This window comes from Rhipicephalus sanguineus, chromosome 11, assembly GCF_013339695.2.
Source record: "Rhipicephalus sanguineus isolate Rsan-2018 chromosome 11, BIME_Rsan_1.4, whole genome shotgun sequence".
In the NCBI taxonomy this organism is placed as follows: Eukaryota; Metazoa; Arthropoda; class Arachnida; order Ixodida; family Ixodidae; genus Rhipicephalus; species Rhipicephalus sanguineus.
Window position 1 is genome coordinate 13,720,137 of NC_051186.1, and position 72,089 is coordinate 13,792,225.

Genomic DNA, 72,089 nt, shown 5'->3' on the forward strand with positions numbered 1-72,089 from the left:
TGCTGCAGCAGAATAATTAAAACTGAGATTTACGCACAATGCAAGCTAATAACAACCATCAGTCGCACTGAAGTGAGCACACACTGCAAGGGTCATTTTGGCCAGTTATATCTCGTAAACAAAGCAAATGAGGACATATGATATTACAACCGTGTGTTCACTGACATAAGCGCTTTTCGATAAAAAATTGTCGTCAAAATTGAGACCGGAGTTTTTTTTTTAATTTTATTTTTTGAAAATGTACTTTTTTGAAAAAAACTCGCTTCTTTAACTATTTCTTTCTTTTTTTGCGCTGCCTTTAGGAAAATGATCTTCCGTATAAATGTTGCAAAGGCTCTTTTCTATATTTGACATTGTTTTCAAGTTTCTATTTGTAATAGCAAAGGCGCCAAGGCGCCTCAAACTTAGGACCCTTTTTTGATTTCGGCCGTGTTTGCCATTTTTTCACATTTTCTTCTTTTTGAGGACAGCATAAAAAAAGCATGGATGTAATTCACAGTAATGCGTATTAAAACCAGCAAAAAAAATTTTCGACACATCATTTATAGTTCGCGCTAAATTCGGCCGTGAAATCCGAAAACATTGCAGTGAGCAAAAATTGGGGGACTCTTAAGCCTCGCCTTTAAGAGTTGAACGCAATAGCGAAACCCGGCCCCTGGTGCGCACTTCAACCACTAAGTGCATACTTATGAATGTGTATTGTTACACACACACGCGCGCGCGCGAGAATGGTACATACAGGTTTTTGATCTAAAGCAAGAGTCGCATGGCCTTAAAGATATACACCGCGCGCTTGCCGTCTCGGAGGCCATGAAGAGTCTCACAATGCGTCACACATGGCAGCACATTATCTAGCGTTTGCTGTTTGCTTGATCAACGCCTCCCCTGGAAAGGCGCACGGCCGGGCTAGACCGCAAGCGCGCGCGCGTGCGGTCTATCCCGGCCGTGAAAGGCGGCATTGGCTTGATATGTTTTCCGCTAGATGGACATAGTTGTCCATTTCCTTTCTCGATTTTTCGCTCACGGATGATTTTTCGCTCACAACCAACGCAACCAACGGTCCCGACACCGACGTCGGAATTTCTGCGACACGAGCTCTCTAACGCTATCGCGTTAAAAACAGGAGGCCCGCGCCGCCACCTTCAAATATTTTTTTGGCGCGCTGGGAGCGTTTCTTGGAAATAAAATTTTCGGTTCCGTGCACTTTTAATGTGCCCACATAACATATAAAAAACCCAGGCAAAACAAAAATTGCGACCGGACAGGCATGTTCGATCTCTTGTGGAATCACCCAACTGGCGTTGCACCGGCATTACGCCTGCACAGGGTCTTTTTTCAAAGCGGTTTCGAGACCTGTCGTGGTTCTGTGGTAGAAAATCTGATAGCCACGCGGAATGCTTGGGTTCGATTCCTGCTAGGATCCTGATTTTTATTATTTGCATTAGTCGGGCCAACACTGCCTACGTCACTTTTCAGTAACGCCCTCGCACTTGAATTATCAATGTCTGTTCTCGCCGTTCCAGGGTAGATATTAACTGTCAATCACCTGAGGCGGATAACCGTATACCACGGGCTGTGGTAAACGGGTATGTTCCACGCATGTCTGAAAGAAAGGGTTTGACGACGCACGCGACAGCGTTGTCAAGTTATTCTTGTCTTGATTAGACAGTCATATCTGTCGAACCCTCTTATTTTTCCTTGCCAAGTTTGGTCGACACAAAGTTAAGGGGGCGATCACGAAAGCACCCAGACGTAGGCGGCTAGATAGATAGATAGATAGAGAGATACAAACCCTCAAAGTGCCTCTGGCTAGATAACAAATGCTTCGCATTTAAAAAAAAACACGATCCGCGAATACGACAGCATACGAAGAGAATGAATTAAAATCTTTAATAATCAGCTTTCTGGCGCGCGCGTTGGATGGTAGTTCTCCCCCGTCACGGGAATCCGTATGCTTCTCTCGCCGCCTGGTCTCTGGTAACGAGCCGCCGCTGCTCTTCCAGGACAGGGCTGGACAGCAAGATCTTCCATCGCTCTCTAAAGGGAAGGATAGCACGGGGTCGGGTGGGGAGGAGTGGTGGTGTGTGCTTCTGGTTGAAAATACATTCCCCTATAATCTTTTGTAGTGATCCTGGCTGTTGGCGCACGAGGCATTACTGTTCGTATTGGTTCGGGTGCATTCTGTTAACTATTCGGGCGTGCGGGAATGGTTCTGTCTGTATCCGTCTGTATGTTGTCGACTGCTGTCTCGTCAAACTTGGATGTGACTCGGAGATGCTTTGTCGCTCGTTTCGGTGAAACTCCACTGTGGGGTTCTACGTGACAAGTGGCTAGCTCTCTTCATACCCTTGTCCACATTCCGCAAGTGTGGGCCGGTGTAACAGCGCTCGAGCCTGTTGGTGGGATAACTCGTTGCTCTTCGTTGCGGAGTGGGCCGGGACACAGATTATTTCTATCGTTTCCCCTTTCGGGGTTGTTTGTTTCTGAGCGTCCGAAGCACGAACCGAGAACACAAAGCAGCAAGCCAAGGCATGTGCACTTTCTTCCTTTTGTGCTGTCCTATTCGCGTGTTATGGTTTTCTTCTGGTTATAACATCAGCTAGTGCACTAGTGAGAACTACAAATGTGTCGCACCCACTGTAGCTATGTTAACAAGTTTTAAATATGGCTCTCACCCATTCGATAGGGTTACCAGGTCAACCAAAAGACAACTCTGTGACGGCTGAAATCGCTCAACATTTTTCTCGAAGAAAAATGACTTTACTGGCATTCTTTCATCTCCTTGAACACGACAACAAATAAATGAATTACCTGAACAGTTTCCTTATACAATAGTGTTCTGCTAAAATTTGAGGCGTTTTGTATTCCGACGTACTTGCTCTTTTGACAATTCGTGGAGCACGTCAAGTAATACGCTAGCGTCATCGCCAAATTGCGCCGTTGGTTTCCCAAAACCTTCTGCAGCTTACGACTGCAGTAGCTATCATCCACACAATTTTCTTGTGGCGCCTATGTGTGACGGACCGCGAAGAGTCATTGCACATCGAGTAAACCAATTGGAAATTATTTCATGCGAATGCCTACACCCGATGAAGTTGAAAATAAATGAAGTCGCTCATTGGTGTGCTGCACTAGAAGTGATCCAGATGGAGAATCCAGCGGCACCTAAGCGCTTCAAGCGGGCTAATTAAAGTGACTTTGGAGAGTGCTGCAGGACGGAGAAAGGTATACTCACTGATGAAATGTTACACTTCATAAATTCGCACCATACGCGGGAAGATGACAATATTGTCTTGTTTATGAGTAAGGGCTCCAGAAAATGCTTGTCTGTAAACCATGCAGCGGCAGAACAGAACTACCAATGACCACCTACACATCTGTAACCTTTATTACATAGGAAGCCAGCTTCGGAGACGTAAGTGCATAGAATGTTTTTTTCAGAGCGAAGTATGCGCACCTTTCTATGTTCGCCATGCGCAGGAGCCACAAGATGGCAATTCCAGGAAACATATAATGCATTAGAGTCTACATAAATCCCAGTCATTAAGAATCACAGCTCCGCAAAGCAAATTATGAAGCGCTGTTATGCTTCGCTTCTAACATAATATACGCTTGATGTGTTGGAGGAAATCTATTAATTATTAGCTCCGAAAATCGCGTACTGCTGCGTGTACTTCGTTCCCTCTTCCTGGTTTCATGGAATGTCTTCCATTGAGGGTGGGTGTGTATCAAGGAAGGAGTTTTTTTTTTTCGTGGGGGCAGGGGGAATTCCCGCCAGGGTGGTCCATGTGTTATGGTTCTCGACTGCTGATCCACAGGTTAGGGATTCGAATCACGGCCTCGGTGGCCGCATTTTCTTTGAAGGCGGAAATGCTTGAGGAGCGTGTTGTTAGATTTAGATCCAGGGTAAAGAAGTCCAGGTGGTCGAAATTTACAGGCCCTCCACTACGTCGTCTCTCATAGTCGCATTGCGGTTTTGGGACGTTAAACCCCAACAACTATTATTACAAGTTTGGTTCCATCGGTTACTAGCGGCTAGCAACATGGTTCACTCCCAGACGCCCTCGCAAGCCATGACGTAGGATATCCCCTTCAGGCGTAACGTCCACTTATGTGGAAGCAACTTGTTTTTGCCAGTTTTTTGGACTAGTCGGAAAGAAAGGGCAAGATACATTGCGCATAGCATCAAGTGAACCTTCTGCATAGTCAACGCGTCTTCACTTAACCTCAATGAGCTGAGTATGACCATAACCGATCACTATGGTGAAGGCACTACGATGTTCCACGGGTTGTTCGATGTGCCGCATTCCAGGACCAGCGTCATAAGTATTATTTTTCTCCGCACGAAATGAACACAACCAAAAACAAATTGCGCATGCATTTTAAACCAACAATTTCCTTATTCTTATATAAAAATGGAACATGACTGACTGCAGAGTAATGAAATATTCAATTACAATCTAATTAAGATTAAGTAGCAAAGCTCGCACAAAACAGCATATTACTTTATTTCCTTTCTTGGATTGTAATATTGAGTGCCTTATAATTACGTTGTGCGAATTTGAGACATTTGCAGACAGTGCATCATAATTCGCGCCTGGAGGGGATATATAAGCCAGCCAAGCACTAATTCAGTTGGGCACGACACCATTGAAGTGATGGGACGCTTGCCGCTGCTGTATTTTCAGGTTGGTCAGTTCAACGAAGCTTCCTGTTTAAAAAGTAGCCATTATTGCCTTGTTGCGGTGTCGTGCGCTACTGACCTGCGGGATAGAATGTTTCGTACATTTCTGTTTCTTTCGTGCCTGCGCCGGAAGTTTGCAGCGTTGTCGTTGTTGCATTCAGGTGACATTGAATCAAATCCCGGCCCTAGCGTCGAGTAAACACTCGCAATCGTTCTTGAAACAGTGCGTAGAATTGAAGCGGGTCAGAATACAATAATTGTCGAAATTAAGGGGCTAAAATAAAAGCAGGATGCTACTTAGAAAGAAATCAAAAGCTTGACCACGAGAGTGGTCATTCTGGAAGCAAACCTGGTTTCTGATGCCCCTCCTTCATCCAACTTTGCTGATGGTGCTATTGGTTCTATTTCTGATCAACTTCAAGCAATAGTATCCAGGTGTGATGAAGCTGAAAATAGAATGCGACGGTGCAATTTGTTGTTCTTTAGTTAAAATTCCCGACAAGGACAAAGAAAGCTGGGAAACTTTTGTAAGTAATATTATCGTCGTATGCTCAGATAAGTTAGCGATCATCACTACCACTTCTCAATATGCACGTGTGCACCGGCTGGGTAAATTTGCTTCAAACAAATGCCGGCCGATAATTCCTATGTTTACGTTCTTAGGGACAAACAAGCAGTCCTCACCGGTGCACATCCGCTGAAAAATACGTTCATCTTAATGTCGCTGCCGCCGCTCACTTCGCGACGCATGTTAGACAGGGGCGAATTGCTACCACCGCGCGAGGGCAGGGGCCGACCGCCGCCGCGGCTGTGGTCACTGCTGAGGATCGGCTGCGTCGGCGTCGCTGCCGCTGGGAGGCGGCACTCACCAGCGACAAGCTGACCGACCAACTTTGGGCCGTCCGGCAAGCCGAGGATGCCGCCCGGGTGCAAGGGCTTCAAGCCGTCACCTGACGCCATCATCGACGGAGAGTGGGACGGGACAGGGGTTAATCCCCTCTTCCCCCCGCCTCGTCCGGACTTTTAATAAAGTTTATTCACTCACTCTCTATTAGAGAACATTTTTCGCAAGCTACAGGGCAAGCGCGCACTGCTTCATTGCTAGAGAGCGGAAATGTCCTTTCAAACTTAGTTTCGACAAACTTCGTATCGATAATACCACATATACGCGTATCTATGACACTTGCTCTGACATCGTAGTAACCTCTAGATAGCTAGTTGCCTAGTTACGCAGAAGGCACGTAGGCAAGGGGGAGGGCAGCCCTCCCCACCCTAAATTTGTCCAGCCTTCTATATTCCCAGGCAACTTTTTTTTTTCTTTTGCCATAGAAAGACTTTCTTTCGAGCAATTAGGAATGCGCCCCCCCCCCCCCCGAAAAAAAATCCTGGCTACGCGCCCGGTACGCAGCGCTAATGTTCAGCAGCCATCTACTTCATGTTCTCCTCCACGTTCAGTATCATTCACTAAAATTCGCAGTTTGTTACCGAAACGTGTCTTGCTTGATTTGTACCTTGATGACAGTAAATCAGATGTTCTATTGCAACCGAGACTTGGCTACACGCTGAGGTATGCGACACTGAGCTATATCATGATTCAAATCAGTATTCCATTTATCGCCATGACCGGGCACATGAAAAGGGTGGCGTGGTGCTGTCTGACATCAAACGAACTGTACCTTCCTGTCTTGTTGACACTGAAACTCCCCTTGATAGTCTGAATCGCCTCTCCTACCTTTTGTGGAAAATTATTGACGGGCGTATGCCATCGCCCACCTTCATCTGACCGCCTTTTCGTGTCTGAGCATCACGAAAGTATTTCCAGGGCTCTTGACATGTTTCCCACCAGAAAAATTTCCTTATTTGGTGATTTTTATTTTCCTGATACTGCTTGGTATCTCATGACTTTTTCGAGCAGTGCGTCAAGTGAATTCATCGAACTATGTATTGACTTTATTTCACTCAGCTTGTCTCAGAGCCCATTCACGATACTAATATTTTAGATCTTATTCTGACAACAGAGTCACATACCATAGGTCCAGTTGTTCAATTATACGGATTGAGCGATCACAACCTTCTACAGTTTTCAAATAATACTGCACTAAAATTTCTGGGTGTTCAGCGTAAGGTAATCAGAGATTATAGCAAGGCAAAAAACGGTCAAATGAACGCTGATCTTGATGTATTCCTACACAATACAATTCTTCCCTCATTCACCAACAAGTCTGTTCAGGATAACTGGAATTCTTTGAGAAATGTAATGGCGCTCCTCATAGATAAATATGTTCCACTAATAACAATCTCTAACGACAGATCCAACCCGTGGTTTAATATATCGCTTAGATCGCTCAGAAATAAAAAATAAAAGATTATATGCATCCGCTAAAAGGTTATCATCTTCTAAGTCAGGGTCTATGTATTTTGACTGCTTAAAATCTTACTGCCTTGCGATTAGTGAAGCGAAAAAGCAATATTTTTCCGTTGACCTGTCTTCAATTTTACACACTAACCCTAAAACGTTTTGGCGTGCCATTTCGCCTGACCGTCGCAGTGACATATTCTCATTACATAACGCCGGTAATGTTCCCGTCTCTGCATCTGAGTGTGCTTCAACCTTCAATTCGTTTTTTTTTCGCTCGGTTTTTACTAACAAACACTTTCTTCGGTTCCCTGTGTCTCCGAAAATCACCGGTAACTACTGCCCCATTTCGCTAACATGCACCTGTTGCAAGCAGTATTGGGGAATGGTCGTCACCACCCTGTTCTAATTCCATTTCGGGGAAATTAGAACTTGTCGCAATTCCATTCTTTTCAGTTCCTCATAACGAAAAAAACATAGCCCAGTCCCACTCCGGGAGTGGCCGGGCACTTCAATTCCATTCCTGTAATTCTTCAACGTAGGAAAGGCATGTTGATAGTTTTATCGAGTTAAGAATGAACGCCCCATAAAGCTGATGTCATGATGCCTCAAGAACTGCAAAAGTACGTAAGACACGTTACCAAGGTCGTGGAATAGTAGCTTGGTGACATATCTCGTGCACTAAAACCACCCTACTAATTCCCATAGGGGAAGTTCTCCCGCTACTTATAGCGTTTGCATTGCCGGCATGTTTCAGCTAATGGTTATGTTTTAATATTGTTTAAGCTTAAATGTGTTAGTGCTAAAAAGATGACATAGCGTATTTTTATGCTGACAGTAGCTGTGTTCCAAAAGACTAAGCAGTTTTGCGACACGTCTGGAGCGGCCGTGAATAAGGAGAAAACTAAGATTTGGGTATTGGGGAACAAAACCCTCTAGATCTGCTGGTATTAGTTGGAACAGTGCACCGCTCCGGCACCTTGTGCCTTTGCATCGAATACGGAACACTGGGCCGCACTGCTCGTCAGCAGTCACGCTGGTTAAGCACGCCTCGCGAGCCAGAATGGCGTGAGGAGAATTTTCTGTGTTCGCCTGTGCGCAGGTATGTAATGTCTTCCTTGTCGCAAAGGTTATTTACCTGTGTCGGGTACTAAACTCCTCGTGAGATAAAGATCAGGCTGTGCATTGAGTATTCGCCACTTTCGTGTGGAGTTGTCAATGAGAACCAACGCGCAAGGCTAAATTGTTTCTCCCTTCAGTATCTGCTGAGATAATGCATTTGTTTGTACACTAACTTATGCTTCGGTTTGTAGTAGGCGCGTTGCTTATAAATGTGCCGGTCTTGTAATCAGCCAAGCCATATTAAAAATACTGCTTTATTGTTAAATTCGAGGCTCTGACTTACTGATGTTTGAGGTTTCAAAAGCAGCGCGTAGACGAAAACGTGCTTTATTTTCGGAAAAAAGACGTAATTCCATATTCATTCCATTATGTGCAAAAGGCGCTTAATCCCATTCCCATTCCATTCCTCCAAGCGTTGTCCACATTCCATTCCGGGCTCTCAAAAATTTGGAATGATTCCCGAGTCATTCCATTTTTGGAGTGGCAACTCCGCAACACTGCTTGCAAGGTGCTTGAACACATCATCACCTCCCATATGTACAGCCATCTTGAGTCGTATAACGTCTTTCTAAATCAGCATGGTTTTCGGAAAGCATTATCTTGTGATACTCAGCTATTCGAATTTACGTCTGATTTACATAACGGCATGAATAATAACAAAAATTTTGACTGCATCTTTCTTGACTATGCGAAAGCATTTGGCAGAGTTGCCCATTGTCGCCTAATAGCTAAACAGTCTGCATTAGACTCTACTCATCAACATTATCTTGGCTTCAAAATTTTCTATGTAATCGACAGCAGTTTACAATTGTCAATAACTTCAGCTCGTCTACTTCATTTGTGTGTTAGGCCCCCTTCTTTTTCTGATTTACGACGACGAAGTGTGCTTCTTGCACAGCGCTTTGTTCACCGGGTGACAGTTTTTGGTGATTTTTCATGTTCCTCGCGTAGCCATCGGTATTTTATTTGGCTACACTGGAAGTAGACTGGCCCTCACACCCTCCAGGCATGCCTGCGCCGTCGGCGGGCCCCTCGAGGAAACGGAGCAGCGAACTCAGCGACGCCGACAGTGAGTCCACCGAAGTGTATTCGGCAAGCAGTGACGATTCCGACGATGAATTCACGCCTGTTTACAGTCGTAAACCAAAACGACGATCTATGGGTGCTTCACCAGCTTCAACCGCATCTACTGTGAAGCCGAAGGAGGCTTCAATGAACTACACCGTCTTATTTGTGCCTGTTTCGCCATCGGACAATCTGAGACACTTGAATCGGCAGACCATCTCGAGGAAACTCGAGTATCTGGCTCCAAACGAAATCAAGGATGTTCGAGTCAACCCCCACAAGAATGTCTTGGCTATCGACGTTATACACCAGGCATCTCTGCTTGCTCTGACCAGGGTCACAGACATCGGCGGTATCAAGGTTCGAGCTCAGCTTCCACTTAACAAGGACATGGTGGTAGGTGTAATATACGATGTCGACATCTCCATTTCTTGTGGCGACCTTGCAATGCTCATCAAGGAAGTTAGTGACCATAGCAACATCGTCCAAGTCTCACGTCTAGGCAACTCGCGTTGCGTAAAGATTGTCTTCAAAGGTGACATATTGCCATCCCACGTGAAGGTGGGACACTTTCGTCACGTGGTCCGTCTGTTTACACCACGACCACTCCAGTGCCGTAAATGTCAAAAAATGGGCCATGTCAGCGGAGTTTGCAGGAACGTGGCGATTTGCCCCCGCTGTGCAGAGCCACACAATGCGGAATCCTGCCGAGCAACTGCCCTGAAGTGTACCAACTGTCATGGATCACACGAAGCCTCATCAAGGGACTGTCCATTAGTGAAAAAGGAATGGAGCGTCATGAAACAGATGGTGCGGCACGGCTCGACGCACAAAGAGGCTGCTGACGTGGTGAGAAATAGACAACGACGCTCGCGTCGGCGACGAAGGTCTAAAACTACTGCTACCCAATCTGGACGGACAACGCGATCTCCTACTCCGACAGATCGTCAGACTTCCCTTAAGCGACAACTACCACCACTACCGCCACCACCACCGCCCAATGCATCACAATTGGAGAGCCGGAAAGAAGCAGAAGCTTTGAAAGCGGCGGCGGATGTCGCGTGGCCCTCGCTGCCATCACTGCGCACTCATAAAGAGCCGATGCAGAATGCCCCGCAGTGTGCTTCATCGTCCACAGATGACTGCCACGACAAGAACCTACAAGTCCTCGCTGTGTTGAGGTCTCTCATGACCACGGTGCGCACTCTCCTCAGCGGAATGACAACTCCGTCAGCTCAATGCGCTCTGCAAGTTCTCGATTCCTTGGAGCCAGTCCTTGCAATCCTTTTTTAACATCTCGCAGAGGAACCGATGTCAAATATTTCTCCGTTGTGACTGTCTGTGTGTATGCGCTGAACATTGATGTGTGTGCGCGTATTACTTGTTCCCTCTTTCCTCCTTGCTCTCTCTATTCTTTTTCCCCCCTTCCCCCTCCCCTCGTGTAGGGTAGCAAACCGGGTACAACCTGGTTAACCTCCCTGCCTTTCCTTCGCTTTTATCTCTCTCTCTCTCTTATTGATTTGCCTTGTAACATTCCTACCTCAATTCGTCTTTTCGCGGATGACTGCGTAGTGTATAGAACTCTTAACTGTGAAGAAGACCACGTAAGTTTACAAAAGGACCTCGACATAATAAATCAGTGGTGTGGTCGTTGGCAAATGGCGCTTAACACATCTAAGGGCTGCGTATTTGCTTTCACCCGTAGGAAATCGGTTTTTAACTTTTCTTACTCTATCTGTTCAGCTCAAATTCCCGTTCATCTATTTACGAATACCTTGGTGTTCATCTTTGTACTAATCTTGCCTGGTGCACCCACATCGACAAGATATGCGCGAAAGCGAAAAGAACTCTGGTATTCTTGCGCCGGAATCTGCATCATTCCCCATCTACCATTCGGCAACAGGTCTAGCAAACGTTTGTACGCCCTCAGTTCGAATACGCTTCGTTGATCTTGTTTCCTGATCAACAATACCTAATAGATAAACTGGAATGCATCCCAAATTGTGCAGCCCGCTCATAACTTCAATGTATAATCTTTACTCCAGCATCACCCAAATCAAACACAATATTTTCCTTACTAACTTCGATTCCCGCCGCTCTGTCACCCGTCTATGCCTCCTCAATAAGTACTACTGCCACTCGTGGACCAGTCGTCTCTCGATTGACATTCCTTCGCGAACATCTAATCGACTTCATAATCAACTCAGTTTCAGGCGGATCTTCGACCACACACAGTCATCGAAGAATTCTTCACTTCCGCGCGCCATCGCACTTTGGAATGGCCTTCCTGATGAAATTGTTTCTTTGAGAGATCCTGCCAAATTTCTTGAGCAACTGCAAGTTTATATATTCCCTTGATTTTGTACAGAGATGTTTTCTCTCTTTATTTTGCATTTTACTGCATTTGCTTATAGTGTTTGTTCTCACGGCCAGGTATAGTCGCGCTGATTCGTTATGGATACTCGTGGGAAATGGAAGGCTGCTCGAACAAACGCTTCGAGAAAAATAATTAACTCCGTTAGGGCGTTTGCGATTCCTTGAAGCGTTCCCTTCAGCGACTTTCTTAGTTTTGAGAATTTCTAAACAGTTCAGCATCTACGTCACCGGGAACCATGGTCTTGTTTATACAGTCGCGTTTTTCATATCATGTGTGTAGTTATGTAGGATTATTAAGTATACAGAAACGATGGACAAAAATAAAGGCACCATTTCACTCTGTAAAGGTGGATGACAAGTGAAACTGTTTAGCACACGACACAGAGGTGGCACCCAATTGCACATCATAGCGTAGCAAACATCCTGCATCTAAATGTCATATACCTGTCGTGAAAATACATTTTAAATTTGGCGTGTAGTTTTTGAAGTATTCTATTTAAGCAGCATGCGTGTTTTGGCCGCGACATGCATCATGCTGTCTTTTGTGTCGCACGTACCTTGGTGCTTGACACCAGTGTGTTTCCGCCTTCATTTTCAGTGGGCCAGTTGTGCGCGCTGATGTGTGCTTAACTTGTGTTGCACATAGATTTACCTTCATGTAGATGAAATTCCATGCAACCATAGCCATTCACAGCCTCCCTGTAAAGCGTTTCGGTAATCCACACAACTTCAAACATTTTGGCGTAATTTACTGCGAACAATGTATATGCATCCAAAGATATTTTTTTTTTATTCCTCCTTCAAAATTTGGTGCATGTTGAATACGCAACCTCTAAGATACCCGACACCTTATAAGTATCAATCATTTCGCTAAATATTGCCAACCAGTCTTGGTAGAAAGCGCAGCTTGATGTTAATGATGTTCCAGATTTCAGTATCAGGAGCAGTCAAGTCACACTCGATGGGGTTCTCAGCCAAGACACGGTATTTTTGGAGCAGAAACGTGATTAAGAGGAATATCTCCATTTTGGCGAAAGTCTCCCCTGCGCAAGCTCGTTGACCTGGAAAAAGAGGCAATTTTAATGTGAACCATAACACGACGGCAAAGAGTTGCAAGTGCGATATATAAGCTTTGTACCCCCCGGTGACTTATCAAAGATCAGGTCGATGTAGAATTTTTACTGGCGCGTCGATAGAACTGGGGGTGTCTTTCATAAACAGCCATCGCGGTGTAAATTTGCGATTCCTCTCGATCTGCTCAGTTGCAAAAAAACTGTGGAAGCAGGGGCTTGTACCAAAACAAAAACGCCAGGCCTGCTCGGAAAGCGCAGCACAGTCACAGCGAAAGCTGCAAGAGTGGCATTTCTAGAGCACGTTATAAACTCTCTTGTGGCTACTAATACAAGTGAATTAGCCACGTACCCACTACGCCACAAATCATAATTTTTTGGAACTTAGGAAGCACCCACCACGACATTATTCGTTATTCTGCGGAGAAGCGAGGTACCACCTGTAAGGCATTATGTGCATTTTTTGATGCAATGGTTGATGAAGAATTATGGTTGAGCCCTTTGTAATGGGTTGGAAGCTTTAAACGACCCACAAGTTACGTAATTCCTATTGTGTGACACCCGGTCGTTATTTAACTGTCCCACCGCGCTTTATAACCAGGGCTGGGCAGAGATACTCAGAAAAGTATTCCGGAATACAGATATCGAAATACATGAACTGGAAGCCTAAAATACAGATACTGAGATACATTTTCCTTTAACGTAGCGGGATATTTCGGAGATACTTTTGCAATAAGACGAAAAAAGTATTCCGGAATACAGTTACAGCGATACAGATACTGGAATACTTTTTTTTTATTTCAAGGATGCTCATACTACGCAAAGACACTTATTAGTGCAGCATAATGTTGTAATTAAAGTTACAGCGCATCGAAACGTTTAGTTCATCTATTTATTTGTTACAGTACCCTCAGCGCCATTAAGACATTGCAGGGGAGGGGGGCGGACAAAGTACATAATTAGTAATGATGACATAATTACAAGTATCAATTGCAATAAAAATACACTTTCACAGCAACAGTAACAAGGATTGGGCACCGAAATCAACATACTTGGCGAACAAACTAAGCTATGATAGAAATAGCACTCTTTAAGCAAATCACTCGAATCACTAATGAATACCAGTGAATTGAGAAGAAGCACACATTTATTTTGAAGATCTGCTTTACTGAGAAGGTTGCTGTGTAGCTTCTCAAATAGGCTGTCTTCTAACAGCGTCGGTTCAGCCTCAGCACAAGACTCACGAAAGAAAAAAATGTCTGTCTACCGCTGAAGGCGAGCACAAATTCGTGTTATAGTGAATAAATATCGCCTTCATAGCCGAATTGCCCTGCAGCGTGGCGATATCTCTTCTCGGGTCATCTGGATACCGAAACGCTTCCGCCCTCACTTGGGTTGTTCTGACTGTTCAGAATCCGAAGTCGGTCCCCATCTTCGGAATCCTCAGCCGTCTGAGCCTGTCGGCTTCAATGAAGCTGTCACCACCACCGACGCTACCAGCACCCATTTCAGAAAGCCGCAACAGGCGAAGTCGGCCCCAGCGGTGGGGGAGCCTGCTACCACAAAAGACCGTTTGACGCATGTAATCAATTAGGAACGCACCCTGACGGTCGAGAGGCGGCTGAAAGCGCGTGAAAAATAGCCATCGTCTAGTCACTTCCGCCGGAACTACGGGAACTGCTTTTGGTAGTGCCGCCGCTTTGAGAACTGAACGCACGCGAAGCATTGCAAAGCCTGTTTCAAGGCGGTATCCGCGCGGGGGGTCGCGAAGTAATAGCTTGCCACCCGAAAAAAATTAGGCGTGCTCCGCTGGCATTGGGAGACAGCGACTTTCGTCGGCAGAGGCCGACAACACTGCACCTGCGATTCTGCCGTCTGCGGCGTCGCGCGCTTTACCACATGGACCATTCTGTGCTTGAGGGGAAACTATCGCCGCCCTATCTGTCGGCGACTGACAACGCGCCTTTGCTTGTCTTGGCACAAAAAAGAAAAAAACGTCATTCCCCCGTTGGAAACACGCCTCAACTCATTTCCTACGCAAAAAAAAAAAACAATGTAACGAGATACCCGTGTCCTGCATAGTATCGCGATACTGGCGATACATCGTAAATATATTTCACTACCGAGATACAGATACATTTTTCAAATGTATCTCGATACAGAAATACAGATACTCAAAAGTATCTCTGAAATACTATCGCGATACTCTTGTATCGCGATACTGCCCAGCCCTGTAAATTATAACCTACGTTAACCGGAGAAACGGAGAACGAGAGACAGGGAGAGAGAGAGAGAGAGGGAATTAACTTTATTGAGACACCGAGGAAATGGATCATGGGAGCCTTATGGGCTTCCTTGGCAACCAATAGAAGTGCACTTGCGAGGAACCCACTTCGCTATAAATCATAATTTTTGTGAAGTAGGGAAGCAGCCACTGTGCAATTTTTCGTCATTCTGCGGAGAACCGTGAAACTCGCTAAACACCTGTAAGGTATTATGTGAACTTTGTTGATGCTGTGGCTGATGACGATGAAGGATTATCGCAGGGGCCTTTGTAATGGGTTGAAAGCATTCAACAACCCACTCGTTGTGCAATTCGCCTTGTGTGACGTCCGGTTACATAATTCGCATTTGTGTGACGCCTGGTTGTAATTTTACTCTTCTACCACACTACATTACATATGTTAATGTGGTTCCTTCGCGACATGAAGCCTGTATAGAGTCCTTTTGCAACGCAGTTTCAAGCACCGACTATATTCTGCAGGCCCAGACCAAGATGTACTTAAACGCGTGAAAAGAATGCTCGTAGCGCCAGGAGTTAAAACATTTTTCTTTAAATTGCACACCGGCACCTTACCAGTTAAAACATGTTTGGAAGATAAAGGGTTATTTGTACCATGGGGTCCAGATTGTTTCCTATGCACAAAACCGGAGACCATTGAACACGTTTTCATAGACTGCTGGAGTGGGGTGTTTTTCTGAGACATAGAGTAAAACCTCGGTGATACGATCACGGTTCGTACGAATTTCGGGGTGATACGAATTTTTCTGTGGTCCCGGCCAAGTCCCATTAGCCTGCAATGTTTTGGAGTACGGTTGTTGCGAACCGATTTGCACTCCGAGACGTTTGATACGAAAGTACGCTGGCGCACAGGTACGAACAGGTGCGGCCGGCGCGGTCGCGGAAGACGCGGTAGTCACGCGCGAGGCGACCCTCAACGGTGCGTTGTTGCCTCCGAGATAACGCGGGCGAATGTTGGAGGCCTTTATGCGCCTTAGTGTTTAGATTACAGATGACGTTGACGTCGCGCCTATTTTTTTTCGACACATTGACGCGCGCTCCGGTGCTCGAGGCAGTAGCGTCTTTGTACTATGTTAACACGTGCCTGCCACGTCGATGCAAGCCGATGATGCAAGCCGTCGATGTCCCCGCAATCCGACGTTCTATGAAACAAGACTAAACTTGCGCTGCAGGTCCGTCATGAAGTCCTATGAAACGTGGACGAAGACCCCAAGAGACGAAGCGGACGGTCTTGGCGAAGGAGCTCGGCCTCTATCTATCGTGTGCAAAGCGCTTCTTAAGTCACTTTCGCCGCATACTCTGGTGTCATGCAGAAAAGCGTAGTAATATTAGGAAGGGGCCACTAGCGGTCACGGGGCACAACGCATCAGGTTCATTAATTACACACGCGTGCATGCACCGTATATTTACGAGTGCAAGTACGATTGTTGATGTCTACAAACTTTACTGGCATCCATTCAGAGCTGTTCATGACGTCGCTGCGGCCCTATAAAACACTAAATCAAAACGCATGCCAACTTTCTTTTGTCCTATACTAAATTTCCATGTTTTCTGGTGATACAAATTTCAGATGATACGAATATTTTTCGTAACCCCGCGAGATTCGTATCACCGAGGTTTTACTGTATTACAAAGAACTTTAAATAAGAAGTTACCGTTAAATTCACATGGAATCCGGTTTCTCTCCGTTGAAAATGAAGATGGCGTACCTTACGACCCTATTATGCTCCTGGGCCTGCATACTATAGCAAACCCGAACGGCCTTTCACAATACCAATGTGGAAGTAAGAGCTGTTCGCGATTACTTTCGCCACTGTGTGTCTCGTTTTGTCGAAATGCAGAAAGTGCAGATGCATATACCGGAGTGGGTTCCCAGAGTGGAGTCGTTGTTACACATGCCAAAGTTTTAACATGTAGTCAGCCAACAGCTGATGGTGTATATATGTACTGTTCACTGTTCCCTGGTTTACGATTAGCGTGTGAAAATACTTCTGGGAGGCAATAAAGAAAAAAAAACCGAGATGGCTCAGAGGCACAACACTGGGCCCCCACGTAGAGGGCCCAGGTTTGAACCTCCTTCCACCATGGAATTTTTTTCTTATTTTCTTTTTTCTTATTTCGTGCGATAGCGGTTACGGACACATGCGGCGGCGGCGGACAACTGCGACTCTAAAAACGGCTGTTGAAATGATCTCATAACAGCTTTCGCTGTAAAAGAAAATTATGTAGGTACAGCCACGCGAGTACCCTTTCTATTATAGGCGCCAAAATATTTACTGTCGGATAGAGTAACTAAATAAAATAAAGTAAAATAACACCACTCAGTACCCTCGACGGGATCTGTCGGCGGTTCGCTGTTTAGGAAAAAAATCAAACATCCTTTATTAACGTCACTCGCGGTAACCAAGTATCTGTGAAACGGTCAGATGACGCCTGCTTGGCGTCACATCACCGTTTTGTTTGGATATATTATATGCTTTTTCACTGTAACCATATGATACGAGTAGACGAATACAAAGGGGTGGCTTTGCATAATCTCTAAGCACTATGAGCTGTGGGCTGTGGCTAAGAGTATCTTCACCACAGCAGCGTCACGAAACACAGTATCTCCACCACAGTCGCAAGCATCACGAAACACGGTATCACAGGGTCACTGCAAAATGAACGACGCAGTGCATGCTATCAATGACAGAACTTGAAATTGTAGGCGGAGATTCATGAATAAACAGGGTATACGTTCAGAACTGGGCAAATCAGAATGTACCGGGACAGCACAAACCCTCACTACCAACCGCAATAGGGCACTAGTAGCGGAAAATTAAGTAAACCCCAAGCGTTTCTAGACCCGTTCTCTTATGGTAGCGCCACCTGTCAGTCAGGAACGGGCATGTATGTACGTTAATGAGCAAAAATAAAGTTTATTGCATTTGGCACTTAGTATGTACTGACCTTACATTTAAAATGGGCTTATCAGATTTCAAAACTCTGTGTTGCCTCAAAAGGTCTCATAGCGCTTCTAGACACGGACGAGGAAGACACGACGGGACGAGCGCTACTTTCAACGGAATATTTATTGTCAGAAGCAACAGTATAGGTATATCCGTACACGGAAGAGGGTCCAATGAACGAAGATGAAAACCTGCCGCGTTCATAAAGGTGAATTCATCTGTTATCAACGCCATCGAAGGGCAGTTGCCACAGCTATAACCGGCCCTCGCTATCAGGGCGGCTTCAACAAACTCTCGCGTATTTTAAAAGCGAAGCTGTATATGTGATCGTTAACTTGTAATCCGTCGTGCAAAACTCCTGAGGTGAAAAAGAGAGCGAATGAGAGAAAAGGGTAAGACAAGACAGACAAAGACATACAAAGACAAAGACAGACAAAGACATATAAAGGGAGAGAAAGATATAGAGACATACATAAAAAAGAGATAGAAAAAACAGAGAGCAAGACCGAAAAAGAAAGAAATCTATAGAAGGAAAGACTAAGCAGCAAATAGAAAGAGAGGGAGAGAGAAAGAATGAGGAGAAAGATAAATAAAGATAGAAAGAATGAGAAACCGAAAGCAACACACGAAGACACAAAGAAAAAAATAGCAAGAAAGAACTAGAAAGAAGCAGATACAAAAAGAGATAAAGAAACAAAGAGAAAGAAAGAAAGAAAGAAAGAAAGAAGAAAGAAAGAAAGAAAGAAAGAAAGAAAGAAAGAAAGAAAGAAAGAAAGAAAGAAAGAAAGAAAGAAGGAAGGAAAAAGAAACAAGGAAGGCCACCCCTAGCTCTGCTCTTCCTTCAGGCTTGGCACCACTAGAGGGAAGCTGCCGTAACTTTATCGGCATTCCTATACACAACAGCGCACTCTTTTAACAAGGCTTCGCATCCGCAATCACTACAATATACAGACAGGGCACAAGCCCGATATCGACCGAGCATCTGGCTGTATTCTCTTAACCCATCATTCAGGCATCTCCACGACTGCACAATGTCAGCTTTCCCGCAAGAAATTTGGAAGCGATACACTGGAGTGTTTAGCATGAAATAAATGGCTAAGCATGTCTCCTTTTTTTTTGCACGCGTATACAATGCGGTGTAGGGAGTTGAAGATTTCTTAAAAGAGTGCAATAGTTTGTATAGGAATGCCGATAAAAATACGCGAGCGATTCTTGAAGACGCCCTGGTAGCGAGGGCCGGTCATAGCAGTGTCAGCGGCCCTTATGTGGCGCTGACAGCAAATGAATTCGCTTTTCTGGACGCCAGATATTTTCATGTGCGGTAATTGGGCCTTCTTCTGTGTACGGATCTGTTTGTACTGTTGCTTGTGACAATAAAAATTCCGTTGAAAGTTGGCGTTGGTCTCACTATGTCTTCCACGTCCGTATCTGCTAGTCCAATGACATCTTCTGATGCATTCAACCAGCTAGCCCAAAAAAAGCCGGCAGATCCCACGCATTGTAGGAATCGACGTAATGCGAAGCAGCCAGCAGAGCTGCATACATCGTCTTGTATGTCGTTTAGCAAAATGCGTTTCATGGTTTTCATGTTAACTCCTATTATTTATGTTCGTCACACAGTAACGTCGCGCAATACCAACTTCGGGGTAGATCAAGCTAGCGAAACGGCCGCCAGCGCACCATGAGCCTGGCACGTAAGTCATGCTGTACATGACATGTGTGTCATGACTTTCGTGTTAACTCGTGTTACTATGTTCGTCACACAGTCACGTCGCAAGATACCAATTTTGGTGTATATCAAGCTAGCGAAACGGGCGCCAGCGCCCCATGAGCGTGGCACGTAAGTCATGTTGTACATGACATGCGTGTCATGATTTTCATGTTAACTCGTGTTACTTAGGTTCGTCACACAGTCACGTCGCAAGATGCCAATTTTGGTGTATATCAAGCTAGCGAAACAGCCGCCAGCGCACCATGAACCTGGCACGTAAGTCATGCTGTACATGACATGCGTGTCATGATTTTCATGTTAACTCGTGTTACATATGTTCGTCACACAGTCACGTCACAAGATACCAATTTTGGTGTATATCAAGCTAACTAAACGGGCGCCAGCGCCCCATGAGCGTGGCACGTAAGTCATGCTGTACATGACATGCGTGTCATGATTTTCGTGTTAGCTCGTGTTATTTATGTTCATCACACAGTCATGTCGCGCAATACCAATTTCGGGGTAGATCAAGCTAGCGAAACGACCGCCAGCGCCCCATGAGCGTGGCACGTAAGTCATGCTGTACATGACATGTGTGTCATGATTTTCGTGTTAACTCGTGTTATTTATGTTCGTCACACAGTAACGTCGCGCAATACCCATTTCGGGGTAGATCAAGCTAGCGAAACGGCCGCCAGCGCCCCATGAGCGTGGCACGTAAGTCATGCTGTACATGACATGCGTATCATGATTTTCACGTTAACTCGTGTTATTTATGTTCGTTACACAGTCACGTCGCAAGATACAAATTTTGGTGTATATCAAGCTAACGAAACGGGCGCCAGCGCCCCATGAGCGTGGTACGTAAGTCATGCTGTACATGACATGCGTGTCATGATTTTAATGTTAACTCGTGTTTTTATGTTCGTCACACAGTCACGTCGCGCATTACCATTTTCGGGGTAGATCAAGCTAGCGAAACGGCCGTCAGCGCCCTATGAGCGTGGCACGTAAGTCATGCTGTACATGACATGCGTGTCATGATATTCATGTTAACTCGTGTTTTCATGTTCGTCACACAGTCATGACGCGCAATACCAATTTCGGGGTAGATCAAGCTAGCGAAACGGCCGCCAGCGCCCCATGAGCGCGGCACGTAAGTCATGCTGTACATGACATGCGTGTCATAATTGTCATGTTAACTCGTGTTGTTTATGTTCGTCACACAGTCACGTCGCGCAATATCAATTTGGGGGTAGATCAAGCTAGCGAAACGACCGCCAGCGCCCCATGAGCGTGGCACGTAAGTCATGCTGTACATGACATGTGTGTCATGACTTTCGTGTTAACTCGTGTTATTTATGTTCGTCACGCAGGAACGTCGCGCAATACCAATTTCGGGGTAGATCAAGCTAGCGAAACGGCCGCCAGCGCCCCATGAGCGTGGCACGTAAGTCATGCTGTACATGACAGTCATGGTTAACTCGTGTTATGTTCGTCACGCCACGTCGCGCCCATTTCGGGGTAGATCAAGCTACGGCCGCCAGCGCCCCATGAGCCTGGCACGTAAGTCATGCTGTACATGACATGCGTGTCATGATTTTCACGTTAACTCGTGTTATTTATGTTCGTTACACAGTCACGTCGCAAGATACCAATTTTGGTGTATATCAAGCTAGCGAAACGGCCGCCAGCGCACCATGAGCGTGGCGTGTAAATCATGCTGTACATGACATGCGTGTCATGATTTTCATGTTATGACTTGTCATTTATGTTCGTCATACAGTCATGTTACACCATACCAACTTTGGTGTACATTCGATTAACCAAGCGACCAGGAGAGCACAAAGTCGTAGGCGGCTAGATAGATAGATAGATAGATAGATAGATAGATAGATAGATAGATAGATAGATAGATAGATAGATAGATAGATAGATAGATAGATAGATAGATAGATACGCTCAAAGTCGCAGAAGTTCGCTAAGAAATGCTTCGCATTTAAAAGCCACGTCTACGTTGCCGTTCTTGCTTCGCGTTCCGTGTAACCAAAATCACCTACCGAGCGAAAATGGAATAGAGTGTTGGGACTTGTGCAAAAGCGATTTTCCATCTTCACTGAGGTGGCGCTCAGGAAGAAACTTCGTCGGCTCCTTCCAAAGACGGGCGTCATTGTGAACCGCCCACATGTTCGGAAGAACTACTGCGCCCTTCGGTATGAAGATATCACCAACAACAGCATCCTCGGCGCACCTGAAAGTATAACAAGCTGCTTTAAATTATTTTTCTTTTGCTATTCGCAGAGCAGCCCATGCGCAGCAATAACCAAACAGCTCGGATGCCGTGATATCATATTTTAGATGCACTGTGGGATTGTCGCTGCCTAGCGTCTCCTTGTTTTTGCTACTGTAATTTACAAATAGCACGTGCGCCTGCGCCGTGCCTTGACTAAATAAGCGGTTGTTTGTTGAATGAAGCATTCTATAATGTACAAAATACATTTTGACCGTTTTATGTATGTTTTCCACGCTTCGCTTCTAATGTGGACAAGGCCAACTGTATTGTATAGCTGGACAACCCGCTTTATATAAATGTCCAGAAACGTAGGGCAACCACAGAAAATGCATCTATACATTAAAAAATAGAGTACATAAATTACTGTTATTTTGGGGAACAATGAAAAACGAAAAGTCCAAGAATGGCACAACGCTATCGACTGACTCTGCAGGCCGGGCTACTATTAACTTGGATGAGAGATAAAGGTATCGAGTCACTCTATAGTGTTTGTGTCATTCCTGGATTTTTAATTTGTGGTCGTTCCCCTGCCTATATATTCTCTATCTTTCTAATTCTCTGTCTTTCGCTGTTCTGCCACATTGTTCATGAACCAACCAACCCACCTAAGAACGCTTATATCGGAGTACATTAAACAGGACGTCACCAATATTAACGCGAATATGGAATGCAACCTATCCTATCCCGCTCGTCAGTGTTGCATTTTCTCTTCAAAATTACATCTCTCTTTGATATGCTTCGTTGCGTTACGGTCACAATGACCAGAAGCTAGCCAACTTACTCTCTTGCCACGCCCAGCGCAGAGGGAGTCTTCCATCGTTCAAGTTCCCAGACGCAGGCCATCGTGTACGGCATCCGCTTCCGGTCCTCCCATGTCGGCCGCCGTTCTTGTCCGACCACCTCGTCAATTTCCCGCTGCACCCGCGCTTGCACCGTGTCTGGGTTTTTTGCAAAGTTTATCATGTGCCACGTCATTGTCATGTTGGTGCTGAAGGTTGCGCCCATGAGGAACGTGTTTATGTTTCCGACCAGGTAGGCGTCTGCGTAGAAAGCAAGCGGCTGCTGTGTCACTTCGCTCCGGAAACACCTTCACTAGTATATAATCTCAGCATTCAGTGCCTGCCACACAAAACCGTTTAGGACTTCAATTTGGCATTTCTGTTTTCAATTTTTGCAAGAGCGGTTGTTAATTCCTTCTGTAGTTAGCTTTTGAGATCGCAGAATTAGCCTCAATCCGTATTGTGAAAATTTTAAAGTTGAAGACAGGTCTAGTGCAGATAATATGGAGCAGCAATCCAACATCATTTTGAAAATACATTTAGAAACAAAATTACTTTGGGTAGACGCGTTTAAAAAGGTTTTTCGACGGATAGCTCGCTTTTCGTCAGGCCAGCGCTTCTCGGCGCCGTCAGCGCTCTCGGAGCGAACTTGTAGAAAGCCAGCGCCCGTGGCGGCACGAAAGATTGACACTGTGCCGCTCTTCGTTTTAAGGCGAAGGCCTTTTAGTTTTAAGGCGAAAGCGAAGACATCAGGAAAATAATCGACTTCATTGTTTTTCGATTAATGTGTATCCAAATAATAACCTGCTATCGCATGTTGGCCCCATATTAAGGTGTGAACCAATGGAAATCTCAGGTGCCTTGCTCAAATTATTCCGTTAACTATTTCTGCGGGGCTGCCGCACCGATCGGAAAAAAGTATTACACGAAATTTTCTCGTGTAAAATCCAGCATGACAATTTGAATGTTTCGCTTTTCTCCTCCCGTTTTTATTCCATGTTCCTTTAAAGGCCAACTCCGGCGATTTTTTGGCCATGTCAAAGTAATGGTGCTTTTGTGTTCCTGAGACGCTCCTGTTACGGACCCGATAGCAGAAATACTCGGCAAATTGGAGAATAATTTTAAATTAGCAAGAAAGCGCTACACCGAAACCGAAACCCAAGCGAGTGTACTGTCTACGTATGACGTAGACATTGTTACGAACGAACCGGAAGTCGTGCAAGGCATGCCGGTCACGCCGGCGCGGAGTATGAAAACTGTGACAGTCGGGACGACCAGCGAAGCGCCGGCCAAACCAACGCTGTGTGTCGCCTTGTGCACAAAAGACGCTCGCTGTAGCGGCCGAAGCGCCGAAGTTAGCGGTGCCCTCGGCTGCGTCACTTCCGCCGCCTTCCCAATACTGACGTCACAGACGCAATGTTGCCAATAATTGTGGGAAGCCAGGAGGGCGTTTGCAGACAATCTTTCAAATTCATTTGCAAACAATCTGCGCCTGTCTCAAGCCTGTAATTTGGCATAAATGACGGAAACGTGGAAAGGAACGTACCCAGCGAATTTCATTGAGATCCATCGACCTCGGAAAATCGCCGGAGTTGGCCTTTAAGACCTTACTGTGAAGCAGTCTTGTTTACTAAAAGATATCCGGTGCTTTTGCTTATTAATCCGCGGTGCCGCATCAGGCTCCTTCTGATTCGATAAAATATTGTGATGGTAGCCAACACAAAGCTGCACCTGATGTATGGCAACAGTTTCAGCAATTTATCTAGTGATTAGAACAGCATTACTAAACTATAATTTATCTTTTTTTCATTCCTGATGGTTTTATTGTTAAGTTTCTGAAAAATGAGCAAACATTGTAAAGCCACTCGTTAGGATGGAAATAATTTTAGTTAAACAGCACAAGCGAGCACAATGCAGGTTGGTTATGATTAAGCAAGATGAATTAATGGATTATGATATTTTCGACTTACCTGTGAACGAGGGATGAGGTTCATTTCTGCTTTCTTGTATCTTTCTCACATACCCAAGAATAAAGTCATTCTTTTTTTCTCTCGGCATTGTTGTCTTGTATACTTCAATTTGCTCCCTGATAGCGGCCAAATAAACACATTCTATGTGAGATCATATGTCGTATATTTGCCAGCATACGATGAAACTAATGTGCCACTATATTTCTCCACGGCTATCTTTTGTCGCCCTTGCTATTATACCTAATTAAAGGGTTTTGTCAAGTATTCTCGCAGTGAAAATTCCGGCATATATAAAAGCGTTCTTCAAAACGAGCCCAGGTTTCAGGTCAATCGGTGAAAGTGAGCCTCCCGCGTCAAGAAAAAAACACTTTCGCAGTGATATATCTATAGGTAAACAAATTTTCTTGCGTTTATTGATAAAATGAAGAGGATCTTGGCAATGTCATTTGATTGTTCAAAGCAGCGCTTGAGAGAAATACTCGGAAAAGTATTCCGGAATACAGATATCGAAATACACGTGCTGTAAGCCATCAATAGCGATGCTAACATTCACCTGTCTTGCATGTAACGGGATATTCCAGAGATACTTTCGCAAAAAGACGATACAGCATCCCGGAATGCAGATACTGAAATACTTTTTCATGGAGTTGACACGGTACAGCAAGTCCACTTCTTGCTTCCTCGTCTACGTGTTTCGCGCTGTTAGCTGCAAGGGTACTTTTTGATGTTTAGGGGGTACTGGTGCTGCACAAGGACATTTATTGAGTCCAGCATAATATTGCGAACAATTTTCCAGCGCACTGAAATTTCCATGTCGAGCATACCACGCGAGTCATCACTAACGATCGCCAATGATTTGAGTGAATTACACGCAAGTTGTGTTTTGCGGACAAGGTTGGTGCGTTCATTGCACTTAAACCAGAACGGCTTCTCAAGTAGGCTTTCTTCTAGACAGGAAAGAGAAAATTGTCTCTGCCGTTGAAAGATAGAACAAGCTCGTGTTGTAATGAATAAATACCGCTTTCATGGCGGGAAAGTCCTGCAACTTGTCTTCTCGGGTAAGCTAGGTACCGAAAAACATTGTGGATGCTGAACCGACCCTGAGATACAGCGACTGCCATAGGCAGGGGCCGTCAGCACTGCCTCCGCGATTTTACTGTCAACGGCGTCGGGCGCTTTTTTTTTCTACATGTGACATTCCGTGCACCTGGAGAACCCTTGCCCACCATTCCTGTGTCGCCGACTGGCGGCGTGCCTTTGCTTGGCTTAGCAGAAAATAGCAATTCGTCAACAAATTTTGCCAAAGACTTTGCATAGCACTGGACAAAAATTTAGAGTTGACAAACACCTGAACTTCAACACGAAACTTATTTCGAGTGCTTTATTCTAAATGAAATAGAGCATGTATGAAACTGGCATTTTCTTATCGTAAAGACAGTAATATCTGGTAGCAGACTCTCCTCAGTTTAGACCACTTTATGTTACACCGAGTGACATCTAAAGATTCTCCGAACGTAGAGCACCATCCGGCAAACATCAAAATAGCTGCTGCGTCGCTGCTTCCTGCGCGTATCACATATTGTCACAAACGAGCGCTTTATTAGGCGCGCGCGCCGCCGCTTTCAGACGGCGGCATGAAATTCAGACGACGGCATGAATTTCAGACGGCGGCATGAAACAGTTCCCTCGAAGAGCGCGCACAACGAAAAAAACAAGGATCAGAACACGACGCGATTCCAGGCGCCGACACCAGTAGCTTTCCAAAACGCACCTCCCTCACCTCCTCCGCAGCAGACGAGCGATATGAAAGCGAATACCACGCATGCTCGAGAGAATTCAAGAAGCTCACGCGGCTACCGGCAACCGGTAGCGCCTTCGCCGCCGCGAGTGGAACCTCGCCGTTTGCCTAGCTTTGGCTGTGCTCCACGCCGAAGAAGACACTCGCAAGCTTGTGGAACCCGGGCGCGAGGAAATATAAGCAGAATTCTGGTTTGAGCTAGTTGGTACTGGTTCATAACTGAGGATACTTTTGACGCAAATCGAACGAGCACACGTAACATAGAAGAACAGGACGGGCGCCGAACTTCCAACTAATTTTATTCCGCAGCGGAAAGACGATTTTATAGCACAAGCCGAGCCACATTGTGAGTGCGCGCGCATCACATTTTTCTTAACAAACAGGGAACCGTAACGTGCTGCTGAGAAAACTAATCTGTTTATCTTGAAGTGATAGTGAAGCCGTGCTGACGCAGGCGTCACCCCTTTGCCTGATGAAATACGCCTCTATTACTTCTCTCTCCGTTTTTTCTCTTGCTCTTCCTATGAACGTCGTGTCCGTGACCTTGGGGTAGCATTCACACACCTTGCTATGTGCTGCCATCAGGTTGCCAAAATCATTTTTTACGTTGAGACGGTGTTGTCTTTCCGCTGTGGAATAAAATTAGTTAGAATTTCGGCGCCCGTTCTGTTCTTTTGTGTTGTGTGTGCTTGTTTGATTAGCGCCAAAATTATCCTCAGTTATGAGATATAAGCGTGCAGCAACGGGGAGGCAGTCAGTCCTGAGATGGCGAAGAAGATATCTTGTTGAAGGGAGGGTGGTTCGGTCGGCCAACGAAGACGTGTTTTATGGTGTAGTGCGGTCAGGCGATCTGGAAGAATGCGGTGATGACGCCGTGTGAGCCGTGGAAAGGTGCGCGAGTGTGTCCTGGAAAGTTGCGCGAGTGTGTCCAACGACAATCAGCGCTAGAGTTTGCGTGAGTGTTTCCTGGATAAGAAGCATTCAAGTCATGTTCCAAAAACTGAGGACTGGACATGATTGGTGAATATAGAAGACTAAGTTTACTCGACTAGTTTGTAATGCATGAAATTGCATTTGAAGTGCGTGTATTTGTTTTCTTTCTGTTGTTTTAAACGCCATCTGAGTTTATACTGTGAGTTGTAATTGACACCAGCCGAGAGTGCATGTTTGTGTGATCCTTGTACTGCCATACCTGAGAATATATTTTGTTTGTGCTATCAACTTTTGACTCTGAATCGGGCTTTGGACGACAACCAGCGTTCGACGGCGCGCTAAAAGGACCTACCCTAAGTTCTTCGCGCTTTCGTGGCGCGTTTCGGCGTGCCGATACGTCAGTCCTTGGAATATGCCCTGCGATTGCCTCCATAATATTGGGGTCAACGACACATTACCACTGAAAAACAACGCGTACTCAACTGCCTCATACTCTACTCAACTGTCAAAACTGTCGCAGTACTCAATCAATGCACCCCTAATGACACTGTAAGCTAAACTAGCCTATTTTTTGTTATTCCCTATATTGAAAACGTGCGACACCCATCCTGAGTGCTCAGGCGCTGTAGGCTTTTCAATGCTTAATTTCGGAACGCGGGTTCTCTCTAAACTGCAGGGAGCTCAATTCGATTATGCAGCAATGCAAAGCCGCTCATGTATTCCGATTTATGTGCAAGTCCAACAGAGCAAAGTGGTGAAACTATTTCGGCCTTCTCGACGATAATAATAATTTGATACTCGTAGTACTCAAGAATATATGCATCAAGTAGGAAAAGCCTATACAGTCATACGTTTTTGGAAGTCCCGTCATCGTCTCTTCAGCGTGTCAGCACACATTATCAGTGAATCATACTCGTTTGTGAAACATCAAATACACCCACTTGGATAAGGCATCCAGTTTCGCCATTACTTGTGCGATGCGATATTCTTGGGTAAAAGGAATCCACGCTAGTAGTCGCCGTAGATTCTTTGGCAGGAATTTGTGGCCCGACCCGACGAACAGCACGAGCGCCGCCTGGTTCATCAGGCCGTGAAGCTTCGAGCGCATCGGGTGGTCGTGGGTAAACAGGTCACCGTAGAAGAAGGACACGATGTTGTTGAATGCGCATGGGATCACGTACTCATTTAGGTCGAGCGGCTTCCCGTTAGCATCGCCAATATTGTCAGCTGTGCGGCGGAACTCTTCCTGCGGTTTTGAGAGGGAAGGGCGTCGCAAAGAACGGTACAGGACGAAAACGCATTGAACTCTGAAACCAATCACTAAAGTACTTCAGCGCCAAGTGTCAAGCTATTTTGAACAACAAAATGTTGATCCATTTAGACAGAAACGCAATATTTCTCCACAGCCTGCTTCTGCTAGTTTGCCCGGGTCCAATAAATTCATATCATCGAACCTTCCCTCATGCTCCCTTACGTGCTTGAAAGCGCGCCTGCTGCAAAGCAGCAACGTCATCTTTGTTTGGATGCCAAGAAAGCGCACAATGGCACGTTTAGCAAGCAAACATAGCAGAAGCTCTCACCATCATGTGGCCCTCCATCGCAGTCTTCGCAAACCCCAAGTCACGCAAAGTAGACAAACAGTATCTTCTATTTGCCGACCACGGTTCTCCATTTAGCGTTCCCAGACCTGAAAATGTTGTCATTGAATTTCATCATACGGTGTAACAGGCGCAAATTAAGGCTGCTGGAGCCGTGTTAGAGAGCGGTTGTTCACTGTCATTTTCGAAACTAATGTTCGCGTCTACTTTTTGTTGACGCTGAGCACGGCATGTTGGTATTTACGGCTAGTGGAAACCTTACGGGAACTCTAGACAGCAACTACTCGGGAGAGAAACTATGAATATGAAGAGCTTCTTGCCACTTTAGATTCTTGAACGTGCAGCTGGTACCGCAAATACCGTAATCAAGTGCGAGGATTTGCTCAATAGCACTCGCACTGTGCGTTCAGTGCTGTTTAGAATTTTTTACTTGAGCGCCAGTAGGGAACCTTACGACGTGCATAAGCGCATACGCTGCGTAAGATAAACAGACGTAAGAGGTGTACCTGTTTTCACATAATAATATCTAGGGTATAACGTCTCAAAACCACGATATGTTTATGAGGGATGCCGTAGTGGAGGGCTCTGGAAATTTCGGCCACCTGGGTTTCTTTAATGTGCACCTAAAAGTAAGTACACTTGCGTCAAACATTTTCGCCTCCATCAAACATGCAGCCGCCGCGTCCGGGATTCGATACCGCGACCTTCGGGTCAGCCGTCGAGCGCCATAACCACTAGACCACGGCTGGGCCCTGTTCCTACAGCCATTACTGAAAGTCCAGCAAATTATCACGCAACACACGTACCAAAAACACTTAAAACGCCACAAAATTCTCATGAGCAACCATACAGCTTGACAGATAATCAACAACCTGTCGCGATAAGAATAAACCCCAGTTGCGGCACATGTCGGTCGCTCAAAAGAATGGCTAACCGAGAGGTGTCTACAGCTGCGTCTCGCCGTAAAATTCTCCAATTTCTCGGCCCTTCACGAGCTCTACTGCCGGTGGAATGTATTAGGGCAAAACGCGCAAAGGAATGAGCTCCTGGACGAATACGATCTTGAGGTTAAGAAAAAAATGTTGCTCCGAGCATTTTCTTTGGGTGCTTAACGTCGCTACGAGCGGAGAACGAGGAATCTGGGGTAAAACAGCCAAATAACGTCGGTGGTAAATGAACTGGAGGCAGAAGCCGAGGTGAACCTGCCCAAGCGCCTCGAATTGCCCCCATAGTATCGACCCCCCTGTCAATGTTCGCACAGGCAGTCGTCGCAAAGGGCTCCGAGGTACAGTGCGGGAACTATAAAGAAGGCCGAAGTAAGCAAAACAAGGGATTGTAGTTAAGATAGGCTGGTTTCACATGGTATCCACAAATGGTCACTTATTTACTGCTAATTGAGGTCTCCACAAATGTTAAATATTATCAGGGGAATAACGATCCAAACGCACGATATCATTATGTGGGGCACGCCATAGTGTGTGTGGTTCTCCAAGCCGTCGTGCTGTGCAAAGAACTCAGAAGAACGTGTATTGAACGTAAAACAGTTTAGCGGTGAACAAAAATTCTAGGCGTTGCCTAACTAGCGCAAACATCAATGGAGAGCGGAGCTGAGGAAAAGTCTCAGCGATGAAAGTCCTACGCCGCAAGCGCTACGTGGAAATGCAGCGCGAAAGAGGAGCACCCATGTTAGAGCGCGCCTTTTACTAGGAAGTGTTGACGTCATTGTTATTGCTATGCCGCCTGCGCTCGGCGCAGCGACGTATAGGCTCCACCACTGATCAACTCCGCCCTGCCACCTCTACGCCGCTGTTACTTTCCTTTCACATTCATCTTCCCCCCACTCGTCTCACTCAATCAATGCTTTGACAATCATTGCTTTACTGTACTTTACTCTCTTCCGTCCTGCTCACCAATACCTTTGCTTCCCTTTTATGTTCAGCTCGCTCTCCTCTCCCCCCTCGCCTCTTTGGCTTGACACTCCATTGTTTTATTATGATTTGCTCTTTATCTTCCTCCTCACCTTCTACTCCTCCCCTGACCTCCCTCATTCCTTCCCTTGACACTCCATTTCTTTACAATGCTTTACTCTCTTCCTTCCTCCTTACCCTTACCCTGACGTTCCTTTCCAATCTCTGCTATGATAGGCTGCCACTCTGGTCTATTCTTGCTTTATTCTATGCTTTCCCTGTCGGTATGCGCTTGCCCTCTCTTCCGGGTTGGCGATGCTGCGAACAATGCTGTCGACGGACTGAGCTCGTCTGCAACACCTCCAGTATAAAAAAATGGAAGACACTGTCGCGCCACAAGCCTTGGTCCCGGCGCGGGGCAAGTCGCGCAGACAATTACTTGATGCAAACACCCGCCGGACGCTCCCCCATGGCTGTCCTCGGTTTCTTCCTACGTTGGCGATGCCAGTGTAGGAAGATAACCATGCCACAAGGTGCAAGTTCTCTGCTCTCTTGTGAGCGATTTGCCGGAGTTTAAAACAGGTTCTTGCTTGCGTAAACGAAACTCGCGTATTCTGGACTGAAAGTTATGCAGCCGAAGCTTCAAGGCGGTGGGAGGAGATGTAATGGTGTAGGCTTTTCTGTCAATAGAAGTCGTAGCACCGTCAGGCATAGATGGTGTTCGAGAAAGCGTAAACAAGTCCCTCCACTTGTTTGGTGCTGGGATGCTCCTAGGCGCGAAATATCCTTCCTTACCGCACGGTACAATACAGTAGACTGCACTTACAAGTAAAAAGAGGTCCACTGTGCGGCGGCGTAGGAATTTCAATTAGTCCACAAAGAACCACCACACCAACAAACAGGAAACACCCTACAGTGTCGGGGCCGTTGCCTCAGAGCAAATAGTGCTCAAGCGGTTTGGAGGTGCAACCACCCCAAGAGCCTAAAGCAACCTGCTTGGGCAAACTTTTGCTCAAGCTTGTTGGATTCATGCCGCGGTGATTGTTGCCCCGCTGGACCATCACATGTGCAATCGCTAAATTATGATGCCCACAGGTAACTGGATAACTGAGGAAACCGTATTTCTAGCGTGATGTTCTTAAATTTTACTACATATGAAGCACGATGTTTGTCGCCAGTTACGATTTTTCTCTCGAGATTTTTGCGGGCTCTAAGCGCTATTGAACCAGTGAAAATCTCTCTTGTGAAACTCTTAGTTTCATGCACATAAAGTCTTCAAACACGTAGTATTTAAAAGGTATGCGAACATCTAAAATGAATGAAACCGGATACTTCGATTTAATTACCACGCTCTCCCTTCCTAAACTAAAGCGCAGTGCTTCACGGCAATGGTTCACTAACGCCATTTTGCACATCTAAAACAATTTGCCTGCAGTAAAGATCCGGTTACCTTTGTAGCTGTCACGATAACCCGCAAAAATATTTGATCGGTACAGAAATTCCTTTCTGTAGAAGAATTGCTTGATGTTTGGAGGTGCAACCACCCCAAGAGCCTAAAGCAACCTGCTTGGGCAAACTTTTGCCCAAGCTTGTTGGATTCATGCCGCGGTGATTGTTGCCCCGCTGGACCATCACACGTGCAATCGCTAAATAATGATGCCCACAGGTAACTGGATAACTGAGGAAACCGTATTTCCAGCGTGATGTTCTTAAATTTTACTACATATGAAGCACAATGTTTGTCGCCAGTTACGATTTTTCTCTCGAGGTTTTTGCGGGCTCTAAGTGCTATTGAACCAGTGAAAATCTCTCTTGTGAAACTCTTAGTTTCATGCACATAAAGTCTTCAAACGCGTAGTATTTAAAAGGTATGCGAAGCTCTAAAATGAATGAAACCAGATACTTCGATTTAATTACCACGCTCTCCCTTCCTAAACTAAAGCGCAGTGCTTCACGGCAATGGCTCATTAACGCCATTTTGCTCATCTAAAACAATTTGTCTGCAGAGAAGATCCGCTTACCTTTGTAGCTGTCACGATAACCCGCAAAAATATGTGATCGGTACATAAATTCCTTTCTGTAGAAGAATTGCTTGATGTTCTCGTAGTCGTTCAGAATGACGATGTTCAGAAGATTTATCTTGATCCTGGAAACAAGATCACAATTGTAATACTCAACTTCGCCGCTGCTAAAGAGGTAGTTGTTAGGGAGCAGTATTTCCTTCAGAAAAGTGATTTTAAGCATTCGTTAAATGTTTCTCCAGGATACTATGTTATTTGTCTGCAGCATCCACAGCCGCGATGCATAAAAGAAGAGAAAACACGATACACACGAAGAGAAAAGAAAAAGAAAACTTCTAGTTGTTTTTTTTTCACTGCCCTGAAGGGGTTCGCTCTAGGCACGGCTAGTGCTGAAGCCTATCTCCGGTTTGAGCCGCACACAACGGTACCGTGCGCTTGTTAACGTCGCCTTCCCGTAGCGCGAGTAACGACAGCTAATAATATTCATAATAATACCTGAGGTTTAATGTCCCAAAACCGCAATATGATTATGAGAGACGCAGCCGCAGCTACGGCAGGTTTAACCTGTGCGCCGCCGCTTGCGGCGCCGCCTGTTTTTGCTCACGGCGCTTGCGCCGCCGCCAAAGTCCCGGCAATGATCACGCCGCTGCGCAAGAATTGCGGCGCGCCGCCGTTAGTCTTTTCTTTTAACCCGAATGGGCAATATGGACATATTAGCCGCCGCTAATTGGCGGGAGCTCGGCGAGCAGCGCGCCCTCTGTTTCCTGTTTCTTCTGCAACTTTATTTTGACGCCACGCTTTCGCAACTATTGAGACATATGTGATAGACGGAGTGCGCTTCAACCACGGCGAAGAGGAGAAAACAGATAGCTGAGCTTGTGGTTACGTATTGGTGTTAAAAAGACAAGACGTGCAAACACGCACACAAGAGAGAAATCAAAAGAGTTAACTGTTATTTCTCACACAGCCCGCCATGCGCACCTGAATTATAGGTATCCCCTCTTGGCTGGGAATGCGCAGATAAGTATTTGTGTCTACTTGCTTTTCCGCCACTGTATGATTTTTCAGTTCTTAGCAGCGCTTGTGGTGTCTCAACTAGTCTAGTTTGTCCGTGTTTGCACGCCCCGGCTTCTTACAGAGCCTAAAACAGCCTCCGAAAATACAAAAAAAAAAGTCTGCGGGCAGTTTGCACTAAGTCGCGCAAATCTTCGCACAGCGAAGCGCGGGCCTGTCGCCGCTCGTAGTCCCCGCCGACCGACACGTAGTGATGCAGAACTATTGATGGTACTATCGATACTATCGATAGCTGAGTCACTATCGAACTATCGATGGTAAACAATACTATCGACAGCGCTATCGATAGTAAATTTGATGGTGTACTATCGATAGTATAAAATCAACAGCGCGAACTCATTGCAGCCTAAACTTGGTTCCCCGCACGCTTGGTCATTGAGGAGCCGTAGATGGGGGCTTAAGGTCAAGAAAGTTGACATGCTCTTGTTCTTCACCAGAGTGCTTTGCTGACAGATGATCTTAAAGTCAAACTGTTCAGCTGTAGCGGGAAGAAAGCCATTGAATGTGGTGGACCTGCGCGGCTTCAAACGTAAACTGCATATAATGATTTCAAAATAAAAGTATCTCAAGAACTAAGTTTGTTAATTGTAAGGTGTAACTGCTTGCTTTTGGATATAAATATATTGATGGACATATTCCGCCATTTTTATTGCTGACATAATTTATTTCTATTGCCGAAAATTGCTCATAATTAAGCGAAGCTGATAGTAGGCTATCGCAAATAGTTTGACAATATGGCCGGACAGCAACATAATTATTAATCACACCAATATTGATAGCGTTGTCACGTGGTTGTGACGGTGAATAATGTTGTAGCAAGACTGGGAAATACGGAGCTCTTTATTTGGGTGAACTTGTGCCTTGAAAATAAAAAAAACATGGTTGATCCCTCCGTCATAGGAATCGGAATAACACGAAAGTAAAGCGTGCCCTCACAGAAGTAACTGAATGTTTGCTGTACATTGATATAAGAGAGTTTGCACAATGAATATTGATGTCCGACTAACGTCCCTGCTAAATGAATAAACAAACCCTTGTGGTAGCTGTAGTAGTTAACGGTGAAAGCGTAATCAGAGAACTAGTTGCGATAGCCAGAAGAACGTCGCATATTGTACGAAGAACTTGGTCGCCATCGCGCGGCATGTTAAAATGTCATTGAACACCATGGCCGGACTAGAGGGAAACGCAAAGCGCGTTGCGCCGCACCGGTAGCCCGGCCGCGATTTTTCTAGGGGCGAGCGCGTGAGTGGGGAACGCGGTGTTAGAGCCAGGTGACGCAGGCGCGCGTCGCAGAGCTATGAAGGGAGGCCGACGCTTTTACGACGCTTGGCTAAGCTCGCCACCTCGCGGTGTTTTAAGGCATTGACAAAATTGAACTTCTATTGAAAACGCGCCGAATGGAAGGGATGTGTAAGGCGTTGCATGTGCTAATCGCGGAGGCCACAGTAAGGACGAATTACGTTACTTTACCGCTCCCAGAGGACAACTCCACCCCGCCGACCGGGAGATTGGTAGATATAAAAGGCGCGTTTGTAAAGCCTCTGGAGTCTGTGACCGCGGCGCAGTGGATAGCGTGCCCGGCATCTGTTGTTGCGGACCGAGCGGTCGTGGGTTCGACGCCCGTTGACGGAACTTTTTTTCTTTGCATCTGATTGTGTATATTTTTTCGACGTCATTTCCGTGACGGAAATACGTCACTGAAGTCTTGGTGGACCCCGGCATAAAACACTTTCGTGTTAAAATAAATATGCAAGCGATACATGTTGAGCACTGATGGCGGCGAGAACAGTCGTCGGCCGTCGAATAATCTGATCGTCGGTGGAACGCATCGTCTTTTATACATCAGTCATCGAACATCCAGCGTTATCGCTGGTGCTCGCGTAAGCTCTCGAATAAAATTAACTATTCACGTGTGACGGGTGCTCTTCACAGTATGATCTCAGACAATCGTGAATCTTCATTTCGACGCGGTCTGCATCAAACGTTGCTAACAGTCTTTGCGGGTGAAACCCGAATACATCAAAACAAAGAATAAACACGTGTGGCAGTAATATCGCTAGTAATATAAACGATAATTCTACCAATTGCACTATCGATAGTTTGTCCCTAGCAGTATTATCGATAGTCTGTTTACACTATCGATAGTCAATTTACCAATAGTTCTGCACCACTACCGACACGCCTAGCTTCGTGATGCGAGGCTTCCCCCTCAATATTACGCACTTTGTTCTGGCGCCCCATTACTCTGGCCACTAGACGACGCGATGTTTCCTTTCCCTTTCTTTCTATCTTTTTAGATGCGAAGTATCCTATGGCGGAGTTCAATCCGGTGGTGGTGGTGGTGTGCGGCGTGACCACCCTTACTGCGCATGCGCATACCCTCTCCCCTCCCCCTCTCCACATCCACTGCCCCCTCTCAACTCTCCCTCTCCCCTCACCATCTCCACCTCGCCTCCTCCTTCCCCCTCTCCCCTTTCTCTCTCCCCTCCCCCTTTCCACTCTTCCTCTGAAACGCGGGCTAGACATGCCGAAATTATCTCCTGCGCAACGCCGCGATGAGCACCAGCGCATGCCCGTGCCCTCCCCCTATCTCTTCTCTCCTACGCTGCCCCCCTCTCGCACGCCTACCTACTGTGTTCCCCGCTCGCCCTGTGAGAAATAACGGCCAGGCTAGAGGGAAGACAAGACACGCGTAGCGTTCCTCTTCGGGTTCCACGACGCGAGGTCGGTAGCATGCCCAAAGAACGCCAACGGAACGCGATCGTGCAAGTGCTCCGGATTCGCATCGCCTCATGCTCCCTTTAGCGGGAAATGGTGTAATTTTTTCTCTCTCTTTCGTTGACGTTCTCTCTGTCTCTTTATTTTTCATTCTGCATTTCTTGCTCGCCATTTCTCTGTTTCTATTTTTTTTCTGTGCTATGCATCACTCTCTCCTCTCCTCATTTCCCCCTCCTCACCGTCACATCTGTCCTATCATGCTCACTTCCCATTCTCACTATACTATACAAGGCTGTGCTAAGCTCTGCTAGCGTGCCTGAATAGCCGAGTGGTAGGACGCTCACCTTCGCATCGAGGCTACGCGCGTTCAAATCCCGGATCGTCAGGAATTTTTCCCTCTCTTTATATCTTTCTTTCCGGCTCTCTGTTTGTCTCCCTCTTTCTACCTTTGAATCTCTCTTTGTACTCGTTCTCTGAGCCGTCAGTGTTATTACAGGCTACGCCGTAGTGGGATTTGCCGAAATTCTATGGCACATACCCGTTCATGATGATGGTTTTCGGGCACGGTCAGACACTTTACGCCGAGCTAGAACAGCTTGGCTGTTGAAAAACGAGCGCGCTATCCTCTCGTGATGTTTCTCGTTTTCGTGGCGCACTCATTGACGCCAGAAGGATGATTCACCTGAGATCATTGGAGTAGATAGTCTTGATTGGTCCATATACAAGAAATATCACTTGTGAATTGTATCCCACCCTGTTTAGCCATGCAGTCGCCCGCCCGTTATTTCTTGTCTCACATGAGCACCGTGCGTGATCGACTGATTTTGCTCCATTTTGTGCGTTTGCGACTGCGCAAGCGAGATAACAGGATGTAGCCGACAAGCACGAAATCCTGATAGGCTCAACGCTCACTGCTGACATTGTATGTGTAAGTGATAAAATATATGTGGCGAGGAGATATCGTCTCTAAGAAGGGCAGTGAAGGCGAGAACGACACCAATGGAAAAGCGCCGGATTATTTCATTCTTCCAGCGGACGAACAATTTACAGAGGAGACAATGCAGCTCTACAGAAAAAGGGCGAGCTCGCACCCGCGGTTTTTCTATATTTTTTTATTGCGACAGCACTTATATGGACACTCTGGGCAAGTAGTCGCCGTCGCCGTCATGTTCCGCATAAAGTGCAAAACGGTAACATCTCTCCGCGCATCGTATGTCATACTCGCGAGTAAAAACTGGCGAGCGCTGGCGAGGAACTTGACTGAAGCAGAGATGAAACAAGCTGGCCATCTCCGTCGCGCGGAGGGCGCAAGCAATAACCCCAGCCCGCGTGCGAGGCCTGCCGTCGATTGCTTCTCAGCCAGAAAGGAAATGCCCCACCCTTCTTTCTCTGGGTGAAGGAGCATGAAGCGACACCGGCGGGGGGAGCTTCGTGGCTTTAATTTAAATTTACCCTGTTTAGCTGCGGTGAATAGAATCTTATGCCGCCGTACAGTATGTCAACTAAGTAACACATCTGAGCCGTTTGCGCATATGCCAACCACACAGCTAGATAACAAAACAGTGCTATTTTCAAGAAAGGTTCGTTGCCAGAACATCCTGAGGCAAAGTATGGATTCCAACAGGAAGAGTTCGCGTAGCTTCCACTCGAGGCACAATTCTAAAGTGACAGCGGATGTGATGGGCACCTGTGGACTCTTGGATTTTCTTTTTTGCTAAATTTAGCTAATTTTACCTTTCCTTTTTTGTCCCTTTTTTTCATTTTTTTATTTCTTTCTTCTTGTCTGTTCTATGTGCTTTCCTGTCTTTTTTTCGCTGTTTACTTATATTTCATTAATCTCTCGGGCCTCTCTCTATCTCTCACTATTTCTTTCTCTATCTAGCTTTCTACAGCGAACGCTGTTATGAGACCACAACAAAGGCCGTTTTTGCGCTGTAGTTCTCCGCCGCCGCCGCCGGTGTCCGTAACCACTGTCACTCGAAATAAGAAAAAAATTTTAGGATGGGAAGGGGTTCGAACCCGGGTCCTCTGCGTGGGAGCCCAGTGTTCTACCTCAGAGCCATGCCGGTGCTTGAAACTGCTTTGCGAAAAGACCCCATACAGGCTTCATGTCGGGAAGGAACCACATACACATATGTAATGTAGCGTGGTAGAAGAGCAAAACATCAACCAGGCGTCACACAATGCGAATTTTGTAACCATGAGCGTCACACAATGCGAATTGCGCAGCGAGTAAGTTGTTGAATGCTTCCAACCCATTACAAAGTGCTCTGCCATGATCCTTCATCGTCATCAGCAACAGCATCAACAAAGTGCACATAATGCCTTAGAGGTGCTTAGCGGGTACCACGGTTCTCCGCAGAATAACGAAAAATTGCATAGTGGCTGCTTCTCTACATCACAAAAATTATGATTTAGAACGTAGTGGTTTCCACGCAAGTGCACGTCTAGTAGCTTCCAAGGAAGCCCATAACGCTCCCATGATCCATTTTTCAGGATCTCAAGAAAGTTAATTGCCTCCCTCCCTCTCTCACGTTAACGAATGTCATAAAGCGTAGTGGGAGATTTAAATAACGACCGACAGTCACACAATGTGAATTAAGTAAATATTTGGTCGTTAAAAATTCCAACCCATTACAAAGGACTGAGTCATAATTCTTCATCGTCATCAGCGGTAGAATAAACAAAGTGCACAATGCCTCAAAGATGGTACCTCGCTTCTCCGCAGAATTACGAATTACGTCATGGTGGGTGCTTCCCAACTTCACAAAAATTATGATTTGTGCCCTAGTGGGTACTTTGCTAGTGCACTTTTATTAGTAGCCGCAAGAAAGTTTATAACGGGCTCTAGAAATGCCGCTCTTCCGGTTTTCGCTGTGACTGTGCTGCGCTTTCCGCGCAGGCCTGGCGTTTTACAGCGAAAGCTGTTATGAGATCATTTCACCGGCCGTTTTTGGCGCCGTAGTTGTCCGCCGCCGCCGCCGCCGGTGTCCGTAACCAGTATCGCTCGAAATATAAAAAAAAAACGAAATAAGAAAACAATTCCAGGATGGAACGAGGTTCGAACCTGGGCCCTTTGCGTGGGAGCCCAGTATTCAACCTCTGAGCCATGCCAGTGCTCGAAACTGCTTTGCAAAAACGACCTATACAGGCTTCATGTCGGGAAGGAACCACATTAGCACATGCAATATAGCGTGGTAGAAGAGTAAAATAAGCACCAAGCGTCGCACAACGCTAATTCTGTAACCAATCGTCACACAATGCGAATTGCGCAACGTGTAGGTTGTTGAATGCTTCCAACCCATTACAAAGGGCTCTGCCATAATTCTTCATCGTGATCAGGCACAGCATCAACAAAGTGCGCATAATGCCTTACATGCGTTTAGCAGGTACCAACGCTTTCGGTAGAATGACGAAAAATGGCACATTGCCTGCTGCCCTACTTCTCAAAAATTACAATGATTTATAGCGTAGTGGGTTCCTCGCAAGTGCACTTGTATTGGTTGCCAAGGAAGCCCATAAGCGCATGGTCCACTTCCTCGGGGTGTCAGTAAAGTTCTTCGCCCCTCCTCTCTCTCCCACGTCAACGTATGTTATACAGCATGACGGGAGTGGGAAATATTGACCGGGCGTCACCCAATGCAAATTACATAACTGGTGGGCCGTTTAAAGATTCCAACCCATTACAAAGGGCTGAGCCATAATTCTTCATCGTCATCAGTCGTCGCGTCAACAAAGTACACATAATGCCTTACAGACGTGTAGCTGGTGTCTCGCTTCTCCGCAGAATGAAGAATAATGGCTTAGTAGGTGCTTCCCAACTTCACAAAAATTGTGATTTATGGCGTAGTGGGCACCTTTCTAGTGTACTTGTATTGTAGCCCCAAGAGAACTTAACGGGCTCTAGAAACGCCGCTCTGCCAGCTTTCGCTGTGACTGTGCTGCGGTTTCAGCGCAGGCCTGGCGTTATTTTTAATCTTTATTTCTCTTTCATACCTTTCTCTCTCTCGCTGCCTATATATATATATATATATATATATATATATATATATATATATATATATATATATGTGTGTGTGTGTGTGTGTGTGTGTGTGTGTGTATTTGAGGAACGAGACACAGAGACAGCACCCGTTCCTGGGCCGGCTGTTCTATTCTCTGACATCTTCTTTGCCTTCGCATCCTGGCCGCGCGCCCGGTGCGCAGTGTCGTTCTTGGTAATCACACTCTGCCATGACTGCGAGGGCGGTGGGCTGCCGACAGTATCTCTGGTGGGCGGCACTGACTGCTTCGGAGTGGCCGGACTCGGCCAGGCTGCAACTTCGTCTGGAAGTTTGTTAAATATAATTCCGCTGGCCGAAACCGGCTATGTCCTTGTGGTCGATTCGGTAATTTGTTGTAGACGCTGGGGCTTGGCTTGAACATTTGCCGATGACGACTCTGGGGGACGACATTGACTGTGTCGTGTTCTACTACCTCGGCCACGCTGCGAATTTGCAGGGAAAGCTGTATCATTCTCCTCTGGTGGACGGAGTTGGCAGTTTCGTGGTAGTCGACGTCCTCTGACACGATGCGGCTTGGCGAGCAATTTTCGTGGCGACGGTTCTGGCGGACGGCTCTGACTGTATCGGCATGGTCGCAGGCTGATCCCGAAACGCTCACCCTTGTCGCTCCACATTTTGGAAATGGTAGCCATGGTAACGCAACCTGCTACACCACGTTCGGCACAACCGGGACGTCCTCGTCAGCAGCCTTTTCAGGAGACTTGTGCTGCGTGTGCAGGTCCTCGATGAGAACAATCTGAGACGTGTCAGAGAGCTTGGTGTCGTCTAGAGAAACGTCTCTGAGCAAGTTGGGAACGTTCTCACGTTCTGCCACTGAGTGAGTCGCACGCAGATCCGCTTCCGTCTGGTCAGAGAGGATGTTGGTGGAATCCGCGGAGAGGTATGTCTCATCAGGTGGTGCAACGTCCAGAACGACGCGGGTCGGTGCCTCCAAGTGCTCAGGCGATGGCGATCATGGGGGCAGCTTTTCCGATAGATAGGGACGCGAAATGCTTTCGACTATTGGCATTGATGTTATGGCGTCGCATACCGAGGCAGCGTCACAGCGTGGCGTGAGTCCGGTGTTTGTACCAGGCCAGGCTGCGTAGCTGTCTGCCGGTGAGCTGCAGTTCGCAGTTGTAGCCTCGAGGTGCCCAGGACTGCTGCCGCACGCCTTCGTACATGTGCCACGCCGCGGCACCTTCCCGAAGGCGGTCTACCGCCATGGACCATTTCTGCGCCTCCGTCCATGCTTCGCGAGCTCCTAGGGCGTTGACGGTCGTCACCCACTTTCCGGCGTCGTCCTGGAAGCCGCGGAACTCCGGTAGTACGAAGGTAGCCTGGGATGGTGAAACGGTAGGCGCGAAACGGGAGAGTGTGTGCGCGAAGCCACCAAGTTTGATAGAGACCTGGCTGAGGGTAGACCGGTGCCTCTACGTTGCTCAGGCGAGCTGGCCTCGAGGTCGAGCGAAGTGGCTACGTCCAACATGGCGTTGATTGCTATCAGTGCCGGAATGATGGGAGGAAACAGCGCAGAGCTCGACGCTGTCAAGGCGTTGGCCGTGACGCGGAGTCGCGCAATGGTACGCCGCAGGTGCGCGGGCTCTCCGATGGTTCGCGTGGGGAGCCAGTAATGTCGGACCACTAGGCGGTGGTCTTTGGGCCCATGACGGTGGGCTTTTGGTCCGAAGGAGCTTGTACCGCATCCCAAAGCAGCTCAGGTGCCGATGGAGCCCTGAATGAGAGGGTGTCGCCACGGGAAGCGTGAGCGACATTCCCGGGCAACGGTAGGCCGTGTACTGTCTTGGCGGCGCCGGGGTAAGCGTGACCTTGAGCCACCGAGGAGGCCTGGACGCCGTCCTGGGATGGTTTGATGGGTAGCTGTAGCAGCGGTCGGGCCATGGTGTCCATGATCGAGGAAGCGTGGACGGCGTTCCTAGGCTGGAGAGACCCGTGCTGCCGACGACGCGTGATGACAGGTGGCTTGAGCCGCAAGGTTCGGCTTGCGTTGTAGGCTGCGCCATTGTGAGGAACGAGACACAGAGACAGCACCCGCTCCTGGGCCGGCTGTTCTATTCTCTGTCCGCTTCTTCCTCTGCCTTCGCATCCTGGCCGCGCGCCCGGTGCCCAGCGTCGTCGTTGTTGGTCATCACTATATATATATATATATATATATATATATATATATATATATATATATATATATATATATATATATATATATATATATATATATATATATATATATATATATATATATATATATATATATATAGACGTATCTCGCACTATATTTCTTTATCCCTCTTTTTTGTTTTCTCTCTCTTTCTCATTCTTTGTATGCTGTGCCTTACGTCCTTTCTCTTCCTTTCTGTCTTCTCATTATCACATCTCTCCCCCTCACGCTCACCTATCTTTCCCACCCCCTTGCTATATACAGTACTATGTAAGTCTATGCTACGTTCTGCGGGTGTTCCTGGATGCCGAGTGGTTAGGACGCTCGCCTTCGAATCGAGGGTAGGCGTGCTCAAATCCCACCTCGCGAAGAATTTTTTGCACCAAGAATTTCTATGTTTCTCTTTCTTTCTATCTACTTTTTTCCTTCTCTCTCTCCCTGTCTATACTCTTTCTCTGACGCATCAGGGTTATTACAGGACAGGCCGGAGACATCGGTACACGTGTAGTGGGAGTAAAGCAGAAGAGGATGTAGAGACGCGTACCGGTTTCCGGTGATGATCATATCTGTTTTCGGTGGACCAATGACGGCGAGCTTAAACAGCACCGCTCCAAATAATTCGTCATTTCCTTTCGAAAAATCTGCTTAGGCAATACTTTATGGCCGTTTCGAGCGATCTGGCGTCTTACCAGTTCGAATTACGCGGTCGTTTCCTGCAATGAAAGGAGCTCTAATAACCGGGTACAATTATCCAAAGTGGCGCTTGTGGTGCGAGTAATTCTCTACCTGCACAACTAACTTTGTTTTTATGCTTCCCGGGTGCTTTGGTATGCACAGATGTAGAAGTTCCTCGCACTGATACGTATTGTTTCGCATCAAGACGAAGGTTGCTTCGGAGGGAGGCAACGACAGCGTGTACATACTATGCAATACGTGCAATGACGATGCGAATATAGATGTCTTCATAGAGGGCACAAACAGAAAACATCAACCGACGACGCCTACTAGGGACTACGTAGTTTCTAATCGGAAAAATGAAGTGCATTGTCCTCTGAGGGGGCCATAGACTTAACATATCAAGTTTAGGGTAATTTTGTTGAGAGAATGGCGCCAGAATAGGATAAATACACTTTGAAATCCGTGATGTCACGCAGAGAGATTTCGGCTTGAAATTGAAAAATGAAACTTTGAACTTAATATTCTCCTGCATTGATAAACCTATGATGGCGAAATTAACGACATTAGAGTTCTCAGACCACACTTTCTCGATCTAAATCGATTCATTGTGTCTCCTAGGTGTCCCTTTAAGCATGGAAGCATCGGGTCTTGAGACCTGCATGGTGCGCTGAGCCTTGCGTGAGGGCCTCATTGCAGTGACCGTAACTATAAGTGTAAGAAAATTGTGCAGTGTGTTTTATTTATTGTGAAAGCTGATGTGCAGGAGAATACGTGGACAAAGATTAAGAAATAACAAAAGTGGTTATTTTTATTTGTCTGATTTTTTTAACATAGCCCGATCGTATCTATTCACTGGAAAGTTATATTCATTAGAATCAGCACTTTGGTAGATAAGTGAGGGAAGCACGTAATGCGGACTTTTCGTCGCTCTGCCACAGGCTTTTCTGACATAAAGACCGTCAAAGAAAAGAACGTTTCCATGGCCAATTCTGAGGTTCTTTTTTTTATAAAAACATTACACTACACATATACAATAAAAGTACCTAAGCAGAAGCACAACACGCATATATTTAGGTAAAGAAATTTCAGCTACCTAAGTTTAATATATTTTGTGGAATTCATTACGAAAATTGGCTAAAACAGTAGAGTGGATGAGCGCTCCACTCGACCTCTTCGTCATTATTGATTCCCTGTGCTTCGAAAAAATTTTTGGCGGCAAAACAAATTGCGGATCTCATCTTTGCACTCATAAGGCAATAATATATAAAATCTTGAAATAAACTTAAGAGGTTGACCAGCTATCGTTCGTTCGATCTAGCCTGGAATCACCCTGTTTGTATCTCTTTCTCTCTCTGTCTCCCTATCTGTCTTCCAATATTTTTCTCTTTCTTCGCTTTCTTTTTTCCTCTCTCTCTCTCTCTTTTTCTCTGCCTTTCGCTGTATTCTTTTCTCGCCCATCATAGTTATTGCATCCCACGCTGGACAAATCTGCGCAGAGGAAGAGGACGAAGTAAGCGAGTGCTGGTTGTTCATGCGGGTCATTTTTGTTCGCCACCAACTGAGTGTTTGTGAGCTTAAAAAAACTTCTGTATTTCTTCTCTTTCTTTCGCTCTCTCTCTTTGTGCTCGTTCTCTCGCCCGTCAGAGTTATTGCATGCCACGCCTGACAAATTGGTGTACGTTTTCTGGGAGCTAAGAAGAAGATAATCAAAAGGACGGAGAGTGCATGCCGGTTCATGATGATATGTTTTGCTCGCAAACAGCTCGGCTCTTAAATGTAGTCAGGGGGGCACACACACCAACAAGTGTACACCCACCTGAACACGGGCCCGTACTCTTTCGCCCACTTAAGGCAAGTTGTCCGGTGGAAGTCAGGGCGAAATAATTCAACGTGTCCTCGGAAACTGCTCGCTGGTGGCATAGGTGGCAGCTTACTTCCAGGAGGCGAACGCCTTTGCAGCAGCCACTCGCTGATAAAGTTATAGGAAACCCACAGAACCGAAGCCACGATGGATATCAGAAGAATTATCATGGTCACTTTCACTTCCAATGAACCTGGTATATATCGAAAGAGACAAAAAGACATCAATACCACTTCTTTTCAGCATTTGAGACAGCTGGTCGAGAAACGTCGCGAATGAGTTTTGCCCTCACTCGATTTGAGTCAATCTGTGAAGCTTGCAGTGCTTTTGATAGAACTCTCACTTGAGATGCTGGGGGAGAGAGAATGATGGAGATCGATAGCGTGGTATTGCCAAGCATTGCTTGGAAGAATATTCCAAGAGCATATCTTAAGAGAGAGAAGGAGAAGGCGGAGCACTTGTTTGCGGTAAGTTAAAAATAACGTGCGCAGATTTTCTCCCATGCTTTGATGCACCCTTACATTGCAAATGCTAAACGATATTCTTTGCAAAATTTCGCTAGAATAGTTTCAGACAAACTCTCTTTGCACAATACAGTAAGTCCTACTTAGCATTTTATTAGGTCACTTGCTTATGCTGGAACTGATGGTTCCTCAAACCAAATTCTGTAATCTATTCCCATAATCTATTTCATGGAGTCTCATCACTCATTGCGCATATGCAACTTTTATGAAATTAAAAGCGTATATAAAGTGTGAAGTAAAAATGTGAGTAACTACTCAATCCCAAAAAACGACGAAAATGTAGTGCTTCCTTCAAAAGAATATAAGGAGCATTGAAAACAGACCTGCGCCGATGTTGCTTCTCTACAAAATGAAAGCCTTGCAAGACTGGACTGGACTGCAATTCTCATGCTGCATTAACAGCGCTATCATATACAAATTTTCACACCTTTCCTGTCGCTGTGCTCGTTCCCGCTTACAGATACCTTGATTTCCTGTATGTATATTTTTTGCGCAGCTGTTAGGTACTGCGGAGTTCACTCGCCCATCAAGCGCCGGTTGTGCAGGAAATGGCTCCAAACGAAACTATGTATCTTAACATCGTCGTTAGCCTCAATGAAAGAAAGCCTGTTTCCTAAGCTTGTATTACACACTCGTGTTAACCTGAACTCAAAGAAGGCACGGTGTTGGCTCTACATATGTTCCATAAGGAATGCGTAATCCAAGTTGAAAAAAGCGCTTCTCTGAAATAATTTATGTAAAGCCCTATTGTAACAGTGATGCAGCCAGAAATTTTTTGAGGGGTTTTCAACCATACTTTATGCGTGTTCCTGCGTCCGTTTGTATATGTGTGTACACACGCAAAATTGAAAACTTTCGGAGGTTTGAACCCCCCCTCCCAAGCCAACCCCCCGCTACGCCAGTGGTTTTCAATGCAATACGCCACCCGCACGAATACATTAGCGCGCGCAACAAATATTTGTACTGTACGATTGTCAGAGTTTGAGAGCCTTAATTATGCAGAATTTGCTTTCAGGCTCCAGCGAAGGCAAATGTGTTATGTCGCCCTTTTAGGGGCGAAGCTTCTTAAGGCGGCACCCGTTCGTCCCTCGTAGTCGTAGTAGTGCGTAACCAGTCGTAACGCTAGTACCAGATCTTGACCTCCAAGGTGGTGCCGGTGGGAGATTTTTCCTGTGCGTTGTTGAACAATAAACAATTCGCAGCGTGCGCGTTAACTAAAATCCGAATTCTTCTGTCTCTGATTCCCCATTAGCATCCATTGGCATGTTCCAGTAGGAAACGTTAGTAGAAGTAGAAGTGTAAGTGTTAGCTAAAAGCCGACTTCTTCTGTCTCTCATTCCCATTAGCAGCCATTGTTTACCTCCAAGGTAGTGCCTGGTGAGATTTCTCCTGTGCGTGATTAAACAATAAAAATTTTGTTCAAAACGCCGTTGATTGATGAAATAAACCAACGAAAGACGCCAGATGTTTTCTAAAAGCAAAACGAAAGAACGCCAGATGTTTCTAAAGCAAAACGAAAAGACGCCAGCTGCTTAACGGAAGACGCCAGATGTTTTCTAAAGCAATCGTTTTCTAAACAATGAAAATTGACAGCGTACATGTAAAATTAAAGTTAGCTGCAAGTCGTCATAACTCATCGAACCTTTAGTATAAACGCGCCCGATCTCACGTCGGTGATGATGTACTGGGCAGAATTCACGGAAGATTCACGGTTTACCGATGAACCTCCGCAGCTTCGCCCACTCATCATCATTCACTCCGTGGATATACTGTGATTTTTTTTATTCGTATACATTTCTATGCAAAATACTGAGCTCGAATTAAAAACTGCCAATAATGTAAGCTCTAAATCCCTAGGTTTGATTGTTCGCGTCATTTATTTAAGATTATAGGTAGCTTGCTAGCAGTATAATGGTAAATGTAAAAAGCGCGGATTGGTTCTATTTGTACGACCTGTGTACACAATTGAATGAAACAAATTATATCGCTTCGTGTATCAAATGTCAAGCATTTCGGAGTTAGCCAAAGCCCCTTTGGTCATTTGTGTCTATCTATCTATCTATCTATCTATCTATCTATCTATCTATCTATCTATCTATCTATCTATCTATCTATCTATCTATCTATCTATCTATCTATCTATCTATCTATCTATCTATCTATCTATCTATCTATCTATCCCTGCTCTAGTGCAGTTAATATAATCCAAAATTCCCATAGGAGCACATGAGTGTATGACGAAAAGAACTTACAGGTTATAGCATGTAAAACACAATTTGCCTGTCGCGTACATAAAGAAACTCTTTTGATCAATGTCGTGTGGTGCATAGCCGCACACTACTACCTGTATAATGCGGGTATGCGCCATAAGTGATCAGTCTGTATCAACCCAGGAGTGGCTAAAATATACTCCGGAAATCTGGACTCAGTAATGTTATGGAGTCGGTTTCACCAAAATCAGACGTTGGCGGCGTTGTTGGTGAGCAAAAAATCGCGATGACGCAAAGAATCAAACCGAACGGAGGACTTCAGTGTGTCAGTCCAGTATTCTATCACATAGCGACGCCAGTGCTTTAAACTTCTGAGAGAAAAATACCCTTTACAGCCGTCATTTCAGCGTAACGTCATTCGCGTTTTCAATGTTGGCTATCCGCATTTGTAACAATGTAATAAACATTACATATGTAGTCCTATCACTCATAAATATATATTAAAGCGTTGCTCGACGCCCGACGAATAGGCCAATCACCGCTGCATATGATATACACATCGTCGCATCGTGCACTTCGTACGCGGTACCAAACGCCGCTCTCGGTGTTGAGACGCACGCGAGGGACTTGCGAATGACATCATCTGTTTGCCGCTATTTATGGGAACGCGCAATAAACCATTTGTTTTGTTGCTGAGCGTCTGGCTCCGAGTCGCGTCCATTACAGTGGCGACGAGGATAGGATGTCGGACGCAGCCGCTCCTGGGTAGGTCGCGCCAGCCGTAGCCATTGCGAACATGAGACTGCTGGACTTATTCTGGACACCCGTGCCATCATTTCGCGAAGAAAGAACACCACTGCTCGTTCGACACCGCCAGCTCAGCCTTGCTATTAGTGTTGCCACGGCAACGCAGCCTCCCTGAGCACACTCATAGTTGCCTTTCGAATTCACCGGCTCACGCTCCTGCAGCAAAGCTTCGGGCATAGACCGAATCTCCTACACCAAATCCTTTCACAGTGATGTCAGAGGTAGTGTGCTTACGGACTGGGTGCAGCTTGTCTAATGCTGAGCGTAATTTTCTGCCCACATCATCTCCGCCGGACTCTTTCCAGTCACTGAATGTTGGGTGGTATGTCCTTGATTAAGAAGGGGGATATCTTGCACTGGGTGTCGTTTCCCGACTGTTTCTTCAACGCTTATTTTACTTCCCTCACAGTGAGTTTTGCCCTTCCATTACTAGCTGGGTGATAAGGCGCTGTGAACACTGAGCAGATGCCGTTAAGCTTTAGGAACGCTTGCATCACCTCGCTCGTGAATGCGCTTCCGTTGTGGGAAACGATAACATCTGGAACGCGGTGAGAGGCAAACAGTGCACTCAGAGCTGAGATTACTGCCGAAGTCTTCATGGAAGGCATAATCTTCACTTCAGCCCAGTTGGAAACTGCTTCTACCACGACGAGAAAAACTATGCATTTTACTGGTCCCGCAAAGTCGATGTGCAAACCGATGTTGGTGCAAAGGGCTCCAAGGTTGATCTGGCTTAACGCAGAAGTGAACTAGTTCCTTTGCATAGCTTTCACGGTTCACTGGGCATCTTTCACAGTGATGCACCCAATCCTGGATTTCTCGGTCCATTTTTGTCCACCATAGTAGCGATCTTGCTTGACGATTCATAGCTGTCGTGCCAGGGTGATTTGTGTGCAATAAATGAAGAACATCATGTCTTGCTGCTAGAGATACGAGCACTCAAATTCCCCGGAGGATGCAATGCCGACGCAGAGATCAGTCAGTCGTCCTTGTTGCAAAAGCCGCAAGATGGTTGTGGAATTTTGTCGGCCAACCATAGAGAATATAATGCTTCGCCATGAATAAAATAACGTCTCTCTTCGTGAGTTCGGCGATGTCATACGCTTGGAAATGTGGGTACTCCACAGCGTTCAACAGCAACGCGTCGCTAGGTGGTTGCGTCTCGTCCTTGCGTCCCGGTACTCGAAGACGGCTTAATGCGTTAGCGCTGCTGTTGCGGTGACCTGGCCGATATTCCAAGGTGTAGTCATATGCAGCCAAGAGAAGAATCCAACGAAGCATTCTTGGGGAAGCAGCTTCTGGAATGCGTTTGTCTCTGTTAAAAATCCCAGCAGAGGCTGGTGATCCGTCGTAATAATGAAGTTACGTCCAGTCAAATACTGGTGGAACTTTTTTAGGCCATACACGATGGCTCAATCCTCCTTGTCAATTTTAGTATACCTTCGCTGGCTTGGAGCCAAGCGTTTATAAGCGTATACTATTGGGTGTGCTGTGCCATCTTGTTCCCGTTGATACAGCACGGCTCCAATTCCAAAAGGTGATGCGTTGTACGACAGCAAAATTAGTTGCTTCGGGTCACACGAAATAAGAACTGCTTCTGACGATAACAAGTTCTTTAGCGTAATAAAGGCTCGGTCGTGCTGGCTATTCTGGCTCCAACAAATGTCTTTGTCCAACAAGCGGTGAAGTGGTTCCGCGACTTCTGATTTTCCTTTTAGGAATCGGCTATAAAAATAATTAGCCTAAGGAACGATTGCAGTTCCTTCTTTGATGACGGCATCGAAGCGTTCACGATCGCGTCCACTTTGCTTGTAGAAGGATGAATGTCTGTAGCATCAATCACATGACCTAAAAACTCAATCCTCGACATGCGGAACTAGCTTTTTTGGTCACCGGCAGACGTGCGTTCTGTAGCCCGGTGAGCAATGCCTCTAGGCGTTCTGTATGCTGTGATGCCGTCACTCCTGAGACATTCACGTCATCGAGATAGCATTTGCCTACCGATACTCCTGCCAACAACGTATCCATGGTGCAATGAAACAACCACGGCGCTATGAAAATCCCAAAAGGAAGTCTGCGCACAATAAATAAGCGCTTTATAGTGTTTACAGTGCGGAAATCAGCAGATGCGTCGTTCACAACAAGCTGTTGATAGGCCTGAACCAAATACAGCTTCGTGAAGCTTTTGCTTGGCCCTAGCGTTGCTAGCATTTTACCAGTTGTGGGCAAGGGATAGGCGCTACTTTTGACGCCCTTATTTACCGTTCTGCGATCATGACCACTCAAATGTACGCAACTATTTAGTTTTCTCACGATTACAATGGGGGTTGTCCATGTAGAGGACTGTACTGGCTCCCACACGCCTTGTTGCACAAGCCTGTCTATATCTGCTGCCACGTCATCTCGAAGGGTAAACGGTACTGCTCGGCTGTTCAAAAACAGCGGCTGTGCTTCATTTTATAGATTAGTATGCACTGGGTCTTGTGTACATCCTGAAGATCATTCGCAATGACCTCTTGAAATCGCTGAAGCATTTCTGACTCATCAGATATTTTTTTATTCCTTGAATGTTATTTCATAAGGCCTTAAACCAACTTCTTCCAAGAAGGCTACTGCCTTGCTTGTTCGCCACTAGTAAAGCCAACTTCGCACATTTTTCTTGGAAACGCACTTCGACTATTGCTTTTCCCAGCATCTCGTGTGGCTCTATCGTCCAAGTCACAAGCTGCGTTCCGGTACTTACTAGCGGAATTTCGCCTGCGCGCCCTTCAATTGCTCGCCACGTTTCTTGACTAACCAGGAAGTGATACGCTCTTGAGTCTACTTCCATACGCATTTTCTATTTGGGCTGAAGTGAAGAATATGCCTTCCATGAAGACATCGGCAGTAATCTCAGCTCTACGTGCACCGTCAGCCGCTCACGGGGTTCCAGATGTTATCATTTCCGACAACGGAACCGCATTTACGAGCGAGGAGATGAAAGTGTTCCTCAAGCTTAACGGCATACGCTCAGTGTTTACAGCGCCTTATCACCCAGCTAGTAATGCAAGGGCAGAACGAATTGTGGTTAAAGTAAAAGCGTCGTTGAGGAAACAGTCGGAAAATGACACCCAGTGCAAGATATCCCGCTTCTTATTCAAACAACATACCGCCCCACACTCAGTGACGGGAAAGAGCCCGGCGTAGATGACGATGAGCAGAAAATTACGCTCGGCAATAAAGAAGCTGCATGGAAGTTGGCTGAATTAATCGAAGTAAACGTCTCCTATCTATTTCAGATGGCCAATGGCGACGTGCACAATAGGCATCGCAGCCAACTGAGGCGCGCATGGCCGACGGAGAAGCCTTAAGAGTCACTACCTGACTACCACTTCCGGCTTCCGCCGGTCAAGCATCTGTCCACTTGGAGCCTGGCATCGCCAACCCAAGTCCTCTCTAGCACGCCCGAGGGACCCGAGCTGAGAAGATCTACACGAACTCGTAGGCCAGTCGTTCGGTTTGGCTCAACTTCAGAGACATTGTGCTATATTTAAACTTAAAAGGGAGGTATGATAGGACGCGACACCAAACGCCGCTGTGTTGAGACACGCGAGCGACGTGCGAATGACGTCATCTGTTGCCGCTTTTTATCGGAATACGCAGTAAACGTTTTGTTCTGTTTCTGAGCGTCTGGCTCTATGTCACGTCCATTACACTATAAAACTGAAGCTTCAGCTCAAATGTAAAGCGGACGATACGTCAGACTGTAAACTATGCTGTAGCCACTAGTGTAGTGGATATGCCACGCAAGCCTGCGATACGCGCACAATTATACGAAGACGCCGGTCACCTCAAAACGCTTGGCTCAAAGCAAAACAAAAATAGACGCCAGGCCTGCGCGGAAAGCGCAGCACATTCACAGCGAAAGCTGGAAGAGCGGCATTTCTAGAGCCCGTTATAAACTTTCTTGTGGCTACTAATAAAAGTACACTAGCAAAGTACCCACTACGGCACAAAGTGCGCAGTTCAACACTACGAGAGTTTAACAGAATGCGCGCACTAAGGTGTGTGCCAGCATGCTTTAAAGAGCTATTATGCGCGAGAAACTTTTCGAAGTTGCGATGCACCCACTACGTGTCTTAAGCGTATACGCGCAGTAAAAGCCAAGTCGTTATGATAACATGGTTGACGCCCGATGGCAATGTACGCTTGTACCACGTACTCCGATAACATCTCGTACTTTGACAACTGTACAGGACGCGTCTGGGAAGCATCAAAGTTACTTTCAGTGCAGCTCCCCAGGCGTGGCTGTGTGGTACACTTGCCACGCAAAGTATTTCGGTTGTCGCTCACAACCAACGGCCCCCGACCCGACGGCGGAATTTCTGCCTAGCTCAACGCTATCGCGTTAATATATTTTTTGTGAACTTGGGAAGCACCTATCACGACATTATTTGTAATTATGCGGAGAAGCGAGGTACCATCTTTGAGGCATTATATGCACTTTGTTTATTCGACCGCTGATGACGATGAAGAATTATGGCTGAGTCCTTTGTAATGGGTTGGAATCTTTAAATGACCCACCAGTTACGTAATTCGTATTGTGTGACTCCCGGTCGTTATTTAAATCTTCCACCACGCTTTACGACATACGTTAACGTGAGAAAGAGAGAGAGAGGGAGGGAATTAACTTTATTGAGACCCTGAGAAAATTGATCAGGGGAGCGTTATGGGCTTCCTTGGAAACCAATAGAAGTGCACTTGGGTGGAACCCACTACGCTATAAATCATCATAATTTTTGCGAAGTAGGGAAGCAGCCACTATGCAATTTTACGTCATTCTGCGGAGAACCGTTGTACCCGCTACGCGCATCTAAGGCATTATGTGCACTTTGTTGATGCTGTTGCTGATGACGATGAAGAATCATGGCAGAGCGCTTTCTAATGGGTGGAAGCATTCAACAACCCACTCGTTGCGCAGTTCGCATTGTGTGACGCGCAAGGTTCCAAAATTTCGCATTATGCGACGCCTGGCAGATGTTTTACTCTTCTACCACGCTACATTACACATCTGTATGTGCTTCCTTCCCGACATGAAGCCTGTACTGGGGTCTTTTCGCAAAGCAGTTTCAAGCACCGGCATAGCTCTGAGGTAAAACACCGGGCTACCACGCAGAGGGCCCAGGTTCAAACCTCGAGAAGTACGGACTGCTGGGCGAGTTGGTAACTCATCTTAATGCTGTGGTGCGCAAAAGAACGAGAACACGAAGGAAGGCAAACGAAACACGGCGCGCCAGTGGGACAATCGCTGTGTGTACACGTCTCTTTAACACGGGGTCACCTAACCGCATATATATATATATATATATATATATATTTGGTGTTTCAATAAATTTTCAGTTGATAGTTTGCGCCGTGTTTCGTTTGCCTTCCTTCGTGTTTTCGTTCTTTTGCGCACCACAGCATTAAGTTCAAACCACGTTCCATTCTGGAATTTTTTTCTTATTTTGTGTTTTTTTTTCCTTATTTCGAGCGATAGTGGTAACGGACACCGGCAGCGGCGGACAACTACGGCGCCTAAAACGGCCCTTGTTATGATCTCATAACAGCTTTCGCTGTAAAAAGAGGCGTATGCTACTCACTCACTGGCTCATTCGCATGAAATTGATTCCGACAATGTGTGGTATGTGCCCGGATTTTACAGCGGAGCGCTTTTTATTAGTCCGTTTAATGCGAAGAGAAACTATCATCATCATGACTCTACCTTATATTGTATCTCGCGTCTCGCCTTCAAATGTAATAGCTGCGCCTAGCCCATGCAACGCAATAGGTTAAGGTGATCAAGCCTTAATAAGCAAAGGCTAAATGAATTAAGAGCATTTAGGTGAGGTGTAATTATTCTGAGCATGGCCAACGTAAGCTTACTTTATTGTAGCTGAGCCACGTTCAGAGTGGCCAAGCCTAACTAAGGGGAGCTTAGTTAAGTTAGGCCCGATTTAAACTATTCAACCAATTGATAGGTTAATCCAGCCAAGCTGTTTGGGATTAAATGGCCCCTAAACCACCCACAGGTCGAAATGTATTTGTGGTAGGAAAGATGTGCACGAGTCTACAACGAACACGTAGCGGTGAAACTTTTTCGAATCGGTGCCGTAATAGCGGAGTTAGACGGGTTTGATGATCGAAACGCGGCTACCGATCTTTTCGCTCTTTCCTTCGCTACCCCTCCGCTCGTCGGCTGATCTCCTCTCCCAAAGGCGCTTTCAAGCTCACGTGACATTTTGTCATCGCTGACGCGCTCTTCGAAACAGCATGCACTTCCGGTCGGTCGCCGCGACCGCGACTCTGTCAACTCCGTGCTTCTGGGCTAACCGCTGTTGCTGCCGTGCCGGCCCGTGCTCCTACGAATCGTGCCGGTATGGACCCTGTGTTGCGCGCGCGCCTTAAAATGATCGCCAACATGGTAGAAAAGCGGAGCGAAGCTCCTGCAGCAGGCGTGGGTCGTAATGGTAGTCTTTGGCAGCGAAGTGGCGCCCACAAACACATTCTGTTGTGCTTTGATTGTGCCGTAACTCCGATGCGCTCAAGCCACGCATTTCGCAAGGTGACATCACGAGGTAACACGTGTCGCGTCTTTTCGTTTTTCCACTCGGCGCTTTTGCAGCCAAGCAGCGCACACCGGTGCGTGAAAGCCATCGCAAAACACTGTCGGATTCAGTTCGCGCAGCTTATGAAACCGGTAGGCGTGACTGTGCTTTGACGCTAGCGATTTGGCAGTTGCATTATGGCCCGCTCACGCTAGCGTCACAGCAGCTCGCCGTTTGTCGTTCTCAGGCTGCGGTGCGCAAACGGTTTTGTTCGCGCAAGTCAGCCGTTCTTTGCATTTCGAAGAATAGGTCCGAGACCCATTATCGTGCCGTTCTCCGGCTGCTGCAGGAGCGACGTGGCCAATCAGCAAAGGAGGAACCACATCGGCTTTCCGGGTCGTCTGCGTCTGCCGCGGGACGCTTCGAGGAGCATGCTTCTTGCTCCAGAATTTTCATGCTAGAAGTGCGGATTTCTTCCGTGTCGTTGCCAGGAATGGTTCTAGCAGTCAATGGAACGTTCTAGTCTGTCTGCTATTAAAAAAAGCGTCGCGTAAAACCAAATAACGTGTCCCCAAGTTGGCGCCAGGTCACGTGGCGCCAGCTACGGAGGATTACAAACAACAAACAAACGCGTAATCTATGTCCTCTGAGCATTCTGAAGCGCCCATCTCGACTCGCTAAGCCTACAGCATCGATTATTTGAGTATGGCTCTTAAACACGGGGCCGAACCGGCACGAATACTTTGCTGTCGAAGCTAAAGGACATGAATTTAAAGTAAATGGAAGCATTAGTTAGGGGCTTACAAGCCACAGAGCACACGGCGGCCACTTCATAGATTCGAGGTGAAGGACAACCGCTTTTGGCAGTGCAGCCATGTTTCTAGGAGGCGCGAAAGCCGCGCCGGCGAAGCTTGCCGTGCACGTTGGACAGCTCTCGCGCGTGCGGCGAAGGCCTATGTTCAGCGGCACCGCGCCGTTGCGGCAGGCTTGCCGCTGGCATGAGCGGGCAATTACGGGCCGCAGTTGCCGAATAGCAAGCGCGCACACGCGGCAACACGACGATGGAACGGCAAAGCGCGGGCAGCTGCTTGCAGACTAACCAGAAATCGTAGGTTCTTGTTCGACATATCACAGCATTGCCTGCATAGATCGTCACAGATTGAACACACGACGTCACTAGGCAGACCGGAAGGGCCCGGGGAGGAGAAGAAATTGTTTCTGGAATTTGTGGCACCCCGTGGCTTGTAGCGCTGCCATGTGTGGCATCATTGATTGTGATTGCATTCTGCACATGATGCGCGTGTTCACTTGAAATGTTTGAAAAAATATCGGAGGTGGTTTGGGGCTCTTTATGCTAACCCAGATTAAGTCGACTTTGCTTAGCTGGGTCGGACGTTCAGCCAGGTTGGATTAAGCTATTCTGAATTACCCGGGATTAAGCCTATTCTATATAATCTGAAAATCAAAACTCTCTCCCAGTTAAAAAAACACAGAGTAGGTTTGGCATGTTCTGTTGTGTTTGGTGTTAACACCAGAGCACACAGTTGTGTTCTGTTGGATCCAAAAGCCTGGTGTGTGTGGTCTAATATGTTGTGTTCCACTGTTGACCACACAATAAACTTGCGCACTGTGGGCTGTGCAGAAATGTTCTGTAGCCCAAGCAGCCCACCTCTCTTGACGACGGTTTTCTGTCACAAATTGCGAGGGTTCATTCTGTGGTCTGGTCCACAGAGGAGGCACTGTTAATGCCCTCAGATGGAATTGAACCCACCCCATGAAGACTTGGATTTGCCAACGCTCGAGCTCCCTTGACGACAGCTTCTCTCGCGAATCTCAATATGTGCTCGCCATTTTGTGAATTGCCATTGAAGACGCGTATGCGTGAAAGATTCCAATGTTTTGACATATGCCAGTATTGATATCAGCCGCAGATAAACTTTTTATTGTGAACGGAAGCAGCAAAACGAAGGCGTATAATGATAACAAATGACAGCGGTTCTAAACTTTCGTGAACCTGATCTATCGCGTGCGGAACACTAAAGTCACTTTCAGCACAGTACGTTTGTGTCATGTGAACATGTTCGCTAACATTTGCACGGGAGACTCGAATTTTGAGCAATCCTTCTGAATGGGCGCGGCCATAAATCGCCCGTAAAAGGCTAACGCCACCGCGAAAAAAGAACAATAATAACAAATGCCAGCGGGTATAAAATTTTATGACATTGATCCATCGAGTACGCAACGCTTAAGCCACTTTCGCCGCAGTACACCTGTGTCAAGCAAAAAAAAAACAGCTCAATAAGATTGGCGTGAACCTACTAGTTGTCACTGGTCACAGCACAATTTGTAACTTAATTAGATACACTTGCACGCGCCGTATGATTACGAGTACTTGTATGATCGTCAACGTCTCAAAACTTTACAGAAACAGCTAAAGTAGCCCCTTGCCAATCTCAGTGCACTTCTTGCACGACATTAGTGCACTGCGGTGAAAGTGACTAATGTGTGTCCTGACGCGAGAGATCAGGTCCAGAGTATTTTAGTAGTGTCGCCCGTTGTCGTTATGATTCCCTTCTCGCGGTGGCGTTGACGCTGTTCTTAAGGATATATGTGGCTGTGTTCGCACAATCGGGGGGGATCGCTCAAAATTTGAGTCTCCCGTGCAGACCTTAGTGCACATTTTCTTTATGCATGACACAAGTGTATTGTGGTGAAAGTGACTTAAGTGTTCCGCACTCGATAGTTCAGGTCCAGAATTTTTTAGAACCGCTGTCATTTGTTACTATACGCCTTCTTTTTGCTGCTTTAATTCATGACAAGTTTACCTGCTTTGGCATGTCAGACCAGCAAGCATGCCAAAGGTGGGCTTCGCCTTCGTATTTCGAACGTTTCACGCATAAGCGTCTTCCATCTCGCGTACTATGCCCGGAAATGGCCTTGGTCCGGACTTATTCACAAAGCTGCGAGCGAATATTGCGATTCGCGAAAGAGGCTGTCGTCAAGAGGGGAGGGGGCAGTGCTTATTCTGTGAATTAGACCACAGAATAAACCCTACCAATTTGTGAGCGAAACCCGTCGTCAAGAGAGGTGGGCTGTTTGGGCTACAGCGATGTCTGTTGCGCACGGTTCACAGCACAAGTCTCTTTGGTGTGGACCACAAAATAAAGTTGCACTTTATTTTGTGGTCTAGTTCACAGGACAAAGCTGCAGTTTACCATGTGGTCTGGTCCACAGCATAGATTGGCGCTCCATTCTGTGGTCTGGTGCGCAGAAACAGTCGTCAAGAGAGGTGGGCTGCTTGGGCTACAGAACATTTATGCACAGCCCACAGCGCGCAAGTTTATTGTGTGGTCCACAGAATAAAGCTGCACTCTATTCTGTGGTCTGGTCCGCACAATAAAGCTGCACTCTATTCTATGGTCTGGACCACAGAATAGCTACTGCGCCACATAAACGACGGAAATGCAGTCTCTCACCGAAACATTTTGCACTTTGTATTATCAAGTATGCAGTCACAGCTTGGGCATGTAAACACTGTCCTATTAAACTGAAGTTTGACTAACCGCAATGAACGTCGACAGTATGGCAACGCTACTATCTTCACCTACCGCTATCACACTTAGCACCGAACTAAAACTGTCTAATAATAAAAATATTAAAAAATAAAGCAGGCGCCAGGCTGTCTAATAAAGAACAAAACGTATGTTGCATACAACAGAAGGTAAGCTATTGATCGAGTGTATACGGCTCTACGTAAGATACCAATTTCACAAGATCAAAAAGGTAACAGTGCAAAGAACGTGCGGTGCTTTAAGCCGCAAGAAGGTTGAGAACTTCACCCCTGGGGATGTCATCAGTGCTTACTGGGAGCGGTGATGAGAAGACCAAAGTCGGCTACTACGACACCGTGCTTTTGCGTATGACCTGTGATGTAACATTGTTCATTACATGGCGCAGATATTCTGCGCGTATGTTTAAAATCTCTTCTTGCACTTCTGGAATACAAGAAGAGGTTAAACTTTATTCTGGCTGCGCATGTTCAACTTTTTTCCCCTACACTCACCTTACGTGCTGAACCACGCCGTGTTTATAACTCATGTCATGTTCCAGCACTGGCCGACCGCTATCTACATGTAGCCTACTTACTGCTCAATAGTATGTGCGTCGCTGTGTCAGACTGCACCAGCGGGTGCTATGCTTTGCATAGTGGGTAAATTATGAGTTAGAGCAATATTAGATGCTTAACGTTAATTGCTACCGTGATTTACGCAGATTTTTTAAATCCACGGTGTGCATCTCTCTCAGTATACAGGTGACTACCGCAGTACTCTGTCACGTCGTGTGTTTGGAATGGATGGAACTTGGTCCTATTTCCAATTTAACGTAACTTTTACTGAAGTAAACAATAATAATAACTGTTGGTGTTTAACATCCCAAAACCGCCATATGATTATGAGGGACGCCGTAGTGGTGGGCTCCAGAAATTTCGACCACCTGGGGTTGTGTTACGTGTACCTAAATCTAAATACGCAGGCCTCAATCATTTTCGCCTCCATCGAAAATGCGGCCGCTGCAGCCGAGATTGGATCTCGCAATCAGTAGTCGAGCACTATAACCATTAAACCACCGTGGCAAGTGCTGAAGTAAGTCAGTGAAAACTATGATTTCCGTCTGATTATGGCACAGACCGGTTGTTATTCGGTCGTTCGCTCTAACGGCGCCGTAGTCACGGCCCTGGCTTCACATTGTCGAGAATGTATGCCACACTCATGTACGGGACAATGGACTCGGCCTTTACGTACCAAATGGCGCTAAGGGTGGTAGCGGTTGCTTTTTTTTGTTTCAGTGTTGATGCGAAAGATTGCACTAATTATCTCTTCTCAGCTATCTCACTTTACCTGCTCGCACGATCATTGCATTCGTTCGCTGCGTGTATGCATATCGGTAGCCTGTCATAGCTTCAAGTGACAATCTACCTGACCTGCATCGCCCCGACAGGGAGCCCACTATGTCGGGGCGACATGGGAGGCTCCATGTAAGGGCTGCCCTCACGGTTTTTCACATGCACATGCGTGAATTGGCAGCAAAAAGAATACCGTGGTAGCTTTTGAGAGCCGCTATGGTACAATTTTATTTAGGGAAGTACAGAAAAATCTATTTATCGAATTTACGAACTTCCCAATTTAACGAAATAATTCTGGCGTCGTCATCACATCGTTAAGTCGACTTTAAGCAGTAGTGTCATGTACATATATTCGATAAGACAACCCCGAATAGAATTATCTCATGCCTCAGCGCGGCATTACTTGCTCCGATATTTAATATAACCATATATTACTCTTTTGTTGAGTATGTGTATGTGGGGTTACACTTTTAAACTAAATTAAATGACATAGTGCTGGTCAACATGAGGTTTAGCATTAGCGGCAGCTCACCCACTCGTGTACATTGACTTTTGTCGATGTAGAGGAGTAATTTATCTCTTTCCGCTCCACCGGAAATCATGTACGTATAACGGTCGTTCCTGTGGAGAGACGATCGTAAACAAAAAAGGTTGTCATAAAGCAGCCGCAGTGCTAATACAGCTGGCAGAAGATTGTTCCGTCCCATATCCTGTACGTGCACTCTTCTGAACTATCCAGCCCAGGGACGCTGGAAACGCGCATTTCATTTAATATGTTATAAGAACGGCATGACTGGAAGCCGCAACATCGTCATTATTGACAACGTGGTGCTTGAATCGGGGTTAACATGGTAGTGAAAAATGCTAGTGACACATTTCAAAAGACGTAACCTTAAAAAATACGAAATCAAAACACCCTCATTTGTTTTTATTGACCTATTGCTTGTGTTTTTAGAAGATGCTTCAGTTTTTAATCTTAACAATGTTACTGATACTATGGAAGCGGCATTGCTGTTGTGGAATTTGTTCCCTCATATGTCTGAATTCAATACGCTGTTTAATTTTCAGGTTGTTTCTAAGCGAAAAAAAAAACGCTATACAGTCACTTCCCCCTGTTGGCAACCTTTCTGTAGTAACGAATGCTGTGGTGCTTGTTCCATTCCTCGAAAGTCAACGAAATCGCGGAAATTAGCGGCAATTTAATGTTTTTTTCATGTATCCAAGCAAATATGTGTAAAGTTTCGTTAATGCTGCCTCGTTATATTGCGCGGGCTGTTATCTCAAAACAACAGCCGATTTCGGTGACGCATTCTTCCGCCGTCGCCGATGATCGCGCACAGTGAAAGAAAAAAGAAGGCTCGTGCGCAAATCTAGCCCACGCACTCTGCCTGGCAGTCGAGCATTTTACCGCAGATGTACGCCAGTATTTTCGCTTTGTTTCAGGGTATTTATTCCGAAGGGAAATGGAATTTGCATAAGATTTATTACAGAGAAATATGATATTTTTGTTCATATCGCAACACAATCATTCAAATTTCACATTTACCTCTTGGAACAGGTAACATTTCCCAAATATGCACAAGAACGGCGGAAAGGATAAATACTTTGCCAAACCCGAATGCCATTCTGACTTAATTTTTATTTGTTCATGCACACCTCTAAGCTGATTGATCAATGTGTTGAAGGTGGTTGATGAGCAAATTAGTGGCTCTGCCTTCCTCTGCAACGCGTGAATATGACAACCTAACCTAGCAGTTTCATCTGATTGCTCTCGACTGCCACGTCTGCGGGCATTTCCAGATGAAGTACATTTCTCTTACGCTTATTTAACTGTGCGATTCAAATGAATATTGATAAACTGTTTGAGGAAACATTTTTGCAAAGATTTCATACCATTACTCGTCCCGTCACCACGTTATCGTACAGAATATTTGGAAATACCGTGACATGATGCCTAGATCGATTGCATGAAATGGCACTGGCAACATAGACAAAAACGTTCTTTAAATTGCATTGATAACAATAATATGTGGGCTTTTACGTCCCAAAAGCACGATATGATTATGAGAGACGCCGTAGTGGAGGGCTCCGGAAATTTGGACCATCTGGTGTTCTTTAACGTGCACCTAAATCAAAGTACACGGGCCTCTACCATTTCGCCTTCATCGAAATGGGACCGCCGCGGCCGGGAACGAACCCGCGACCTTCGGGTCAGCAGCCGAGCGCCGTAACCGCTATGCCACCGCGGCGGGCAAAAATTGCATTGAGATCCCGCCTGTCAAAAATTGGCTAAGTTCAAGCGACATCTACCTGTCGTTCCATAATTCTACCATGTTTGAAGCACCCGAAACATTCAAACATTTTTATAAGCTCCACATATGCAATGCTCTTAACTGCGAAATCTTTCTAAGCGAATGAAAGGCACGTTGACCATTTCTGTATATCTATATAGCTAGCGACCTACATCTGGGTGCTCTCGTAGTCGTCTGCCTATGTTGGTGCATACGAAAACTGGCATAGGAGGACATGGGTGTATCGCGAACACGATGCACAGATACACAGACATGAATAGCATGATTTTTTGTGGCGCACACCATGACACCCTTTCGACCAGCTGCGTGTGACACATACGCTGCGTGTGACACATACCCGCATAACACGGGCCGTGGTATACGGGTATGAGCCACAGGTGATTCACAGCTTATAGAGAGAACATGATATAGGAAATGTTGACGCGATAGTGCCATTTCGCAGAAAATCCAGTGTCGGCACGGGGGCGTTGTTGATGAGCGAAAAATCCTGTTGGAAGCAAAGAATAAAAATTTCCGCTGGAGCCGGAATCGAACATAGGCATTCTACTTGGCAGTAAAGCATTCGACCACAGATCCCTGCCAGTGTTTCAAACTGCCTTGGAAAAAAGACCCTATATACAAGCGTCATTGGGCACAACGTCCATTGTAGTTACAGTGTTGGATATCTGTTTTTATTTTTAAACACTACATATACACCCCGATTATTCCTCAAGCTATTGTCAAGCGTTGCACGAATACGCCTATTCACAGCTGCTTTTGATATGCAAATATCAAAAGTACCGTAGCGTGCACTTGGTTACGATAAAACTGATGTTTCTGCTCTACCGTGAGTGCCCACATTACGTCACACCACTGTCTTCCCTTTTTACGTCAGTGCAGTCGACGTGCCTGGCAAGACCGTGAAATGCGCATAACTACTCAATTCACAAAAATAAGTCTGTCCACCTCGCAACGCTTCGCAAAAAGCTAAAAATGCTGCAGAGGTTGCCGCTCGCTGTCTGTTTAGGATGAAATCGATTTGCACAATGCGTGGGAGCTGGCGCATTTTTTGGTATGTGCTTCAACTTACTCTCCAAAAAGACTTCACATTCAAGACTTCACTTCAGAATAAATTCATATTCAATGTTATGTCTATTTTCAGCTAATTGTATAGATCAACCTTCCAAAATATTTCTTATCATAGTAATGCGCAACACGTGCATGTTGGCGGTCTACGCCGGTACTTAAAACATCGTTTATTTATTTATTTATTGCATGATACTGCAGGGCAGAATTTTAAACCCACGCAGTAGCGGCAATACAAAGAATAAACGCAGAATGTAACACAACAGTGGTAAATGAAAATAGTGATGAACTAAAGCAAGGACATTTATGATAAACATTATTCATGTGTATCTAAAACAATCTTCTACTCTTCTAATCGCGAGTGCGATTTTTTTCTTCTGAAAACGTAAAGCTTACGGCTGATGGCGCGCCACAAAGCACACTTTAACTCGGTCCAGCTTGTCGAGACTTATGCTATGGTCATCGAGATCATACGGTAGCGGCTGTTCGAGGAGGACACCGTATTTTTACAGAAAGAAAGTCACTAGCAGGAAAATATCCCATTGAAGCAAACACCTCCCCTGGACATGACCTCTTCCCTGAAATGCAGCGAAGAAAAATTCGGCAGGTTCCACGTCCCGCGGAAGTAGATGTTCTGCGAAGCATGCGGCGGGAAGGTAATTGTGGCGTATTTTTTTTTTTTACCGAGCAAAACGCTACATTGTGACGCCAAAGATTTCTACACATTTTATACGCACACGTATATGTTGAAGAGGCCCCGCCACGGTGGTCTAGTGGTTATGGCACTCGACTGCAGGCCCAAAAGTCGCGGGATCGAATCCCGGCCGAGGCGGCTGAATTTTCGATGGAGGCGAAAATGTCTGAGGCCCGTGTACTTATATTTAGGTGCACGTTAAAGGACCCCAGGTGGTCGAAATTTCCGGAGCCCTCCACTACGGCGTCTCTCATAATCATATCATGGTTTTGGGACGTTAAATCTCTCATGTTATTATTATTAATATTATTATATGTTGAAGAGCCGCAATAGGGGATATATAACCAGTTGTTTACAGTTGGGTAGCGCTGCCAACGGCAACGTGGCTATCAGCAACACCAGAAGCGGTAAGCTGATATATAATGGTTATACTTGTCACTTATGATGGAGAATGGACGCACGTTTCACGAATCCGTGTGCATGTGTGGAAGAGGTTCGTGACAGTTCTTGAACAAAGTCATCATCACTGTGATTTGTGAGCACTAGCATCTGGTGATGACTTGTTATTGGATCCGGTTGTGAACGCGGTGACGAGGGGTCCATGTGTAGTGAAGTATGATGTATAGTAGAGCTGTTGGAAATCGTGGATGCCTCGGTCATTTCGTCGACAAATTGTGGGTCGATAGAGCCGGCGACATGTCGGAACCTGAAGCCACCCTTTGAGTTGGTGAGGTGTAGGCTGTCGAGGTTGGTCTGCCTGAATAGTGATACGTAGACCATCATCAGTGGATGGTGCTTGTCGTTTTCGTAGACTACCTGGGCGTATGGAGCCTACGTAGCCTACTCTACAAAGCGGCTGTCAGTCAATCTGGCACTATCCTTGGTCAGCATGAGGTCATCGCCCAGCCTCGTGAAAGATAAAGAGGACACTGCGTCGTTCTGGAGTACGAAGTGCACTTTACGGTGCGATGATGTGAATATCATACGTAACTTCAGTTAATGTATTCCTCCGCGGTCGAGCAATGCTTCAATACGGCTTGCTGAATCATAGGAATACAAATGTAATGTTTATTAGACTGCTATAAAAGCGAAGCCAACACTGGAACCACAGACGTTATTCTGATATGACGCCTGTATCGTAGCAGTACACATCGTAGTAGTATCATGTAGTGTTTATTGCTTTCTTGCAAAATTAGCTAGCCAGCACCATAACCACAACTGACGTTGCAACGAAATTACGCCTGCATAGGCTGTTTTTCCAAACCAGTTTAAAGACCTGGCGTTGCTCTGTGGTTGAATACCTCAATGCCACGCAGAATGCTTGGGTTCGATTTCTGCTGGGATCCTAAGTTCCATTCTTTCCATTCGTCGGGTCAAGGCTGCCGATGTGGGTTTTTGTTTACGCTCTCGCACTTGGGTTAACAATGTTTGTTCTCGCCGTTCCTTGGTAGATGTACACTGTCAATCACCTGTTGCGCGTACCCGTACGCCGCGGCCCGTGGTAAATGGGTATGTGCCACACGTGCTTGGAGAAAAGGGTTTGACGACGTACGCGACAGGATTTTCGCGTTATTCATGTCATGACCCGACAGTCATATTCGTCAAATCCTCTTGCCCTCCCATGTCAATGTTGGTCACACGCGTCAAGTTTAGGCTATGCGCTGCCATTTTTGCTTCTGACTCCAACTGATCTTGTATTGTACACGTGCACTTGTGTGCTGGCATGATCGGGTCAATGCAGTTTCCAGCGCATACCTGGACTCTGTTATATAAGTGGCTGATGATGATTTGTTAGTTCATTCATGTTGCTGCATCTCTAATGAGATCATTTTTTTCGGCAGTGTGTATAAATCAGTGTGGCGTTTTACAATAAAGAGTTGGTACCTATGTTTCTCACTTCTTGCATTCACTTCGTCCTTGCTTGCAATAAACAGTTGCCAGCTACGTTTGTCACTTCTTGTCTTCACATCGTCCTTGTACTTTAAGCGACATACCTTTTTTTCTCAACTAATGAAATAACTAGCTCGCAACAAGCCCTCTTCATACGGTCTCTCTTGTTATTTGCCTAAGACAGATAAAGGCAAAAGCCTTTTTTGAAGACGATAGTCTTTCTTGGCGAACTTAAACGCAGAAATTTTGGTCTGTCTGTCTGTCTGTCTATATGTCTGTCTGTCTTTCTGTTTGTCTGTCTGTCACCCGATTCAGCCACCCGGTCAAAGTTGAACCACTTGATTACCGTCCACCCATCTTGATCTGGTACGCCTGTTCATACTTCTGAAGGTTGTCGATCAAAAAGTAAATATTACGCATATCTGAAGCGCAACATCACTAGGTAAGTATTAGGTGGTGTGTTCCTTTAATAGAAAATACATAGATACATAATTCTACAGACCCTAGTTTCTAAAGCTGCGACTGCGCTGAAAATGCCATGCTATGCGCGCCGACGAACGCCCTCTACCACGGAGGAAGGAAACCCTCTGCCTAAGCTCATGTTTCGCGATGTATTGCCAGATGGCGTCCATATTTCACGCAGCGTAGACGGAGTGCCTCCTCTATCATCTTTAAACGGCATTTGCAGCGGAGTACGCAGATACGCGGCCAATTTTTCTGCTCAGTAGAATGCACTGATGCCCCCACTGATGTTTTCTCCACTCAACGTGGTGGTGCCCTGCCTCTAGGACAGGGCCCCCTCTGACTAAGTGGCGATGTCATATGCTGGTATCCTCAAAGGACGTCATAGCGACATCACAATTTTCAACCTGTTGCGAACTGCGACGTCGTCTTGACGTCATATGGTCACGTCATCACGTGATGGTGACTCTTCTGATCGCACGTGTTGGTTCCGACTGTTACTGTTCGCATATGATGAGGCATCTGTGGCTTTTGCCTTCACAAGAGCACTTCTAATACAAATGGACAGATTCCCGCAATATTATTCAAGTGGCTGCGTGGCCACTACAATATCCCTGGTAATATTGCAGCGTTTCAAGCAGCCAGGCAGAGAACGTCACAACTGAACCAGTTATAGCACAATGCGAATTCAGGCACATACTAGACATATGTCAGCCGGCGCTTACAGAGCCACGCATCGAAATCGAAAATTGTAACATTTTGACGATTTATATGACAGGAAACGTGTCTTCCGCTCTGTCATATCACGGCAAATTGGAGGGAAATTATGGAAAACGTTTTGTTGTCTGAAAGGCAGATATTATTATTTCCTCCAAGCAGATGTGCAAGTTTGTGGCAAGATGAATCCCGCCTTTGTTGCTATACTTATTTTGTTGAAACAGTGATGTCTACGCAAATTATTGCCTATATAGAACATAGCACATTCATACAATAATATAATACTCATTCTAAATATGAAGCATTTCTTAGCGAACCTCAAGCACTTTGAGTCTTTCTATCTACGTATCTATGTAGCTGCATACGTCTGGTGCTCTCGTGATCGCCTCCTTAACTTGGTGTAGACCATAATTGGTAGGGTAGGGTAAGATTTTTTGACGAATATGACTGTTGGGTCATGACATGAATAACGTGAAAACCCTGTCGCGTACGTCGTCAAACCCTTTCCTCCAGACACGTGTGGCATATACCCGTTTACCACGTGCCGCGGTGTACGGGTATGTGCCACAGGTGGTTGACAGTTTAGATCTACCCAGGAACGGAAAGAAGGTACATTAGTAATTTAAATGCGAGAAAGTTAAGAACAAATTACATCATCTCCCACTCAAGGGAATCATGAGGAGATGCGAAGCAGCAGTGGGGGTGCACACCAAGTTTCCGTTACGTTCACTCGGCGTTGCCGTTATTGTATGAGGTTTCTATTTAGTGTTTGTGTTATTACGTTGTGTTTGTGCGTTGTTTTCCGTTAGCGCCGAGTGAACGAGTGCCGCCTACGTTGACGTTACAACTCATCTGAACGGGAGCGAAGCGAGAATGACGGAAGCCGACCGAGCGCACGCGTTTATATACACATGAAATTGGGGAGGGAGGGAATAGAGTGGGTTACAGGCTATATTTGGCTGCGGCGCGGCTACATCACGTGGGACGAAAGGCTGCGCCGCAGCTGCAGCGCGGGGGGGGGGGGGGGGGGCGGAGAGAAGGCGACCGAATACCTGCGTAAAGGAGCAGAGTGGGAGAGAGAGTAGGCGCATGCACAGTGGAGCACGGACGCCACCACCGAAGACGAACACAGCCCCGAGCGAAAGCTGCTTCGCATCTAAAAACCGAAATCGGCAGCGTTGACGCGACGAATGGAGAGAATAGAAATTAGAATCCCAACTAAATATTAAATATTAAAAATTTTATTAAATAACAAAAACCAGCACTGAAACCACAACTGAACCAGAACTGACGTTGTACCGACTTTACTCCTGCACAGGGTATTTTTCAAAATCAGTTTCAAGACCTGTCGTGGCTGTGTAGTTGAAAATCTGACCGCCACGTAGAATGCGTGGGTTCGATTGCTGCTGGGATCCTGATTTTCATTCTTTGCATTAGTCGGGTCAACGCTGCAGATGTCAGTTTTTATTAACGCCCTCGCACTTGAATGACCAATGTCTGTTCTCGCCGTTCCTGGGTAGATATAAACTGTCGATCACCTGCGGCGAATACCCGTATACGACGGCCTGTGGTAAACGAGTATGTGCCACACATGTCTGGAGGAAAGGATTTGATGACATGCGCGAAAGGATTGTCAAGTTGTTCTTGCCTTGACCAGACAGTCATATCTGTCATACCCTCTTACTCTGCCCTAGCCAATTTTGGCCTACACCAGGTTAAAGGGGCGATCACGAGAGCACCCAGACGTAGGCGGCTAGATAGATAGACAGGAAGATAGAAACGCTGAAAGTGCATTTGGTCCGCCGCTAACAAATGCTTCGCCTTTTTGAAAACACGATCTGCGACTTGGACGGCTTACGAAGCAGAATGAATCAATTAAAAACTTTATTATTCAGCTTTTTGGCACACGCGCCGGATGGCAGTTGTCCCCCTTCACGGGACTCTGTATGCTTCCCTCACCGCCTGGCTTCTGACGACGGGCCGCATCTGGTCTTCCAGGGCGGGGCTGGACAGCAAGATCATTCATCGCTCTCTAAGGCGAGGGATAGGGGGGGGGGGAGTGTCCGGTGGGGAGGAGTGGTGGTGGGTGCTTCTGGCTGAAATTACATTTCCCTATAATCTGTTGTGGTGTTCCTGTCTCTTGGCAGACGAGGAATTACTGTTCGTACTAGTTCGGGTGCATTCTGTTAAGTATTCGGGCGTGCAGGGATGGTTCTGTCTGTATCCGTGTGTATAGTGTCGGTTGCCGCCTCGTGAAATTTGGATGTGGCTCGGGGATGCTTTGTCGCCCGTTTCGGTGAAGCTGCGCTGTGGGGTCCTACGTGATAAGCGGCTGGTTCTCTTCATTCTCATGTCCACATTCCGCAAGTGTGGCCCGCTGTAACAGCGCTTGGGCATGCTGTTGGGCTAACTTGTTGCTCTTCACTGCGGAGCGGGCCGGAACACAGATTAATTGTATCGTTTCTCCTTTCGTGGTTGTTTGTGTCTCAGCGTCCGAAGCACCGACCAAAGTTGAAAGGCCAGGCATGTGAAGTCTCTTCCGGTTGTTTTGTCCTATTCGCGTGTGATGGTTTGCTTTTCATTAATACATCAACTTGTGCACTAGTGTGTTACAAATGTATCGTACCCACTCCAGCTATGTTAACAAGTTTTAAATATGGGTCTCACCGTTTCGGTAGGATTGCCGAGCCAACCAAAATACAACTTTGACACAACTGAAATCGCTCAAAATATTTCTCGAACAAAAACTACTTTAGTGGCATTTTGTCAGAACCTTGAACATGACAACAAATAAATAAATCACCTGAACCGTTCCCATATACAGTAGTGTTTTCCCATATTTGTGCCGTTATGTATTTCGACGTACTTCCTCTTTCGACAATTGGTGAAGCACGTGAAGTAAGACGCCAGCGTCATCGACAAACTGCGCGGTTGGTTTCTCGAAACCTTTTCTAGCTTTTGACTGCCGTAACTATCAACCACACTATCTTCTTATCGCGCCTATGTGTGACTGACGGCGAAGAGTCAGTGCACATCGCGTAAATCAACTGAAGATTCTTTCATGCGAATGCCTACGCCCGTTGATGTTGCAAAAAAATGAAGGAGTCGCTGATTAATACGCTGCACTAACTTATAAGAGCTCCAGATGGAGAATCCATCGGCACCTACGCGCTTCAAGCGGGCAAATGAAAGTGACATTGGAGAGGCTCGCAGTGCGGAGATAGGTATACTCATGGAAGAAAAATCTCACTTCATTAATTTCTACTGCACTCCATAGGATGACAATATTGTTCTTTGTATCAGCGCAGAGAGCTCCAGAAAATGCTTGTCTGCAAACCATCCAGCGGAACATTAGCACTACAAATAACCACCTACACATTTGTAACTTTTCTTACATAGGAAGCCAGCTTCGAAGACGTCAGCGCATAAAATACTTTTTCGGAGTGAAGTATGCGCACCTCTCTATGTTCACCATGCGCAGGAGTCACAGGATCGTAATTTCAAGCAATCATATATTGCTTTAGAGTCTACATAAATTCCAGCCGTTAAGATTCACAGCTCGGCTATGCAAATTATGAAGCGCCTTTACGCGTTGATTCTAACTTAAAATACGCTTCATGTATTGGAGGAAATGTATACATGATCAGCGCAGAAAATGTCATACTGCTGCGTGTACTTCGTTCCCTCGTCATGGTTTTATGGAATGCCTTCCATTGAAGGTGGCTGTGTATCAAGACGGAAGGAGTATTTTTTTCCTTGAGGGGGGCGGGGAGTTAACATTTATTATTATATGCACCATTAATACAAGGAATCAGTGTGTCAGAACGGAACGAAAACGAAAAAAGAAAGACGTAAAAACTATATTTTTGACCGGAACGAAAACGTAACCGAAACTTTATCCGTTATTTAGTTCCGGAGAGAAACTGAAATTTTTTTATCGTTTTCCGGTTCAAAGGAAAACTTGACCATCCGGAACAACCGAGGTCATGCAACGTGAGTAATAATGTATATGTATTATTACCGCGTACCTCAGGCAAGAATATCGAAGTAAAGATGTGTTGAAACTATGCAAAAAACGAAAACACTGGCAACCAAACTCGTTTATACTAACGCAAGTGGACTTTCGTGTGCCTGTGACGCAGGTCAACGTGGAGACGGCATCTTCAGCGTTGAAGTTTGTTTTATCAGCGGTCACGCGCATTAGAGAGCACACTCGATGACGTGCTGTTTCTGAAAGCGTGCTCAGTCGTCTGACAAAAAGCATTGCGCCTGCTGAAAATATCCGTAATGGACTTTTGGGAAAATATTTGCTATGACTTTGAAGGGTACTTGTTTGTCCTAGATCGTAGGAATTTGTGGTACAGTTACTTTTGCTCTGAAGAACGTAGGAATAACGTGTTTTACCTCTGTCGCACTTTCTTAAGAGGAGCGCAAGTAACTATACCACAGATCCAGT

General features: G+C 46.1%; 1 protein-coding gene across 1 annotated transcript; it reads right to left on the reverse strand.

The window, feature by feature from the left end:
• Positions 1-12,473: 12,473 nt before the first annotated feature.
• On the reverse strand, positions 12,474-41,421 carry LOC125756382 (cytochrome P450 2U1-like). Its single transcript, XM_049411066.1, has 6 exons — positions 41,388-41,421; positions 40,889-41,051; positions 32,934-33,058; positions 22,709-22,967; positions 21,695-21,885; positions 12,474-12,664 (listed from the first exon to the last, which is right to left on the reverse strand). The coding sequence occupies exons 1-6, from the start codon at positions 41,419-41,421 to the stop codon at positions 12,474-12,476; spliced, it is 963 nt and encodes a 320-aa protein (XP_049267023.1).
• Between the last annotated feature and the right edge of the window lie 30,668 nt (positions 41,422-72,089).

Excerpts from the sequence above, each read along its gene's own strand:
- LOC125756382 (XM_049411066.1), bottom strand. The coding sequence starts at position 41,421 with ATGGCTACCATTTCCAAAATGTGGAGCGACAAGG. Across the intron at positions 22,968-32,933 it reads TTATCGTGACAGCTACAAAG|ACGCCTACCTGGTCGGAAAC; the intron begins GTAAGCGGATCT and ends CTTTCTACGCAG. Across the intron at positions 21,886-22,708 it reads GCGCTGGGCGTGGCAAGAGA|GTGCGCCGAGGATGCTGTTG; the intron begins GTAAGTTGGCTA and ends TTATACTTTCAG.